At 36.1% G+C, this 72,089-nt stretch overlaps 4 protein-coding genes and 2 long non-coding RNA genes across 9 annotated transcripts in view; 3 read left to right on the top strand and 3 right to left on the bottom strand.

Moving 5' to 3' along the window:
• The window catches only part of LOC107890200 (uncharacterized), a 5,237-nt gene extending 3,388 nt beyond the window's left edge, over nucleotides 1-1,849 (top strand). The window contains exons 2-4 of one of the 2 annotated variants that reach the window (XR_001681874.2): nucleotides 1,239-1,417; nucleotides 1,497-1,555; nucleotides 1,674-1,849. This is a non-coding gene — a long non-coding RNA (uncharacterized lncRNA). The remainder of the gene's footprint in view (nucleotides 1-1,238; nucleotides 1,418-1,496; nucleotides 1,556-1,673) is intronic. The other variant, XR_005901513.1, reaches the window with a different exon arrangement.
• An 8,820-nt stretch (nucleotides 1,850-10,669) lies between these two features.
• On the top strand, nucleotides 10,670-11,104 carry LOC107889872 (cytochrome P450 71AU50-like). Its single transcript, XM_016814421.1, has one exon. It carries the CDS (start codon nucleotides 10,670-10,672, stop codon nucleotides 11,102-11,104), a length of 435 nt encoding a protein of 144 aa, XP_016669910.1.
• An 8,678-nt stretch (nucleotides 11,105-19,782) lies between these two features.
• Nucleotides 19,783-27,595, top strand: LOC107888604 (thyroid adenoma-associated protein homolog). 3 transcript variants are annotated; one of them, XM_016812770.2, is made up of 5 exons: nucleotides 19,793-20,745; nucleotides 21,108-23,276; nucleotides 23,453-23,724; nucleotides 24,060-24,653; nucleotides 24,846-27,595. In XM_016812770.2, exons 2-5 carry the CDS (start codon nucleotides 21,120-21,122, stop codon nucleotides 27,271-27,273), a joined length of 5,451 nt encoding a protein of 1,816 aa, XP_016668259.1. In that variant the 5' UTR covers nucleotides 19,793-20,745; nucleotides 21,108-21,119; the 3' UTR covers nucleotides 27,274-27,595. The 3 variants fall into 3 exon arrangements, with proteins under 3 accessions (XP_016668258.1, XP_016668259.1, XP_040933366.1); XM_041077432.1 differs by having other exon boundaries at nucleotides 20,616-20,745; nucleotides 20,945-23,276; XM_016812769.2 differs by having other exon boundaries at nucleotides 19,783-23,276.
• A 17,979-nt stretch (nucleotides 27,596-45,574) lies between these two features.
• Nucleotides 45,575-47,390, bottom strand: LOC121206476 (uncharacterized). The gene is made up of 3 exons (XR_005901511.1): nucleotides 47,223-47,390; nucleotides 46,410-46,864; nucleotides 45,575-46,283 (listed from the first exon to the last, which is right to left on the bottom strand). It is a non-coding gene; the product is annotated as an uncharacterized lncRNA (long non-coding RNA).
• Nucleotides 47,391-52,090: 4,700 nt separating this feature from the next.
• LOC121206475 (DExH-box ATP-dependent RNA helicase DExH18, mitochondrial) lies at nucleotides 52,091-54,799 on the bottom strand. Its single transcript, XM_041077431.1, has one exon. It carries the CDS (start codon nucleotides 54,472-54,474, stop codon nucleotides 52,165-52,167), a length of 2,310 nt encoding a protein of 769 aa, XP_040933365.1. The 5' UTR covers nucleotides 54,475-54,799; the 3' UTR covers nucleotides 52,091-52,164.
• A 1,409-nt stretch (nucleotides 54,800-56,208) lies between these two features.
• LOC107888602 (protease Do-like 8, chloroplastic) lies at nucleotides 56,209-61,866 on the bottom strand. Its single transcript, XM_016812767.2, has 13 exons — nucleotides 61,523-61,866; nucleotides 60,821-60,951; nucleotides 59,811-59,893; nucleotides 59,592-59,690; nucleotides 59,363-59,429; nucleotides 59,000-59,075; nucleotides 58,821-58,887; nucleotides 57,928-58,145; nucleotides 57,748-57,815; nucleotides 57,319-57,398; nucleotides 56,975-57,061; nucleotides 56,737-56,844; nucleotides 56,209-56,460 (listed from the first exon to the last, which is right to left on the bottom strand). The coding sequence occupies exons 1-13, from the start codon at nucleotides 61,678-61,680 to the stop codon at nucleotides 56,332-56,334; spliced, it is 1,371 nt and encodes a 456-aa protein (XP_016668256.1). The 5' UTR covers nucleotides 61,681-61,866; the 3' UTR covers nucleotides 56,209-56,331.
• Between the last annotated feature and the right edge of the window lie 10,223 nt (nucleotides 61,867-72,089).

Here is a 72,089-nt window from a genome sequence, read left to right as displayed (position 1 = left end):
GTGTATCACTGCTTACTTTATTGATAATGATTAGAAATTGAATAAAAAGATTTTAAACTTTTGTCCAATTTCTAGTCATAAGGGTGAGTCCATTGGGATGGTGATTGAGAAATGTTTGTTGAATTGGGTGATTGATAAGTTGTTTACTGTTTCTGTTGATAATGCAAGTTCAAATAATGTTGCTATTGGTTATTTGAGTAAGAAATTTAACCCTCGAGGGGGTTTAGTTCAAAATGGTAAATATTTTCATATGAGATGCATGATATCTTCATATGAGATGCATGGCACACATTGTGAATTTGATTGCTGTTAAAGGCTTAAATGAAATGAATAAATCTGTTGAACGTATTAGGGGGGCTGTTAGATATGTGAGACAATCTCCAGCTAGGTTACAAAAGTTTAAGGAGTGTGTTGTGGTGGAAAAGATAGAGTGCAAGAAGATATTGTGTCTTGATGTCTGTACTAGGTGGAACTCGACCTACTTGAGAGAGCTTTTGAGGGATTTGAAGAGCAAGATACAAACTTTAGGGCTGAACTTGAAAGGGGAGAGGGTTAGCCTAGTGTGGATGATTGGGCTAGTGTTAGAAACTTGAAGGATTTCTTGGAATACTTTTATGAAGTCACTTTGCATATATTTGGCACTTCATATGTCACGTCCAATGATTTTTTTGACGAGCTTTCTGAAATTGATATTCTTTTACAAGATGCTCAGTTCAATATTAATGTTGATTTCAATGTTATGGCCATCAAGATGAAAAAGAAGGATGATAAGTATTGCGGTGATATTAATAAGATGAATTTGCTTATGTTTGTTGGTTGTGTTTTAGATCCTAGACAAAAACTAAAGTATCTTGAATTTGCACTTAGTGAAATGTCTAGTTCTGAAAAACCTTGTGAAATAATGCAAAAATTGAAGGAATTTTTGTATGAATTGTTTGATGAGTATAAGCCTCCACTCCATAGTACTTGTAACCGATCGAGTGTGCCAACACATGTTTCTCTCAGTGAACCACAACAAAAAATGAAAAGACAAATGCAAATGCAAGCTTTGTATAAAAAGTGTGAGTTCAAAAATGGTGGTGAGGATAAAACATCTGAATTGGATAAATATCTAGCTGAGGCTAATAAGGCTTTTGTTGAAGATTTTGATATTTTATTGTGGTGGAAAGTGAATAGCCCTAGATTTCCCAATCTTTCAAAAATGTCAAGAGATGTGTTAGCTATCTCAGTTTCTACAGTTGCTTCAGAGTCTGCATTTAACACCGAGGGACGTGTGCTTGATCAATATAGGAGTTTTTAACTCCTAAAATTGTACAAGCTCTTGTGTATACTCAAGATTGGATTCGAAAATCATTATTACAAGAAGACATCAAAAAGATTGAAGAACAAATTCAATAACTTGACAAGATTGAAAATGGTATATTTATTGTTTTATTTTAATAGTTTCAATTTTTTTACCATATCACTCCTACTTATTTAATCGATTCAATGTTTAGACTTTTCTTGGAATGCATCAGAGCCTACCCTAAATTCGTGATGTTTCGTGAGTTGAAAGGTATGCTTACTATCTTATTCTTGTTAACTTACAATCTATTCATTTGTTTATATTTTTTTATTTTTTTAAATGCATATATTTCTATTATATGCTCATTTTCTTCACATATTTTTTGTAGGTATAATGCAAATGGAGATCTTTAGGAGAGAAGAAATGGATACAAATGGAGAATATTAAATACTTACATTTCAATTATGTGTTAATTTCAAGACTTATGTGGTGTTTTTAATTATGTAGTGATTCAATACTTTAATTCGGTTAATTTTTATACTTCTTTTAACAAAAAAAAACATATAATTTCTAAAAAATTTTGGTTCGATTAAATTTTTTTGAAAAAATTTTAATTCGATTAATGGCTAAGGGTTTTAAAGGGTCAATTAATTCAGTTAATAGTATTTCAGGTGAGTTAACCGACTGAACACCCTTAATTAGAATGATTAAAAATGATTATGAATTTAACAATTCTAATTGACAAGACAAATATTCTAACTTATCAAATACAATCATATATTTAATAAACTTGAATATTTGCAATTAAAGAAAAATATATGTACATACCAAAAAATAAAGAATAAAGAATAATCAATTAGATCTCATGAATTTGAAGAATCAAAACTTCGATTTTTTTTTTTACCTAGAATGAAAAGTTTAGCAGCACATGTTAAAAAAAAGCATAAAACAAAATTGAAGTTGAAAGTTTTGGTCTATACATTATGATATGTGTAACTTTAGAGTAAAATTCGAATAACAATGGAAAGGATAAAATTATGATTGCAGACAAAGAAACTTTTGGAACAATTATAAAAAAAACCATTTGTCGAGGCCAAATTATCATGAGTCAACTTCAAATTACCATGGAAAAAATTGTGACATCGCATCTTATGTAATAATTATTTTTTTCTAACTAATTTAAATTAATTTTTGAAAAATTAGTTTATGATAAATCAACAAGATATTAATTTGGACGTTAGTTTATGATGATTTGTTCTTCAAGAAGACATCTGGTTTATGAATCTGGTTTATGATGAATCAGGTTAATTTGTTTCTTGTTTCTTGTTCATCATAAAATCTAGTTTATGATGATTTGTTCTTCAAGCACTGCTACTGTTTTTGGTGTTTCATGTTTTTTATTCTTAGTTTAATTGTTTCCGCTTTATGAGATAAATAATAAAAAATTGTATTATCAATAAATAAATCAATATAATAATTGATTATTTTATTTCTAATTTATTAAATTAATATTAGATAAATAATAAATAAAAGATATTAATCTTTGTGGACAATTTTAAACGAAGAGTTTACATTCCACAAAATCTAACTTTTACTTGATTAAATGACATTATAAAATGGATTACCTCCAAGTCATTCTTGACCAATTGCCAATTTATGGAAAAACAATCGAATTAAAGTTTGCATAGGTGGATAAATTGGGTTTTACACTTTTTATTTTGAAGATAGAACTCGACAAGTTTAAATTTCTAGAAGTTCATAAATCGAAGTTTGGGGAGAACATTTCAAAGACTAGAAGTTTCCAAAATCTCAAGAAATCTTTGAAGAATTTGAATAACTCTAAGAAATTCTGAAGAACGTTGCGTCAGTTATGATGAAAGTTACTCCTCGATCTTGTTCAATTGATAAAAAGGAGGCTAAACCCTTTTTTCAAGATTAAGCCTAGAAGGCTCTTGAAGCAAAATCATCCTTTCATTTAAGATAAAGTCTAGACGATTCTTGGATCAAAACTTTCCCTAATCCAATTGCATCAACACAAAGAAGATAGTGCATATTTTCAAAATCAACTCCAAAGACACTAAAGTTGACTTAACCATCCAAATTCATTCTCAAGATCAAGCCTCAATGAATCTTGAAGTGAACATCATTGATTCAAGATCAAGTTTTAAAAGAGGTAATTCCATCCAATCAGCCTTTTGTGTGACAATTTTCATATCTATATTAATATAACATCTTAGACTAATAGTTCAGTAAAAATAAAAGGAGAAAGCTCTCCTTACCCCTTGTATGATGGACGGTAATGCCGGCAAAATCCTAAAAAGTTTTCCTTTCTTTCACTCTCCCGGTGGAGAAGAAGAATGTGATGAAGCTGTTTTTTTAACTCTCTCTCTCCCACTACATTCATATATATATATATATATATATAACAATTTTCTAATTAACCTTATTAAAATAGATTAATCAAATGCCATAATTTATTTTTTGAAACCATTAGTGGAAAATGACGGATATGATGAATCTTCTCCACATTTGATGTAAAAAGTAATTTTTAGAGTCAAAAATGTTTTTCAAAATTACTTACCCATAAGCACTTTTTATCAAAAGTTTTGTCAAAAGCACTTTCAACTCAACCCCAACAATTATTTTTAATTTTTCCCTTGTAAACTGGTGTCCACATTCCTTAATCCTTATTTTAAGATGCAAATATATCTCCATTTTTCATTTTCGTGGAACAGGCTATAGTAGAAGACTTTCCCATATTACATATTTTGTGCTTATTCTTTGAAAAAAAAATTATATTGTATCAAAATATTAATAGTAAATTATTTTTATATTGTATTATTATCATATTATGATATTATATCATAATATTACTCAAAACATAATATATTGTAATATTAACTAATTTAATATCATTTAAATGTATATTATTTACTTTACGATATTATATCTAAAATAAATCTTTTATATCTTCAAAAACATTTTTTAATAACAATACTATATGAACACTAAAATTTTAAATCAAAAATTTTCAAAGTCACCACACAACACTTTTCAAGAGCAATAAAAAATCTAAGGCTAAGTATATTTTGATGATGGTATAATAGCACTTATATCCTTGGTTTAATGATGTGGGCTTTGGTTATTAATCCATCAATTCTTGGTTCCCTTCAATTATGTCCCTATGCTTTACATAATAACTTATCTAGTAAATTACTAGTAATTCCCTTCTTAAATAATTTATCAACTCCACTCCTAATTCCCGTTCTTGTCCCTAAAATCACACGGTTCAACCTAATAAATTTGATTTTAAAACAGATTTTTCTTACTCCAACAAAAATCATTCCTTCCAATTACACTTTAACACTTGTTAATCGAGACGATTATTTTTATTATTATCACGAATTGATTTGGCACTCCCCACTTGGCTCCATGTTTTTATATGGCAGTAAATTTATGCCACGTTCCGTACTTTAGTTTGGTGTATAGTTTATACATACCCACCAACCCTAACACACCGTAAAAGAAAAAAAAAGCAAAAAGAGAGAAAGAAAATGTCTCCAACCTTAGCTTTAGTGTTTGCTCTCCTTGGAACTCTCTGTTCATTTACATCTCTCGATCAAACCATAACAAAATTGGGCAGAAACTTCCTTCTGGTCCCCGCGCCCTACCCATAATCGACAACCTCCATATGCTAGGAAAGCTGCCTCACTAAAATCTTCACCATCTAGTTAAAAGATATGGCCCCATGATGTCACTAAGGCTAGGCTGTGTACCAACAATCCTGGTATCATCACCTGAAGCAGCTAAAGTATTCCTCAAAACTCATGACCTTGTATTTGCTAGCAGGCTTGGAATGCAAGCCGGGGAGTACTTGTCTTATGGTTCCACGGGCATAGCTTTTACTCCGTATGGTTCCTATTGGCGAACTATTCGAAAATGGTGAACTTTGTATCTCCTTAGTGCTTCAAAAGTTGAATATTTTACCCTAGTAAGGAAAACGGAGCTTGGGTCGTTGGTTGAATCAGTAAAGGAGTCGGCGGTAGTGGGTGAGATGGTGAAGTACCTTAGCGAGAAGGCCGGCGAGCTTATTGAAAAAATGATGTGTAAGATTATATTTGGACGATCCAATGATCATAGATTCAACTTGAGGTCACTAATTGATCAAACCATGCATCTCTCTGGAGCTTTCAATATATCAGATTTTGTGCTTTATCTTGCTCCACTTGACCTCTTGTTGGGTTTTTCACACAGGAAGAAAAACAGAATTAATTTACCCGGATAAAATATGAAGCTCTTGTTGAAGCTAGAGCAACAAAGCAATAATTCCGGGCAAATATGTGTTAAGTTTCAACCAAATGATCAATGAAAACAAAGCAAACAAATTTTGTGTTTGAAAGCTCAAAAACAGAAGCAGAACTCAGAGGTTGAAGGAGAAAAAACTTAAGTTGACTTCTTCTCATTCATAAAATGTTTTTAAGCTAAAATGTACATATATTAAACTATTACATTGAAAGAGCAATAAATTTTCTGAAAAGTAACTTGCACAAAATAGGTTCAATAGTAACTTGCTGACAGTCTAAAGCTGCTTAGTCCTTGACTCACTTTAAACAGACAAAAAAAAGTTGTCAGAACAAATATAGGTCAACTGGTACAAAAAATATACTTTATCCGGATAACATATGTTGTTTTGCATGTTGCTGTACTTCACCCAGCTAACTTATATATGTTGTTTGTTACCACCTTTTAACACTCCTCCTTGGCTACAAAATAGCAAACTCCAATTTCCTTTCTTAAACACTCAAACCTTGTAGCAACCAATAGCTTGGTCAAAATAACAGCAAGCTGATCCCTCGAACAACAATGGACCAAGCTGATTTCCTTAGTTAATTCTGCTTCCCTCACAAAGTGATATCTGATCTTGAAATGCTTCGTTTTGCCATGGAACACAGGGTTCTTGGCTATTGCAACAGTTGACTGATTGTCTACCATAATCTCTGTTGCTTCTACTTGACTAGCATTCAAATCACCTAACAGCTTTCTAAGCCAAATTGCTTGATTAACAGCAGTAGCAGCTGTAATATACTCAGCTTCTGCAGTGGATTGAGCAGTAGCAGTGACCAAGCTGTTCATATCATCAACTGAGCCAGCCCAATCATTATCTGAATAACCAACCAGCTTCAATTCTTCAGCTCTTTCAAGTATCACACCATAGCCTAAGGTTCCTTTGACATACCTTAAGACTCTTTTAGCAGCCTTGAAGTGAGCTGTGTTGCAGCAATGCATGAACCTCGAGAGAAGGCTAACAGCATATATAATATCTGGCCTTGTTGCTATTAAGTAAAGTAGGCAACCAACCAAACTCCTGTACCCCTTTTCATCCACTCGATCATGCTCACTGGTGCTTGACAGTTTCTTTCTTAGTGCAACTAGAGTGCTAGCAGACTTGCACTTTGGCATGCTGAATTTGCTTAGAACTTTCAGTGTAAATGCTTGCTGGCTTATGAAAATGCCATGCTCATTCTGATTCACTTCCATACCAAAGAAGTAGGTCATCAAACCAAGATCAATAATTTCGAATACATCTTGCATCTGCTTCTTAAAATCCTCAATTAACTTACTTCTGCAGCCAGTAACTAACAAGTCATCCACATAAAGTGAGACTATCAACAAGGTTTCTTTCCCAGCCTTCTTCACATAAAGTGTAGGCTCACTGATGCTCTTCTCAAATCCCAGCCTTGACAGGTATGCATCAATCCTGTCATACCAGGCCCTTGGAGCCTACTTTAAGCCATACAAAGCCTTCTTAAGCTTGTAGACTCTATATTCTTCACTAGCAACCTTAAATCCATCAGGTTGTTCTATGAAAATTTCTTCCTTGAGAAATCCATTTAGAAATGCTGATTTGACATCTAATTGATGGACTTTCCATTGCTTCTGAGTAGCCAAGGCAAATAATAGCCTTATGGATGCAACAGGTGCAAAGGTTTCAAAGAAATCAACCTTTTGTTGCTGACTGTAGCCCTTCACAACTAGCCTGGCCTTGTGCTTGTTCAGTGACCCATCTGCATTGTTCTTGGTCCTGAACACCCATTTGACACCAATAACTTTTCTATTTGCTAGCCTATCAACCAGCTCCCAAGTATCATCCTTATGGATCATCTTCAGTTCAGCTTCCATAGCTTTTTGCCAGCAGCTCTCCCTTGCTGCTTCATCATAGCAAGAAGGCTCAACCATGGTTACAGCACACCTTTCATAGATGTCTGCTAGTGTCCTAGTCCCTCTGACAGGTACATCATCATAATCACCTTCAGCTTCAATTTTAGAATGCTGCAAGTCAAGATCATTTTGGTCCTCCTCAAGTAAACTTGCATTAGTTCCATCCCATTTTCAGTAGTTTACTTCATTAAACTTCACATCTCTACTCACTACAATCTTTTTAGTTAATGGATCAAAGATCCTATAACCCTTCTTCGCACTGCTGTAGCCTACAAACACCCCTGGCATGGATCTTTTTTCAAGCTTAGTCCTTTTTTCTGCTGAACCAGTGCATAACACAAACAACCAAATACCTTCAAGTGTGACACTATTGGTTTTTGTCCAAACCAGGCTTCAAATGGTGTTTTACCCCTCACTGCATTAGTTGGCAGTCTGTTGAGCAAGTAAACAGATGTGTTTACTGCCTCAGCCCAAAAATTGTTAGGTATTTTAGCCTCAAACAAAAGGCACCTGGCCATATAAAGAACTGTCATGTTCTTCCTCTCACAAACACCATTTTGTTGTGGTGTGTAGATGGTTGTTAGTTGGTGTTGAATTCCAGCATCATCACATATCTTTTGGAACCTTTGAGACACATACTCAGTTCCATTATCTGACCTTAAGGTTTTCAGCTTGCAACTGGCTTGGTTCTCAACCAGTGCTTTGAACTTGCAAAAGAAGTCAGCAACATCTGACTTTTGCTTCAGAAAGCCTACCCAACAGAATCTGGTGCAATCATTAATAAATAGTGCAAAATACCTGTTGCCATTCAGGGAGGTGGTTTTCATAGGTCCACAAATGTCTGTATGGACCAGCTGGAGCCTCTCTTGAGCTCTCCACGCTTTGTTGACTGGAAAGGACAGTTGGTCTGCTTGCCAAGTTGACACACTTCACATATATCCTTCTTTGGTTCAATACAGGATATGTCTTTTACCAGACTCATTTTGTGCAGTAGGCCAAGTGACTTGTAGTTCACATGGCCTAGCCTTCTATGCCACAAACTTGATTCATCAGCCTGAGCTACACATATCTTTAGTTCTAGCTGATTCACATCTAAAGTGAAGCTTCGATCATTCATGGCTACTGTTACTAACACCTGGTCAGCAGCATCTTTAATCACACAAACCTTGCCTTCAAAAATGAGAGAATACCCCTTCTCTAATAGCTACCAACACTCAGCAAATTTTGGTCAATTTCAAGTACATAAAGAACTTCAGAGATGGTTTTGTTACCTGACTTTGTGCCAATCACAGCCTTGCCCTTGCCTTTGGCCTCTATGAGTTCACTATTGCCGATTCTGACTTTGGACATGAAACTGGTATCTAGCTCCCTGAACATTCTTTTGTCTGAAGCCATATGATGAGTACATCCACTGTCAATCAACCAATTTTTGCTGACCTTACTGGAGCTTGCAAAACAAGAAGCTGTGAAGACATGCTCTTCTAATGCTTCAACATCCTCAGCAGCCTGAGCTTGGTTCTGGCTGTTTGCAAGCTGTTTGCAACCTCTACACTGAATGTCTGATCTGTACCAACAGTATTTTCAAGGTGAGTAGTCTTCTTGCAATGAGCACAAGGTGGAAACTTCTTTTTGGCAACATCCTTCTTCCCTTTCTCTTTCTTTTTCTAGCTAAGGCTTCTTGCCTTTGTAACTTGAGCTTGAGCTTGAGCTTTCTCTACACCTGGCCTGAAAAGCTCCTTCAGAGTGCTCTTCCATTCTGTTTGCTCTTCTTTGCTCTTGTGCATAGAGAGCATTTATCAACTCTGTCAAGGGAATGGTTGATAGGTTCCTCGAGTCTTCCAAAGAAGAGATTTTTGATTAATACTTCTCTGGTAAGGTTGTTATGACTTTCTCAACCACCCTTTGGTCACTAAACTCATCTCCAAGTAGTCTTATGTTGTTGACTGTGGCCATAATCCTGTCAGCATACTGCTTGATGGTCTTTGAGTCCTTCATTCTCAGATTCTCACAGTCCCTCCTCAAGTTGATCAGTTGTTGCTGCCTGGTCTTGTCTGACCCTTGAAACTCCTCCTTGAGTTTGTCTCAGGCCTGCTTTGGTGAGTCACAGCCCATTATCCTTGTGAAAATAATCTAAAACTCCACTCTGAAGACACGACATGGCCTTGTACTTCTTAGCAGTGTCCTCACTATGCTACCTGATTTGAGCTATGGTCGGATTAGCTCTTAAGGGAGGTGACTCTGTGTCATTTAGAACAACATTCCAGAGGTCATATACCTGTAGATATGTCTTCATTTTCACAGCCCAAATATTGTAGTTTTCACTAGCAAAAACAGGTGGTGGTGGTGGTGAAAAACTCATCTTTGCAGCAACCAAACAAGCCAATAAAAAATAGCTCATACTTCTTTTCTTTCAAACACTTGTCACTCACAAACAAAACACAACCAAGGCCCTCAAAGATTACAGGCTCTTGATACCATTTGTTTTTATACAGGAAGAAAAACAGAACTAATTTACCCGGATAAAATATGAAGCTCTTGTTGAAGCTAGAGCAGCAAAGCAATAATTCCGGGTAAAATATGTGTTAAATTTCAACCAAATGATCAATGAAAACAAAGCAAACAAATTTTGTGTTTGAAAGCTCAAAAACAGAAGCAGAACTCAGAGGTTGAAGGAGAAAAAACTTAAGTTGACTTTTTCTCATTCATAAAATGTTTTTAAGCTAAAATGTAAATATATTAAACTATTACATTGAAAGAGCAATAAATTTTCTAAAAAGTAACTTGCACAAAAAAGGTTCAATAGTAATCTGCTGACAGTCTAAAGTTGCTTAGTCCTTGACTCACTTTAAACAAACAAAAAAAAGTTGTCAGAACAAATATAGGTCAACTGGTACAAAAAATATACTTTATCCGGATAACATATGTTGTTTTGCATGTTGCTGTACTTCATCCGGCTAACTTACATATGTTGTTTGTTGCCACCTTTTAACACCTCCAGGTTTGTCTTTTTCCTTCTACCATTATCACTTTGGAATATAATTGTAGTGATTCATTAGTTTAAGAACTACTACTATATATTAATAACATCTCCAGGGATTAGGACGATGGCTTAAGAGAGCGAGTGAGTTAGTTAGTACAGTATTGGAGAAAATAATTGATGAACATATGCAAGGGACCGATGTCGAGGATCGAAAACCCCATAGGAATTTCGTTGATGTGATGATTTCCATGTTGAATCAACCAATGAACCCTTACGACAAAGATGAAACCTACATAATCAAGAGAAAAAACATCCAGGCAATACTATTGGATATGATTGCAGCTTTATTTGAAACATCAGCTGTAGCCACCATATGGGCATTTTCAGAAATTTTGAGGCATCCTCGAGTTATGGTTGCTCTTCAACATGAGTTGGAAACTGTGGTTGGAAGGAATAGACTCGTCGAAGAGTCGGACTTATCGAAACTAACGTATTTGGATATGGTTGTGAAAGAAAGTCTGAGATTGCATCCAGTTGCTCCATTCCTAGTTCCACATGAATCCATGGAAGATATTGTCATTAATGGATATTTCATACAGAAGAAATCACGGATATCTTAGTGAATATCTGGTCAATGGGTCGAGACCGGAATATATGGTCAGAAAATGCAGAAGAATCCTTTCTGGAAAGATTTATTAATAATAACATAGATATTCTTGGACATGATTTCTGAATCATCCCATTCGGATGAGGTCGTAGAGGTTGCCCTAAAATGCATTTAGTGCTAATCAACATGAGTCTAATTTTAGCTCAATTAGTCTATTACTTTAATTGGGAGTTACCTGATGGGATGTTACCCGATGAACTAGACATAACTGAAATCTTTGATATTTCATTGCCAAAGGCTACTCATTTGCTTGCAAAGCAAACTTATCGTTTACTTGGTTTAGCAACCTAAATAATAGCACATAAGATCAAAATTTGTGCTGGTGTGGTAATATTGGAACAGGTTGTCACTTTAAATTCAAGTTTGGTACTGTCATTTAATTTTCTTTTTAAAATTTAAATCAATTAAGTTTAAATGAGATTTTCTTGATACAATCTTTTACTTATAAATTCTTTTAAGCCATTAAGTCAAAAGAATATTTTTATTTATACGTGCCTAAGTTAATGTACTCTTAATTGTTACAAAAAAATGAGAAATGTCAATTAAGTTTTAATCCACTTTAAATAACATTTTGATTGTACTTTGTCATTGTTATATTTTATCATTATTATTTAAATAAGGAAAATTATCTCATATATTGTTTAAGGAGTTTTTAGGATTCTATAAGTGGATTTAAGGTGTAACAATTTACTCGGGGAGTTTAAAAATAAAATATATATAAATAAATGTGTCACTTGTTACACTCTCAACTCGATTGTAGAGTTTATAAAACTCCATACGCGAATGTATCAAATAATTACCTTTAAATATATATATACTATTTATATTTAGAATTTGGGTTAAATATTAAAATTAAACATGAATTTTGATACAATTTTGTACATAGCGAAAAATTATTTCACATAAATAATAGGTTAGTGAAATGTGAAAATTAACCTAAAATTAAAATTTAATTATATGAATACATCAAATTAAAATTAATGTATATTAGAAGTAATGACAAACAAACAAAATGAATGAACAGCTCAGCTCATCCAGCTTACCAGGTATAACAATTTCACTGTCCTTTGTCATTGTCATTTGTTCTTATCCTTTACAAATCTGTTATATATTTTGTATATAAAGCAACCTGTAGCACCTGGTTTTTTAAGCTTGAATGAAAGTTTTATTTCCTTTCTCATCATATTCTATTATGGTATCAAAGTGATTTTTTTTCTTTCTGTCATGGATTCTGGTTCTGCAGACTCTATGAGTGTGATTGCAACGTTCCTTAATCCTATTGCGTCTGTTTCTCAAAAGGTTGCCACCCTTGTCGATGACAGTAACTTCCTTGCTTGGAAGCAACATGTGCTTCTTGTAATCAAGACCCATCGCCTTCATTCTTACATTGATGGCTCGATTACTATCCCTCATTGGATGTTGACTAGCGATGATGGTGCTTCAGTGGAGAACCCAGCGTTTATTCAATATGAGCAGTAGGATTCCGCTCTCTCGGCTTGGCTACTTTCCACCATTAGTGACTCTTTGCACAATCAGTTAATAGGTAGTTCCTCGTCTGCTTTTGAACTTTGGCAAACATTGACTCGAATATTTGGTACGCAATCTGCTACCAAGGCTATGCATTATCGTTCTCTCCTTCACAATTTCAAAAAGAATGAGCTCTCCATGTCTGCTTATCTAGCTAGTATCAAACATTTTTGTGATTCTTTAGCCAGTTGTAATCACCATATCTCATTGGCGGAACAACAGTCGGCTATTATTAACGGTCTACCATCGGAGTTCGATCACATCGTCTTTATCATTACTACAAGTCAGATTCCCTTTGATTTACAAGCTATTATTACAGCCCTGTTAGATGCTGAAGCTCGCCAACAGGCTCATTTTTCACAGTTCAAATCTCTGTGAATTTAGCTATGACGAGCCGCTTTACCTCGTCTCTTCCTGTCTATAATAGTCACCCACCACCACAATCATTTTGCTCCACTCGAGTTCCTGTCTTTTCTCGTGGTCATGGTCATTCTCGCTTTAGGGGGATGTCATGTCCGCAATGTCAAATTTGTAGCAAGATGGGTCATGTTGCTCGTCAGTGTTTTTACATATATGATTCCACTTTTGACGATGAGACAACTAACGATTCGGGCTCTCCTTCCTCTAGATCCAGAGTTCATGCAGGCACAGGAAATTTTTCTGCTCACCTCTTTCATACGAATCAGTTTACTTCTGATTCTTACCCTCTTGAAACTCACTTTGTGCCATCGACTATTTATCAGCCCGTTCTCTATCCACCTGTTGCTTCAAGCGCAGGACCTCCAACTGCTTTACAGACTTCTGTTGCTTCTACCACAGCCACACCTAGTGTTGTATCTGATCCACTATGGTACCCCGATAGTGGTGCTACTACTCATATGACTAGTGATCCAGTCAAGATCACTAACTGCAACTCTTACACTAGTCAAGGTAAAGTTCTTGTGGGAAATGGCAGTTATGCTTCTATTTCTCATGTTGGTGACTCATCTATTTCTTCTAGTTCTCACAACTTATCCATTAACAACCTACTCTTTGTTCCTGCCATTCACAAGAGTCTTTTGTCTGTTTTTAAGTTTGCAAAAGATAATCAAGTATTCTTTGAATTTCATCATTCGTGTTGCTATGTGAAGGATCTGGCGACTCACAGGATTTTTCTCTACGGCATTGAGTCTAATGGGTTATACCAGCTGTTGCCTGAATCTTCTACCGAGTTTGCTTTTACTGCCTCTAATAAATTGGCTCCTTCTTTTAGTGTCTCCAGTCTGCTGGCTGCAAAATCAATGGTTTCAAACAGTACAATTAAGATTACCAGATGGCATCAACACCTTGGTCACCCTTCCACTGATGTGTTGAATCATGTCCTGCGTGCTTGTAATGTCAGCATTCCTCGTTCCATAGGCCATTCCTTATGTAATGCCTATGCACTTGGGAAAAGTCATAAATTACCTTTTAAGTCCGTTTCAACTGTTTACTCTGTACCACTTGAACTGATTTTTACTGATCTTTGGGGGCCTGCTCCTTTTTCTGCTGGTTATCAATACTATATTTCGTTTGTAGATGCTTTTTCACGATATACTTGGATATATTTCCTCAAATCAAAGTCTGACGCATTACAAGCCTTTTTAATTTTTAAGCAACATGTTGATCTCCAACTTGGAACTAAAATCAAACAACTTCAAAGTGATAGGGGAGGGGAATTTCGCAGTTTTGATATACCTCTAAAGAAATTTGGCATACAACATCGTTCTCATGCCCTCACACATCTGAACAAAATGGCATAGTAGAACATTGTCATCGTCAGATAGTGGAGACTGGTCTTGTTTTACTAGCACAAGCATCGTTGCCTCTCTCCTATTGGATCGATGCTTTTACGTCTGTTGTTTATCTCATGAATCTGTTGCCCACTAAGTCTCTTCATGGATTATCTCCTATGGAAAAATTATTCAATAAACAACCAGATTGCAAGTCTCTTAAAGTATTTGGCTATCTCTGTTACCCCCTCTTCGACCTTACAACAAGCACAAACTACAATTTCACTCAACTCCATGCACGTTCTTGGGTTATGCTGCAAACTAAGAGGATATAAATGTGTTGACAAGACTGGTCGTATTTATATTTCCAGGCATGTTTTGTTTGATGGAGGTGTTTTCCCTTATGCCAGAGTCTCTTTGGTCCCTCCAATCACCAACTCCAATACTTCAGAATTTGTGTCTACTCTACCAGTTATTATAATGCCTCCTCCTAGTGTTCTTCCACCCTCTCATGACAACATGGCTACTAGTTCTACAATGTCTCCCTCAGTTGCTATTCCTACTGAGAATTCCCAATCTCCCGCATCTACAAAATCAAATGATGTTGGAAATAATGATCAATCTCTAAATACATCTACATCTGATATTCAAAACATGTCCCCTGAACTTGTTCCTCATACTTCTCCTAGCAACACTCACCACATGGTCACTAGAAGCAAGGCTGGTATCTTCAAATTGAAAGTTTATACAGCTTCTTTCAGCTCTGTCGAACCAACCACCATTCAGGAAGCTATGGTTATTCCCTCATGGAAAGAAGCTGTTCATGATGAATTACAAGCATTAATTCGAATAACACTTGGGATTTGGTGTGTCTACCCCCTGACTGCTCTCTTTTTGGATGCAAATGGTTGTTGAAGACTAAAAAGAACCCTGATGGGAGTTTTGCTAAAAATAAAGTCAGACTCATTGCTCAAAGCTTCTCTCAGAATGCTGGTTTGGATTATCACGGAACCTTCAGCCCTATTGTTAAGGCTAACACAATAAGAACATTGTTTGCTTTAGCCGTGTCAAGTAAGTGGAAAATTAGGCAAGTGTATGTCAACAACGCCTTCTTAAATGGAGATTTAATAGACAAAGTCTTCATGAAACAACCACCAGGTTTCGAGGTAGTTGATGATCGGGGTAATTTATTAGTTTTCAAACTGAACAAGGCTCTTTATGGCTTAAAACAGGCTCCTCGAGCTTGGTTTCAAAAACTTCACAGTTTTCTCGTTCAACAATTGCATTTTAGATCCTCTAGAGCTGATTCCTCCTTATTTTTCAAGAAGATTCTTCTGGGGGAAATGTGTTTCTTCTTGTCTATGTAGATGATATCATCATCACTGGTGATCTTGATACTAAAATTCAAACAATTGTTAACTCTCTGCATAGTCAATTTTCTTTGAAGGACTTGGGACCTCTTAGCTATTTTCTTGGACTGGAAGTCACTAAGTATGGTGACAGCATGCATATTTCTCAGCAAAAGTATGCCCGAGAGTTATTGGATAAGGCAAATATGGGAAATGTAAAACCAATTTCCACTCCTATGGTAAGCTCACCAACTTTATCCCCTCGTGTTGGTTCTCCCCTACATGATGGAACTAAATATAGGAATATTGTTGGAGGTCTTCAATATCTCTACATGACAAGGCCAGACATTATGTTTGCTGTTAATAAGGTAAGTCAGTATATACATTTGCCTTCTGATGTTCATTGGACTGCTGTTAAAAGGATTTTGAGGTATATTCGAGGCACTCTAGATTATGGACTACTGTTTCAACCTTCAGCCATTAACTTAATAGGATTTTCTGATGCTGATTGGGCTAGTTCTCTTGAGGATCGTAAGTCCACATCTGGTTTTTGTGTTTACCTTGGTGACAACTTAATTGGATGGTCTTCTAAAAAGCAAGGAGTGGCCTCTCGTTCCACATCAGAAGCTGAATATAGGAGCTTAGCAAATGCCACTGCAGAAATCATATGGTTTCAGTCTTTACTTGATGAAATTGGCATGCCTTTCCAATGAGCTCCAGTGGTTTGGTGTGATAATTCTAGCACAGTGTCTCTAGTAGCCAATCCAGTGCTGCATGCTCGAGTCAAACATGTTGAGCTTGATATCCATTTTGTTCGAGACAAGGTCTTGAATGGTAGGCTGTAAGTGAATTATGTTCCTGGACATGATCAAGTAGCTGATATCTTGACAAAACCTTTGACTGCTGAAAGTTTTTCCAAGTTTTGAGATAGGTTAAATGTTGTTGCTCTAAAAGATTTTCAACTGGGAAATGCAAGGGGAATATTAGAAGTAATGACAAACAAACAAAATGAATGAACAGCTCAGCTCATCCAGCTCACCAGGTGTAACAATTTCACTGTCCTTTGTCATTGTCCTTTGTTCTTATCCTTTACAAATCTGTTATATATTTTGTATATAAAGCAACCTGTAGCACCTGGTTTTTTAAGCTTGAATGAAAGTTTTATTTCCTTTCTCATCATATTCTATTAATGTATAACATTACAAATTATATCAAACTCTATCTTACCTTTTACAAATTTTATTATACTTATAACTAAAGAAACAATTAAACTCTTTAATTTTGTATTAAAAAAAGGCTTTTATCTAATATATTTTTACATAAATTAATTTTTAACGGAAAATGTGGGACGTGAGCCATGTGATGGATGTTAACGTTTAAATATACAGAATATATAAAATATATATATTATCAACGAGAGTGTGGAATTTCAATGCGAAATTAGAAAATAACTAATAACAGACCATCACTCACACTTCGGTTTTTTTGGACTTTATGGTAGTTTTTTATAGGTTAAATTATTTTTTTGGTTGAATTTGGTAATATTTGTCGATTGAGGCCTATATTTTTTATTCAAGTTAGGCTTTGAATTTGACTTTTTTTTCACATGGGCTTAAATTCTTTTTATTAAAGTTTGGCATTAAACTTGATAATTGTTCCTAATTAGAATTTCAATTTTTTGTGAGAACAATTGCCAAGTTCATATCTTAATATTGGAACAATTACCAAGTTTAAGGACTAATTTTGAAAGAAAAGAAAAAAGAGTTCAAGTCCCAATGTGGGAACGGTTATCTAGTTCAAGCCCCCAAGTGAGAATTGTCAAGTTCATGGCCTAACTTGAATAAAAAAAGAGTTTAGGCTCAATAGGAAAAAAGTTGTCAAGTTACAATTAGGGGATCAAAGTTGGGGGATTCTTACACTCAACCTTTACCAGAAAAAAAATTCGACTAACAGAGGACATCACAGTTAGGGGATTCTTACATTCGACCTCCACCAAAAAAGACCACAAATCACAATAAGATAGTTAAAATTATGGCACAAATACATTCGATTATCACCATACACACTGATCATGTATGGTTGGGGTATTTATCCCAAGTTCGTTCCTATGATGTAAACAGTAACTAAAAATGGGATAGGTTAAGCAATACTTTTAATGGCCATTGTGTGTTTTGGTGAGCCGAACAACATAAGTCACCTATGTGAGAGTGAAGTGGGGCCGCTTCAAAGAGACTATTGGGGCATAGTTCTCTCAAACTTTTGCAGAACCAGGAGATGTTCACAGCTATATGAACATACCCATGAGAACTAAAACCTTGCCAGGGGGTAATTGTGTGAGGTATATCATCGTTTACACAAAAAGCAGAACAATTCAAGGACATCACATCTACTGGTCGCTAGTAAAGTAAATATACTTTCACAAGGGAAGGTTCAAGGGTGGATACCTACCCATCCTATGCAACTATTGATCGTAGATTCTATCACCACATCGAGTCAATGTTTTTTTTATAAAACTATCAATTTTCATTCATGTGGGGGACTGTTGGAAAAATTGCATTTTTATGGAACTTTAAGGCATATTCTCAATAGGTAAATGTGGAAAGTTGAATCATAAAATTATAATTTTTTATTCTACTCCATGAAACATTTACAATGGTATACCATATGCTCAAAATGGTTGAGTGACGAATGAGAAATTGATGCTCAAAGTAAGCTACTTGGAAATATTTGTTGAGGAAAAGAAAAGCTTAGATCCCACATTGGTTAAATACCAAGTGTGAGATGTGTTTATATATGGGAACTCTCTTAAAGGGTAATTGAATGACTAAGCTTGAAACCTTGCCTCGCGTGCAAGTGGTGCAGGTCCAAACTTGATGGGGTTGGGGCGCACCTGCACGACGTGGGCGATGCGAAATTTCCAGACTAGTCGGGCCTACGGATATGTGTATCATTGGTGGTGACAGCTAGCGACCCGACACCGAAGTTGGCTGGATTCTGGGTTTGGTTTTAGTTTAAAGAGATGGTACATGGGTTAGAGAAAAAATAAAAAGGGGAAGCATTTGGGTTGTTGAGAAAATAGGGAAAAAAGAAAATGAAAAAGAAAAAAGAAAAAGGGGAAAGATAAAAAAAAAGACTGTGTGTAATTTTCGTTACATTTTTAACGGTAAATAACAACACGGTGATTAAATTGTCATAAACCGATAACATAATTGATTATTATTGCAGTTTACTCTAAAAATAATGACATTGAAAATAATTATTTGATTTTATAATATTAGAATTTACCTTACTCACAATATAAGTAAACATAATGATATTTGAAATATTTCACAGATAAAAATAATTATTTAATTTTATAATATTAGATTTTACCATGCCCACAATGTAGAAAAAATATTTAACATTATATATAAGGAAAAATATAAAAAAATAATTAATATTTTTAAAAATGAAATATATTTAATTATATATTCATTATATAGTTCAATATTTATTATTTTGTGTATATATAAAGAAGTTATCAATTAAAAACATGAATTAAAAATAAAATAAAAAGTTAGTGAAAACGACCTATTTACCTAAATAATCTTAAAAGGAGATTAATTCGTTAAATTTTTTTTAAAAGTGACATAAATATAACTAATTTTATCTCAACTCCACCAACATATTAGATGGGTAAAGATACATTTTTTTTTAAATACTACAGTCGATTCGGTTTTCAAAACATTAAATTGTGGAAACTAAAAATTAGATTAGAAAAATTAGGGGCAAAGAATCTTGGAACTCCAAAAAAGTAGGCCCAATGAGAAATTTGGACCACTGTTTCTTCTTGGAGCCGTAATTAACCCTATCCAGCATCCTCCCGTCCCTTGGACACTTCCAAAAACCAGAAACAAAAATCTTGGGTTCTCACTATAGGCCCATTAAGAAACCTGGATCTATCTTTCTTCTTCAACCAACCTCTCCAGCTTTAACCCTACTTCGTACCCTGTAATAAAAACCAGTTTTAAACTTAAAAAACTCCCCTAAACCAAATCCGCCACTTCTACCTTTCTCTTTGCTTCTCCTTTGTCTCCCAAGAGACAAAAAAGACCCTGAATTTAACGCACCCCAAAACCCCCGATTCCTAAAAAGGAAAATGTCAGCCAAGTGGAGAGCTATACAGCATCGCCACCGTTACACATATAACGCCGTTGTTTTCCCGCCTTCCTTCATAGATTCCTTTAACCAATCATCTCTTTCAGCATCAGCTCCAACCTTCTACAAGGAGCTTCAGCATCTAATCTCTTTGAACTCTACTTATTCCCAAGTTAACCATGTCAGGAAGCTTGCTTCATCGTTCAATGAACTGTTAGTAAAAGAAGGTGAAAAGAATGAGGGCTTGGTTTCAACGGCAGCTTCCTTTTACTTGGAAGTTTTCTTTTTGGAAAATTCGATGCCTTTGCATAAGACCCTTTTGTCAGTTTTGGCTAAAACCAAGGATGTTTTCCAACCTGTTATTGCTGAGTGTTTCAGGTTACTTTGTAATGAGTATGGTACAATGAGTGATAAGAAGAAGCGTTTCTCTGTGTCACGTGTGGCTTTATCAGTAATGGGGATGCCAAAGTTGGGGTTCTTAGTTGATGTGATTCAAGATTGTGCTGTTTTGGTTTGTTGGGATGCTGTTTTGGGGTTAAAAAGTGTGGTTTTGGAGACTGAAGGGTGGCCTAGACCTTCTCCTATAGTTCTGGAGCAGTGTCAGGAGGCTTTATCTTGTATGTATTACTTGTTCCAGAAGTTCCCAGATAAATTTAAAAATTTGGGTGGTGATGATTCTAATGTAATGGAGATGGCTTTAGGGGTTTTGATAAGTCTTTTGAATTCAGTGGCATTTTCGAGGGACTGCTTTGTGGCGGCTGGTGTGAGTTTTTTTGCTGCTTTTCAAGTTTGCCTCCGTGATCAAGAGCTTGGTTTGTTCATCATTGAAGGTATATTTGGTCATATTGTTAGTAGTTCTTGCACTAATACTGAGGATTCGTTTAGCAATGTTATTAGCAAAGTTCCTTATAAAGGAGATGTTTGCCTTGACATACGTAATCTCTCTGGATTGAATAGACTTTGTTTGATTAGAGGCATTCTTACTGCTGTTCCAAGAATGGTTCTAAATACACATTTTGTTGTATATAGGGAAACTTGTAATGATATCGAGTCCCATGGAAATGTTGCTTGTTCTGTGAAGACTATATTGTATGATGGGATTTTGCCTGAGCTGTGTAATTACTGTGAGAACCCCACAGATAGCCATTTTAACTTCCATGCATTAACTGTAATGCAAATTTGTTTGCAACAGATTAAGACCTCTATGCTGGCAAACCTTACAGTTGCATCTGAAAATTACAACCCATTGCCGGAGGATATGGAAACCAGAATGCTGAAAATAATATGGAATAACTTGGAAGATCCTCTAAGTCAAACAGTCAAACAAGTTCATCTTATATTTGATCTTTTCTTAGACATTCAGTCCTCTGTTTGTGGGGCAGAGGGTAGTGAGAAAATAAAGACATTCCTGCAAAAGATTGCTTCAGATCTGCTTCGTTTAGGGTCACGTTGTAAGGGGAGATATGTTCCTTTAGCTCTGTTGACCAAGAGGTTTGGAGCAAAGACTATGCTGGATATGAGTCCTGACCTGCTGTTTGAAATAGTACAGGCATACAGTGATGATGATGTATGCTGTGCAGCCACATCATTCTTGAAGTGTTTCCTTGAATATTTACGTGATGAGTGTTGGAGTAATTATGGTATTGAAAGAGGGTATGCACTTTATAGAGGTCATTGTTTGCCCCCATTTTTGCATGGTCTTGCTTCTGGGATTTCAAAGCTTCGTTCAAATTTGAACACATATGCTCTTCCAGTTTTACTGGAAGTGGATGTTGATGGTATATTTCCTCTACTTGCCTGTATCTCCATTGGGCCAACTGAGGCAGAAAATGACCTCTTATATCCTGATCTTGATTGCAAAAATATGGAACTAAGAGTAGAACAGAAAGTGGCTGTTTTAGTTTCTTTACTTAAAGTTTCTCGTTCACTTGCTCTGATTGAAGGGGATATCTGTGATGACTCTATGACATCTAATATGGATGACACGGTAGAAGCAAAAAGCTTTAATCCCTTTGCACTTGTCTGCATAAAAGGGATAAAAGTTAGGATCCTTGTTGGGTGGCTTGTATTAGCATTGACACACATTGATGAGTCACTTCGTGTAGATGCTGCTGAGTTTCTTTTCTTGAGTCCCAAGATGTCTAGTCTTCCTTCCCGTTTGGAACTATCTCTAATGAGAGAAGCTGTGCCGCTGAACATGAGATCTTCTTCAACAGGTTTTCAGATGAAATGGAGCAGCTTGTTTAGGAAGTTCTTTTCTCGGGTGCGTACAGCCTTGGAGAGGCAATTTAAGCAGGGAAGCTGGCAGCCTCGTATGAACAATGAAATTAGCGAGTTGTGTCTATGTCAGGGAAATGAGGATAATACAGTTAGCAGAGCAGAGGAGCTATTTAATTTTATGAGGTGGTTGAGTTGTTTTCTGTTCTTCTCTTGTTATCCTTCTGCTCCTTATAAGAGAAAAATAATGGCAATGGAGCTTATACAGATAATGATCAATGTTTGGCCTGTCCTACCTTCTTCTCAAGAAAGCTCAGCTTCTATGTCTCCTGAGAGCTGTCTTTATCCCTACAGTGTAGGAATTACTTCACCTGAATCAACTTTCCTTTTGGTTGGATCCATAATTGATAGTTGGGACAGACTGCGAGAGAGTTCTTTCCGCATATTGCTACATTTTCCCACTCCACTTCCTGGCATTTCGAGTGATGAAATGGTCCAGAAAGTAATTACATGGGCAAAGAAATTAGTTTGTAGTCCTCGTGTAAGAGAGAGCGATGCTGGTGCTCTAACCTTGCGGCTCTTATTTAGAAAGTATGTGCTGGACCTGGGGTGGAGAGTCAGAGTGTCAGTTAGTGTTGTTTGTTCTCACTCGCAGAATTCACCACTAAATGGGGATTATCACAAATGTCCAGCCATTCATCCTGTTATGGAATATGTTAAGTCGCTTATTCACTGGTTGGATGTTGCTGTGGAGGAAGGAGAGAAGGATCTCGCTGAAGCATGCAAGAATAGTTTTGTTCATGGTGTATTACTTGCTTTACGGTATACTTTCGAGGAATTGGATTGGAATTCTGATGCAGTCTTGTGTAGTATTTCAGATATGAGACATGCACTGGAGAAACTCTTGGAGCTGGTTGTGCGAATAACTTCAATGGCCTTATGGGTTGTTTCTGCTGATGCTTGGTATCTGCCTGAGGATATCGATGATATGGTTGATGCTGATGCTTTCTTACTGGACGGTCCTGATGAAATGGATGCTGCTTTGCCTTCAATCAAACAAGAAGACAAATGCACAAAATCTATTCAGGATGCAAGACCATCAGATCAGGTTGTTATGGTTGGCTGCTGGCTGGCTATGAAAGAGGTACTAAGCTTGTTTTTTTGTGCTATTTAAAATAATACTTGTTATTTCTGCTTTTTGCTGAAATGAAGGAAAAGCAACAGAGTTTGTACTATTTATATGAACTGTGTATTTCTATATTTCTTGGCTTATATGAATAAGAATCATAGCACTAACAGGAGAACTCTTCTTATTTCCAGCTAAGTCTTCTTTTGGGGACTATTATTCGGAAAATACCTCTGCCAAGTTACAGTTGTTCAGGTTCAATGGAATCTGGACACCCCAGCTATGATTCAATTGATGCTTCAGTGACAGCAATATCTGAAGGAATGCTTGATCTAAAACAATTGGAGAAGATCGGGAACCATTTCTTGGAAGTTCTTTTGAAGATGAAACATAATGGTGCAATTGATAAGACAAGAGCAGGTTTTACAGCCCTTTGCAATCGTCTGCTTTGTTCAAATGACCCAATGTAAGTTTGCTTCTTTGCCATCGCCTTTAGCTGCTAAACTAGTATCAAATCTTGCCATGTGGGACTTTGGGCGAAGGGAAGACTTATGTATCTGCATATTCTACTTGTTATATCTTTATGTTTTTGGAAAAAAAAAAAAAGGAATAGAAAAGAGAGGGATAAAGAGAAAAATTCATTATGCTTATTCAAGTATTCCAATGTTTTTCGCTTAACCACTTCAGCATTGTCTAACAGAGAACCTGCATTAGATATTTACTAGTCGTATACTGGAACGTTATTCATGAGTTCAAAGAATATATGTTGCATATCCATTTAATGGGGCCTTCCTTTTGCAGGCTTTGTAAGCTGACAGAATCTTGGATGGAGCAGCTTATGGATAGAACAGTAGCAAAAGGACAAACAGTTGATGATTTGCTACGTAGAAGTGCTGGTATACCTGCAGCATTCACTGCTCTTTTCCTTGCAGAACCAGAAGGTGCTCCAAAGAAGCTCCTCCTGCGAGCACTTAGGTGGCTTATAGATGTAGCTAAAGGGTCTTTGTTGAGTCCGTCTGAAACCAATTGCACAAACATCTCGTGCCAGATTTCATCAACCAAGTCTGACCAAGAGACTGATTCAACACTGGTAACTGAGACAATCGCGACTGAAAAAACCTCAAAGATCAGAGATGAAGGTGTAGTTCCAACAGTGCATGCCTTTAATGTCCTTAGAGCTGCTTTCAATGACACTAATCTTGCTTCTGATACTTCTGGTTTTGCTGCCGAGGCTTTGATTGTTTCAATTCGCTCATTCTCTTCACCATACTGGGAGATCCGGAACAGTGCTTGTCTGGCATACACTTCCCTGGTACGCCGGATGATTGGCTTCCTTAATGTTCATAAACGAGAATCTGCTCGACGTGCATTAACTGGGCTTGAATTTTTCCACAGGTAAATGTTCTCAGCTACTGTTTCTTTCATTTTGCGTATTTCCTACATGGATAACTGTGTAAGCCTGGTATAAAGTTTAAAATGATGTATATCAGAAGCTGGAACTGCATTTTATGAGCAAAATACATGCTATTTGTGCATGAAAACTACAACATTTTCTTGACTAACTATTTTTTAAATCTTATCTTGAAGGTATCCTTCGCTGCACCCATTTGTATTCAATGAACTGAAAATTGCAACTGAGTTGCTTGGTGATGCATTGTCGGGACAAACTGAATCCAACCTGGCAAAAGCTGTGCATCCAAGTTTGTGCCCTATGCTGATTCTTTTATCCAGGCTCAAGCCTTCACCGATTGCAAGTGAGACTGGGGATGACTTGGATCCTTTCCTTTTTATGCCTTTCATTATGAAGTGCTCAACCCAAAGTAATCTGCGAGTTCGTATTCTTGCATCGCGAGCTCTGACAGGGCTGGTATCTAACGAGAAATTGCCAACTGTTCTCCTTAATATTGCTTCTGAATTGCCTCAAGCAGAGAATCAAATTGCATCTCCTGTTGCATCAATCCCGTTATATCTAGCCAATGGAGCTCACCATGTTTCCTATAATTTAATTCACGGACTTCTATTGCAATTAGGTTCTCTTGTCCATGTAAATTGTAGAAATCTTGCTGATTTCTCGAGGAAAGATCAGATTCTTGGTGATTTGATGAAAGTTCTTGCAATGTGTTCGTGGTTTGCTAGCCCCAAAAGATGCCCTTGCCCCCTCCTTAATTGCACTTTCCTGCAAGTGCTGGATCACATGCTTAGTGTTGCGAAATCATGTCATTTGAGCAAAAATTTGTTTGCCATCCGAAATCTACTTTTGGAATTATCCACAGAGTGCTTAGATGTAGAAGCTTCTTATGGATTTCAATATTATGATCCAACAATAGCTGAACTTCGTCAACAAGCTGCTTCATCTTATTTTAGTTGTTTATTTCAACCATCTGATGAAGTTGGTGAAGAGGTTTTCCAGATTCCAAAAAGATCTCCATTGAATTCAATGTTGTTTCAAACCCATGAAGTGGAGAATTCTGGATTCCTGGAAAGGTTGATTCGCTCCTTCTCAGATTCATCATATGAAGTTCGACTAGTAACTTTGAAGTGGCTGCATAAGTTCCTCAAGTCTAGACCTGGCAATGAGATAAATTATCTGTCCAGCAGTGACACCAGAATTATACAGAACTGGACAAAAGCTAACCTTCAGCCTACACTGATGAAGCTCTTGGAACTGGAGAAGAATCATCGGTGTATGTATCGCATTCTGAGGATTATTTTCACTTGGAACTTGCTGAAGTTTCAGGAATTAAGTGAAGAAAAGAGTGATGGAACCCTTTATGTTGGTGCCTTGGATTGTGATTCTGTATTACAGCTTTGGGATAGGCTGATATCCTTGCTCAAGCTCACTCGACATGCTAAAACACAAGAAATACTCATTTGTTGTCTGGCAATATGCGTAAGGCAATTTATAAGGCTGTTTAGTTGTTTTACTCTTATTGATAAGGGGCAGAAGACTGCTGGATATAATGAATCAGGTCAGATGGAAAGATCAGCTTGCTTCTATGAATGCATTACCTTTTATGTCAATCTAATTAAGGAGCGTAGTTCTTCATCTGAGCCAGTGAATATGCGCAAGGCAGCAGCGGAATCTATGTTTGCTTCTGGCTTATTGGAGCAAGCTGAGGTAATTGCTTCTGTGATCAACCAGCAAATTTCTTCAAAAAATTCGTTCTCTTGTTTCAAACACCAAGATGCTGCAAGTACATTTGCACATCAAATACTGGAGATGTGGTTCACGTGTATCAAACTGCTTGAGGATGAGGATGATGGAATTAGACAAAGGGCTGCCACTGACATCCAGAAGTTTCTTTCCCCCAAAAGCTCTGGAACGACATCCGACACTCGTGGGGCTCGAACACAGGTGGAAAAAGTTATTGAACTGAGTTTCGACCGACTTTCTTCCATATTTGGCCACTGGATTGTATACTTTGATTGTCTACTGCGGTGGGTGCTAGATGCAGGAAACTATGTAATATCCAAAGGTGATCTCGTGAGACGGGTTTTTGACAAGGAAATCGATAATCATCATGAAGAGAAGCTGTTGATTAGTCAAATATGTTGTTCCCACTTGGAGAAGCTTCCGATTACAAAATCATGGGCAGGTAGATCGTTCGATAATGAAGAGGTCAGAAATTATCTACTTGATTGGAGATCAAGATTTTTCCAGCAGTTGGTATCATTTGCCAAGGACCATATCGGAAAACTCGGAGTTGATTGGATAGGTGGTGTAGGTAACCATAAGGATGCATTTTTACCATTATATGCAAATTTGCTTGGATTTTATGCAGTCTCAAACTTCATTTTCAATTTGGAGACCATAGATGGTATGCATCTACTATCCGATATGTCCGAGTTAGGGAAAGCTATCAATCCATTTCTTTGGAATCCATTGATCTCTAGCCTGTATTCGTTAATAGATAGATTACATGAGAACAAGTTCGGAGCAACTACCAACTGCATAAACGCCAGGTTTGGAGACGGTATCTGGGACAATTTTGATCGTTTCTTTCTTCTTAGGTAGGATTCTACTGGTAAAATAGTGATTGAACTAGTCTTAAGTACTTTTCTGGGAAGTTAAAACAAAAAAATTCCCCCATTATTGATTATAGCATACTAGGTAGAATTTCCCCCATCTGATTATAGCATACTAGGTAGAACTGCTACATGAAAGGCTTAATGTCTTAAAATCCACTACGAGAATATCTTAAAGTTCTATTTTACCCTTTCTGATTGTGATAGCTCTTCTTTGTTGTGGTTGACAATTTAAGCCACTGCATGTATATATTTGGACACCGGTCAGATAGCTAGATTTTGTCTACTCGAACAGCCTGCAGGTTGATTTACTGGTTTGTCGTTTTTGTTTTGTGAACTCGTATTTTATTTTTGCATAAAATGTTGACATGACATAATGATGATATGACAAAACTCATTGCGAATGGGAAATTAAATATACTAAAAGATCATATACACTGAAAATAACCGACTGTTATATTCTTTAATGGGAACTCATGAAATTAGACCATGAAAGGCTTAGAATTCAATATAACAGCATTCTGTCTTTTCAAAGGTAGAGATTTGATTTTAGAGGGCCTTGACTAGCAGGTCGGTAATGTTAAAGAACCTTTCCATTTTGAATGGAAATACCTTTTTCAAGGATGTAATTCCTGCGAATAGAATGTCTGAAGCCATGTCTTCAAGTTTTTTTCTTAAATGCATACAAGTTTTTTATCCCATGACAGTATAGATGTACTTTGATCTAGAGGACTTGCTTTTAGCACTTCTTAAGAGAAGTTGATATGGAAATTTAGTAAACCTGACGATTATACAGCTAAAATGGGATACAAAGTTGCAAGAGCAGTTTTAATACCTCCCTTGTGCATTTTCGATAGGAAAGTTTTTTTTTTTTTTTTTTGGTTTTTCTTATGGTCAAGAAAGGTTCCTTATAAGATTATTCTTTTCATTTGGAGCTTCGTCACAATGGGCTGCCTTGCAAAACTGAAATCGCTAAAAGAGTTAGAAGATACCACATGTTAGTACCATTTTTGAATGAAAACGGGGTCGACTTGGGTTTTGAAGAAAATGAAACAGGAGTCGCCACCAATCTTTTTTATAAGGTGTAATTGGATCACCTCGAAAAGCGGTTGTTTTTAATAAACGGTTCGATTTTATTAAAACAACAAGTTTGGTCCGCGAAATTCAGAAAACAGGTTCGGGAGTCGGTTACGCACGAGGAAGGATTAGCACCCTCGATACGCCCAAAATTGGTACCTTAATTGATTACTTAATGTCTTAATGTCGAAAAGTTGAAAACTTTAAAGAAATTTAAAATACGTTCCTTATATTAAAAGGTTGAAAATTTTGGGAAAAGGGGACACATTCCGCGTTAATCGAGAAAAAAAAGCATCATATCCAGTAAGTTAGGACACAATGTCTCGAATTTCCGATACGCGAATGAATGCCAAAATTTTATTTATTTAAAAAGATATTTTATTATCTCGGGTTTAGGAAAGGGATCATGCCCAGTAAGTTAGGACACAATCTTTTCTTAACTCCCGATATCATTTAAAACTTGAGTTTAAAAGAATCGTGTAATAAAGTTTTAAAGAATATTCAATTGTTTAAAATCAAGTGAAGAAATCGCAACCCAATACGTTAGGGCACAATTTCTTAAAATATTAAACATTGAATATTGCATTTATTTCGAAAAATCCTCGTCTCGAGAAAACAACGTGTCACATCCAATGCGTTAGGACACAACGTATTGAATTCTTGATAACGAGCTTTATATTATTTTTAAAAGAGTAATCTCGATTATTTAAATTCAACGAAGAAAATCGGAACCCAATATGTTAGGGCTCGATTCTCTCGAAGATCTAAAATACCGAGTGTTACTTTTATTTTAGATTTTTTTGTTTTTTTGATAAATCCGAGTAAAAATGAATGCAAAATAATAATAATGATGACAATATAAATAAAATGATACAAGCAAAATAATAAACAATAAAAACAATTATACGGGCGAAATAACAAACGATAAAAACTGAAGTAAGAAAATAAACAATAATAAACATGTAAATAAATAAATGAACAAAATCAACAAAATCATATAATTATAAAGATACATAAACACGTATACATATAAGCATGAAAATATGAAAAAAAACATACGCATGTACACCTTATTTAAAACTATTGGACGTGAAAATATATAAGCATATATGCACGTACATGTATACGTATAAAACCATCATCAAATATATATAAATACATATGTAATTATATATAAATCACAAAGTGCAAAAAATATAAACAATATATTTTAAAAATGTAATGAATATGTAAGAGCATATATATATATATAAATATACACATATAAAAAAAAAGTATTTATGTATATAAAAACATACATATACATATACCTATATACATATATAAGCAATTATATAATAATAATATAATATGAAGCATATATATATAAAATTTACATAATAAGTATAAACAAAATATGAGGATAATAATAATAACAGTAAATAACATAATAGGTTTAATAAAATAAAAGTAAAAAATTTAGAAAAGGACTAGAATAATAAAAGAGCAACATTTGGTGGTGAAATCAAAAATAAATAAATAAAGAAAGGGACCCAATTGTGATGGACGCGAAAAGTAGAAGGGCCAAATGGGAAATATTCCATGTTAACCAAACGGTGCCGTTCTGCCAAGGCCCAGGCACATGGTTCTTGGACCAAATTGAAAACCATCGCAAAAGAGGGAGGACCGCATGCGCAAATTACCCATGCGCTAGAAAACACGCGGATCCTAGGCGGTTGGGTCGGGTCAACGCGCGGATCCTCCCCACCAAAACGACGTCGTTTCGTGTTTAGTATAAATAATAAGAAAATCCAAAAAAAAACAAATCAGTTTCATTATTTAAAAACAGAGAGAGAGAGAGCTCTTTCCTTCTCTCTCAGGCCCAAGTCCGGCCATGGGTTCCGGCGATCTTCCGCCATTGACGGCGTCGCGCCGGCCACCGTACACGGTGGCCGGAAAATTTAAAGGTAAAATTTTCCTCTCCCTTTTCTCTCTTTTATTTTATATTATTGATATCTAAAATAAATGAAAAATAAGAGATAAAAAAAATGCGAATCTAATAAAGACCAAAATCACCTTCAAAATCTTTGCTTCTTTTATTTCTGGGAAATAGATTTGTTAAGGCCAATAGAACCCCCCAAAAAAGAAAAGTCCTTTTACAGTGAATGAACTTGGCTTTTATAGCCCATATTACATGCTTTTCTTTTCATTTTGTGGTTGCTGTTGTTTCTTTACTCATTTGCAGGTGGGCAGTTGGGCAATGGCAGAAAGCAGGTGAACGGCGGAGCAGAGGGTTGGTGAACGGCGGAGTTGGTGGCGGTGGCAGAGGGTAGGTGATGGGGGCATGGTAATTGGGTTTGTGGGTATTGGGTTTGTGGGTATTGGGTTTGTGGGTATTGGGTTTTTGTTAGTGGGCCGGGCAGAAATTTGGGCTTGTACAGCTGCCCCTCTTTGCTCGTTGTCGTGTAACGAGAACAGAGCAAAGATTAAGAAAGACCAATTTTTGCCCGGTCTCGCCGAGTCTGGACTCCTCTTGACGCTTTTCTTCAGGTAGCTTTATTCTAGTCCACTGTCTTGTCGCTTCAATCCATTGTACTTCGGGGGAATAAGACTTGATGCGATCTGCTCTACTGCAACTTCAGAGAGATAAGATCTGTGATTTTAATCCGCTCTACTGCAACTTCAGAGAGATAGGATTGGTTTCTTCTATCTGCTCCACTGCAACTTCAGGGAGATAGGACTTGATGCGATCTACTCTGCTGTAACCTCAGAGAGATAAGATCCTTTATTTTAATCCGCTCCACTGTAACTTCAGGGAGATAGGATAGTGTCTTCGATCTGCTCCGCTGTAATCTCAGGGAGATAAGATCTCTGGCTTCAATCTGCTCCACTGTAACCTCAGGGAGATAAGACCTGATGCGGTCTACTCTGCTGTAACTTCAGAGAGATAAGATCTTTTAATCCGCTCCATTGTAATCTCAAGGAGATAGGATTACTATCTTTGATCTGCTCCGCTGTAATCTCAGGGAGATAAGATCTGAAATTCTTTGGTCTGTTCCACTGTAATCTCAGGGAGATAAGACCTGTATAATAAACCTAACTATGCCTAATGATTAGGATGACATGATCAAAATGAAACAAATGCTCCTAACTAGACATATGTGAATGGTGTTTGCATGAATGCAGAATTTTATTTTTCCGAGAATGATCTCGCTTAGGTTATCACTACTCGAAGTTTATCAAGGTTTTGTGACTGATGTGCTACAACGCCTTCTCGCTTGACTGATTTTCTGAAGGAACATTTAGCCAGACTGTCCCTATTGTAAACCTCAAAGTTATATCCACTGGGACGCCAAAATTTGTACCATCATTCTCTCACAGCAATCTAAGGGTGGAAATGTGTGGCTTTTCCTCTGTCCTCCTTTATCACAATTCGGGGATATAGGATCTGAACCATTCTGGTTTCCTACACCATTCTCAAGGTGTCATACCAAAGTCTTATGCGCAAGTGAAGGCTCTTTTCTCCGAGGTAACCTCTTCCTATTGCCTGATGATCATTGCTTGCTTGTTCATTTAAGCTTTGTAATTAACACGACAGCTTGTCATTTTGTTCAATCAATGTTTAGACGACAAAATCTGAAAGGATAGTCTTTAATTTAGACTCTTCCTTCCTAGATTTCCAACCTTTAAAAATGGCGTGTTCTAAACATTAGTCATGTTTCAGGTCCCTATATTATTTAGAAATTTTCCAGAGTAATGTGCAAAACTTCTTTCCTGAAAGTTTTATTAGTTCGTTAATCATTATTCCTATGCAACATGTTTGCAAAAAGATCATAACAATGGATAAGAATAAAGCTAGTTCTGATTATAACTCAAATAAAACATCAAAGATGGCGAGGGAAAGATAACAAAGAAGTGGATTGAGAATGTGCGTTTTCACAAAAGGAAAGGAAGAAAGAAAGAAAATAAAAGAAATGTATTTCAAGAATACACATAAGAACTAGGTGCCCCAGTTATCGCCGCTTGAGTTTCTCTGTACAAACTTTCCGAAGACCCTTCTAAGTTTGACATGTGTTCAGGAGATCTGCAATACTCTGTCAATGTTCCAAGACGTTGCATATCCTTTCTTATTGGTAAAGCACGATCATCATATGTCCCTGATCAAAATTTGATCCGTTCAAGTCCTGATGTTCCAATCCTGCCCAATACTTGAGTCGCCCTTTTCGGGTTTTCGACTCAAGCCCTCTTTGGTCTCAAAGTGCCCTTTACGGGTTTTCACCTTAGCCTCTCCAAAGTTTTTTTTTTTCTTTTTTTTCTTTTCTTTTTTTTTTTTTTTTTTTTTTTAGAAAGCAAAGCGCCCTTTACGGGTTTTCACTTTGGTTCCCCTTTCTTTCATGTGAAGTATTTCTTGACGGAGTCTGCGTTTACCGGATTTGGTAAACTTTTGCCATCCATTTCACATAGGATTAAAGCTCCACCAGAAAAGGCTTTCTTTACCACATAAGGGCCTTCCCAATTCGGCATCCATTTTCCTCTAAAATCTTTTTGTATAGGAAGAATCTTTTTAGTACCAAGTCCCCTTCACGAAATTCTCGGGGGCGAACCTTTTTATTATAGGCTCGCATCATTCGTTTCTGGTACATTTGCCCATGGTGAATAGCTCTTAGCCTCTTTTCTTCTATTAGGTTCAACTGATCGTACCGAGATTGGATCCAATCGGCTTCATCCAACTGTAGCTCAGATAACACCCGTAGAGAAGGGATTTCAACTTCAATGGGTAATACTGCCTCCATCCCATAAACCAGAGAAAAAGGCGTTGCCCCAGTAGAAGTTCTAACAGATGTTCGATAGGCAAGGAGAGCAAATGATAACTTCTCATGCCAATCCTTGTAGGTTTCAGTCATTTTCCCCACAATCCTTTTAATGTTTTTATTGGCCGCCTCCACTGCACCATTCATTTTGGGACGATACGGCGATGAGTTATGATGCTTGATTTTAAATTTGCTACAAACTTCAGCTATTGTGCTATTATTCAAGTTCATCGCATTGTCGGATATGATTCTCTCAGGTATCCCATATCGACAAATGATCTCCTTCTTCAAGAATTTGCTGACTACTGCTTTTGTGACATTTGCATATGAAGCAGCCTCCACCCACTTGGTAAAGTAATCAATTACTACGAAGATGAAGCGATGCCCATTAGAAGCCTTTGGTGATATTGGCCCAATAACATCCATACCCCACATGGAAAACGGCCAATGAGAGGTCATGACGTGAAGAGGTGAAGGAGGCGCGTGTATTTTGTCTCCGTAAATTTGGCATTTGTGGCACTTCCTCGCATGATCAATGCAATCTCCTTCCATGGTGGGCCAATAGTACCCAAATCTCATGATCTGTCTGGCCATCGTGAAACCACTGGCGTGCGTCCCACAAATACCCTCATGGACTTCTTCCAAAATTTTCTTGGCTTCTATCGCATCTACACATCTTAACAGTACTTGATCCTTCCTTCTTTTATATAACACTTCTCCATCTAAGACATATTCAATGGCTATCTTTCTCAGAGTTCTTTTGTCATTCTCTGTCGCTTGATCAGGGTATTCCCGATTCTTCACATATTGTAAGATACTCCGATACCAAGGACAATCATCTTTTTCCTCCTCCTCAATATTGCAACAATTAGCCGGGGTCTCAGAGATACTCATCTGAACAGGCCTCATTGCCTCAAGTCTATTCACCTGAATCATCGAAGCTAGAGTAGCTAATGCATCAGCCATTTGGTTTTCCTCCCGTGGGAGGTAATAGAAGGTGATATCGTCAAACTCCTCAGCCAATTCAAGAACTAGTTTTCTATAGCCGATTAGCTTAGGATCTCTAGTCTCCCACTCCCCTTTGAGTTGGTATATCACCAACGCTGAATCCCCGTATACTCTCAATACTTTGATGTTCCGTTCAATGGCTGCACGAATGCCCATAATACATGCTTCATATTCTGCCATGTTATTTGTACAATCGAAGTCCAACTTGCTAGCAACAGGATAATGATCTCCACTTGGGGATACCAAAACTGCCCCGACTCCATTACCCGTAGCATTTGAAGCTCCATCAAAATTTAGCTTCCATACATGATCCATTTGAGGATTTTCTTCAGTATTTGCCACATACATCAAGTCCTCGTTTGGAAAATCGAAGTTCAAAGATTCATAGTCCTCCAAGGCTCTACTAGCTAGGAAATCGGCTATTGCACTTCCCTTTATGGCCTTCTGACTGACATATACTATATCAAATTCTGAGAGCAAGATCTGCCATCTAGCCATTCTCCCGTTCAAAGCAGTCGATTCCATCATATACTTTAAAGGATCTAACTTTGAAATCAGCCAAGTCGTGTGATACAACATATACTGCCTCAGTCTTCGGGTTGCCCAGATCAGAGCACAACACAACTTCTCAATTGATGAGTACCTCATTTCGCAATCGGTAAATTTCTTACTGAGATAGTATATTGCCTTTTCTTTCTTTCCCGTCTCATCATGTTGGCCTAATACGCATCCCATGGAATTCTCCAACACCGTTAGATACAATATCAATGGCCTATCTGGACTTGGAGGTGATAAGACTGGAGTATTAGCCAAATACTGCTTTATCTTATCGAAAGCCCTCTGACACTCTTCATCCCATTCGCCCGGATTATGTTTCTTTAAGAGCCGGAATACTGGATCACATTTCTCTGTCAGTTGTGAGATGAACCGAGCAATGTAATTCAGCCTCCCTAGGAAACCTCGAACCTCCTTCTGAGTGCGCGGGGGAGGTAAATCTCGTATTGCCTTTACTTTGTCTGGGTCAACCTCGATCCCCTTTTTGCTAACTATGAAGCCTAATAACTTCCCTGATCTGGCTCCAAATGTGCATTTGGCCGGGTTAAGCTTAAGCTGAAATTTCTTTAATCTCAAAAATAACCTTTTCAAGACCTGAACATGCTCTTCTTCCGTTCTAGACTTCGCGATCATATCGTCAACATAGACTTCGATCTCATTGTGCATCATGTCGTGAAACAAAGTCACCATAGCTCTTTGATACGTTGCTCCCGCATTCTTCAATCCGAAGGGCATTACCTTGTAACAGAATGTTCCCCATAAGGTAATGAATGTGGTTTTTCTCATGTCTCCAGGGTGCATCTTTATTTGATTGTATCCAGAGAAACCATCCATGAAAGAAAACAATGAATAGCCCGCCGTGTTATCTACCAAAGTATCAATGTGAGGCAGTGGAAAGTTGTCCTTTGGACTAGCCTTGTTCAAATCCCTATAATCCACACACATTCGTACCTTTCCATCCTTTTTGGGAACAGGGACGATATTGGCTACCCAATCCGAATACTTGACCTCTTGTAAGAATCCAGCGTCGAATTGTCTTTTGACTTCTTCTCTTATTTTCAACACAATGTCAGGTCTCATTCTCCTGAGCTTCTGTTGAACGGGTTTACAATCCTCTTTTATGGGCAGACGATGCACCACAATGTTAGTACTTAGCCCAGGCATATCTTGGTACGACCACGCGAAAACATCCTTGAACTCTCGAAGCAAATTAATGAGGTCTTGTCTTGTCTTTGCGGTGATTTCAGTTCCAATTTTCACCTCCTTTCCATCCTCTAGGCTCACTATTTCTAACGATTCCCTATGAGGTAGGATATGCTTATCCTCTTGTTCAATCATTCTTAACAAGTCCGGAGATGCATCATAATCTTCGTCATTTTCAGAGTCGTGGGATTCTTCTGAACACACCTCTTGCTCAAAAATAGGCTCCGTGTTTGAGGCAGCGTCACTCATGTCATTGATATCTGAAGACCTATGAAGGCATATCAAAGAATATACCAAGAATATAAATTTATGAATATGTTTGTGCAAAAGAATTACAAATGAAAGAATTATTTGTAAGACAATCAACCAAATGAAAAATATAAAAAGAAAAAAAAAACTGATCAATATGAACGTTGACATGTATTTCATTAAAATAATGATATTTAGGCCCAATGCCTATTTCACAAAAAATTTCGTATCGTTTCTAGGCCAACAAACAACAGGAATGTTTTGAGCATTACTCTGAATAAGCCCTAAAGACTACAGGGATTTCTTCAGCAGTCCAATTGTTTAGCTCGCTTCCAGGCTCATAAGGGCAGATCTCCAACAAAACCCTCCTTTCCGTTGCTTCTATGGCGTTAATATAAACGTTTTCCAACATTCCTCCCATGCCGCTACCGGACACCCCACATTCAGAATGAATAAATCCTCCCGACACAAAAGATGAAGATATGTGGGGAAAGGTTAAAGGCTCACACTTAGCTTCATGTCCATTCAAACGCGCCCTCCTTCTCTCTTGTCTCTTCTCTATTTCTTTCTTCTTCTGCTTCATGTCTGGCTTGTACCCTAAACCAAATCTATCAAACTTTTCCTTCGGCATTGGTGCCTCAATCCTTCCCTGAAGATATTTTCCCAATCCTTTCCCGGGTAAGGCTCCTCTTCCTACCATCAATCGCAATCCCATCTCAGTGGTCCTGGATATTTTCGGTACTGGGATTCTATTTCCCTCCGCAATAAACATCGCGTTCACAAATTCTAACGATCGAAAAGAACATTCTAGTGCCTCATCGTTGATGTCCACATAAGGTGCATCGCTAGTCATCATTGCGATAATATCCTCCTCTGCATCTATTGTTACCAACCGATCCTCCGATACCAACTTCACCTTCTGATGTAATGATGAAGGTACTGCCCCTGCTGAGTGTATCCACGGTCTCCCCAATAGACAATTGTAGGAGGGTTTAATATCCATCACCAAGAAATCCACCTCATAATTGACTGGGCCAATCCTTAATGGTACCTCAATTCTCCCCATAACCTCCTTTTTTGTTCCATCAAATGCTCTTACTATGCTCTGGCATGCTTTCATGTGCGAACTGTCTATTGGCAATCGATTAAGAGTGGACAAAGGCAATACATTTAGTGCCGATCCATTATCAACCAAGGCCCCCGGGAGTGTGTACCCTTTGCATCGGACAGTAACATGCAGGGCTTTAGTAGAACCTCTTCCTCCGGATGGTATTTCATCATCACTGAAGAAGATAAAATTGTCAGCACCAATATTGTTGATCAGCCGATCCAGCTTGTTTACCGAAATATCGTCAGCCACATATGTTTCGTTTAACACTCTTAATAGTGCATTCCGATGTACTTCTGAGTTTAAGAGTAAAGCTAATACAGAAATGCGGGCTGGCTGTTTGTGCAGTTGCTCCACAACACTGTATTCACTGTGTTTCAAAAACTTCAGAAACTCCTTTGCCTCCTCTTCTTTTATTGGTTCATTTACCAATGGTTCAACTTCTACTGCTTTCCCTTTCCTCTGTTCTTCCTTCCAATTCTCTTCCCTGGACGACTCTGCTTGAGCGTCATATCTTTTTCCCTTGCGCGTGTAAAAAACTGTTTCCTGATTTCTTTCTGCTTCTTTTCCCAAAACGGTCACATTACACCCGTAATTCCACGGCACCATTTTGTTATCCCTATAAGAGAAATTTGATGGTTTCTGGATTACAATTTTCGGTGTTACCTGGGCCCTAACCTCATTACCCTTAGGGCGTGAGATAATGACCACAGGATGATTTGGAGCCTTTGTTCCCAACTCTGTCGCGTATATGCTCCTCATTTCTTTCGCATCTTCGTAAAACCTCATCTCTTTGTTATCCATCATACTTTGAACCAAAGCCTTAAATCCTTCACATTCTTGGATTTCGTGCCCTGTTTTATGGTGAAATTCACAATAATTTCCCATCTCATGCCCTTCCTCAGAATCTGAAATAACCAAACCTCTTTTCGCCATTTCTTTCCAGACCCGTTTCAATGGAGTTTTTACTTCAGCAATGTCAGTCTTGACTTCTTCTCCCGTACCTTCGCTAACCATATTCACCCCCTTATCTGCGTGATTAGGTAACGGATTCTTTGCGTTAGGTGAGTCGTCAAGTTTGACAACACCTAAATTGATGAGTCCTTCTACTACCTTCTTGAAGGCAGTACAATTTTCTATCGAGTGCCCAGAAATTCCCGCATGATAATCACATTGCGCGTTCGTATCATACCATTTTGGATACGGGGGTTGTAGAGGACTCAAGTAACGAGGAGCAACAACATGTGCATCGAATAAAGTTTGATACAACTCCTTGTATGACATCGGGATTGGCGTGAATTGGGGCTTTTCAGTAGTTTGCCTAGCTCCTGACTCTTGTCTTGATGATCCCTGTTGATTAGCAACCACTTTCTTTGGTTGATTCACAGTAATTGACCTACCATAAGCATTCACATTATTCACTTCATTTTCTCTTTTCCTCGGGGGTGCCCTCCTATTATTTTCTCCTCCATCTATTTTTCCACTTTTAATGGCATGCTCAATCATTTCACCATTCATGATTATATCTGAGAAATTTCTTGAAGCGCTTCCTAACATGTGAGTGATGAACGGGGCTTTCAAAGTATTAATAAAAAGCGTCGTCATCTCCTTTTCCAAAAGCGGTGGTTGCACCTGAACCGCCACCTCTCGCCACCTCTGCGCATATTGTCTGAAGCTTTCGTTCGATTTTTTCTCTAAATTTTGCAGAGTTATCCTATCAGGCATCATTTCTGAGACATGATTGTATTGTCTCAAGAAAGCCTGTGCTAAATCCCTCCAAGTAGCAATTTTAGCTCGGCTCAGCTGATTGTACCACTTTGACGCCGCTCCCGTAAGACTTTCCTGAAAGCAATGTATTAATAATTGATCATTATTAATGTGCCCCGTCATTCTTCTACAAAACATAGTAATATGGGATCCTGGGCAACTAGTCCCGTTGTATTTCTCGAATTCCGGCATCTTAAATTTGTAAGGGAGCACCAAGTCCGGAACCAAGCTCAGATCCTTTGCATCTGTTCCATAGCTTTCGATGCTTTCTATTGCCCTAAACTTCTCTTCTATCCATTTCCATTTCTCCTCAAATTGTTTTGGAAATTCCTCCTTCGCCTTGTCCTTTTCAACCATCTCGTCAAGATCTGGGACAGCAATATTATTCGGGCTATCACCGGGATTAAAGCCCGCTCCGGGTTGAACATTCATTGGGATTGAAGCATCGCCTTGGAACTGCTGGGGCCTAACCGACACAGGGGGTCTCCGCGGATGCAGCTCAGTCTGTACTTGCGCATGAGGAGGCGTGAAACCTGGAGGATAAAGTGGTTCACCATTGTTTTCTTCTTCACTAACAATCACAGGACCTTTACCCTTATCTACTCCCTTCAATAATTGCGTCATCTTAGCCACCAGATCATTTTGGGACTCCTCCATTTTTTGCACCATGTCACGCTGAATCTTTTCTATTTGCTCTTTCATTTGCGCCTGCAACTGGTCCTGCATTTCTCTTTGAAGTCGCTCTAGCTTCTCCAACCTTTGGTCCATAATTTTTGTCTTAGCTCGGGTACCGTAATTTTGTTGGTTTTCCAGGTTAACTGAAATAATTTTATTCGATTAGGTTTTTTAATGGTCATTAATGCATATGATGTGATGCAATGCATGAAAAGAATGCAAAGAAAAAGAGGCACTAATTCTCATTCAACTTCATTAGAAAACTTTACTAGATAAAGAGTTTCTTTACATAAAATAGACTACATATATGGCCTTGCCCTTACACTCAAAGCCTTAACCTTTCTAAGAAGCCAAGCTAACTCTCGGCCCCTGTCGGACTCTAACTCATACTTCAAACTTAATAGATCAGCCTGAACCGCTAGAGTTTGCAGATGATCAGCTACCTCGCGCACTTGAGTCACCGCCTCTCCCATAATATAATCTCTTTCTCCAATCTGCTCTTGAGACCGACGGAATTGTCTTTGCCACTGCTCATTACTTTCTTCCAGAAGCTCTATCCGGATTTCACTATTGTGCAATGCATTCTCTAGCCCTCCTATTTGTCTTTTCAATTCTTCAATTTTGTCTAAGCTCGCCCTTAATTCAACCGTAGCATTATGATTACAGTACTGGTGAAGCGATCTTTCTAGTTCAGTTATCCGGACCTTCAACTGCGTCTTCTCGTCTTGGCAATCTAGTAGACTCTTTCCCAAGGCGACCTCTCGAGCCCGAGTATCCTGGAATTTCTTTTCCCATTGATTAGCTTTCGTCTTTTCCTCCTGAATTTCTTGTCGCCATTGTTCTGGCGTTTTACCCAAGCCAGCAGTTCTTACCGACCTACGCAACTTCTTGTAATCTGTCTTCAGGCTGTCCAAATCTTCTTCTGCTTTGTTCTTTCCTTTTCTCAACTTGTTGGCCTCTAATCTTTGAATGTCCACATCCAGCCCTAACTGCATTTTTTCTTCCTCTAGTTGTTCTATCTTCTTCCCCAATTCTAAACTCCTTTTTTCGAATTCTTGTTTGATGATTTCTATCTCAGAAGGCAAAACTTGTAAGTGTTCCTCTAAAGATCGAGCAGTTTCTGAATTTGACGCCGGGATGTTGTCGTTGATCCTTTGATCACGCCACTGACCATACTCGGGGGTAATTGTCGGACCCACGGCTAAGATCTTCATTCGACGAGTCTGGTTCCAGGCACTAGATATTTCTCGAACCTTCTTCTTGTAATTGTCCTCCCTATATGAAAAATCACTATAAGCCAACCCCTGCGTTGCCGGTATGAATTGTCGTGATCTATACTGTCTTGATACGAGTAGAGGAGCATATCCGATAGCTCCCCATATCCCGAGCAGCGGAACCCAGTCAAAATCTCCACATCGGTACAATATCTCATCAGGAATTAACCAAGGAGCCCTCCATTCAATATCTTCATCCTGGAGATTCTGGAGTATCTCTATCCATTTTCCTTCTGAAATATCATCCCGTCTTGGCGTGGCCACCAATTCTCCTAGAGGGGAGTAGCTATCGGAGAAAACCCGATAAGAGACCTTTTCGACCTTCCAGAAGTGGCTATGGAACCATGCCAATAAGAGCTGCGCGCATCCAATAAACCTTCCCTCCCCTACTTTTCGACACGCATTCAGGGATCTAAAAGTTTCAGCGAGTATTGCCGGAACCGGTGTCACCCCTTTACTAAGCCGATCAAACAAATCAGATACGGCCTCGTCTATGTGTCCTAAAGCTTTGGGGAAAACCACTAGTCCATAGATACCTAAAGCGAAGACATCGACCCTTTTCTTTAAGTCCGGATGTACAAGCACCAAATCTCGCAAACTTTTCCAAGGAACACATTTACTGTCGCCCTTCTGTTGGATCCGGGCAGCGACCCACTGCTCGCTCATCCCAGTGATGTTCATTAATTTCTTTAACAACGGAGGGACACTAGCAGCTCTGGAATAAACCTTGTCGACTTGAATCCTTGGGCACCGAAGCAAGGTCGTATACTCCTCCACAGTAGGCGTCAAATCTACTTTCCCAAAAGTGAAACAACTGTAGGCAGGATTCCAGAACTGAGCAAGGGCTCGGAATAAATACTTGTCCACTTTGACACTAAGCAGATAAGGTAGGTCACCGTAGTTACAATAGAACAGCTGCTTGGCCTCGACATCCCATTGATCCCAGACTTCTTTCATTTCTCGAAGGTCATTCTGGATTACACTGATACGGGTAAAATCCCACAATTCTGACACGTACCCTTTGGTAAGACTGTCGCCTTTCTCCCGTTGTGTCGTTTCAGCCCATATTCGCACAGCCGCATTATCCTCTACTTTATCAACAAACCCCTTTTCCATGATAAGCTTTCTACCAAGAAACTGAACGCGAATCGACACCTCTTTTAGAATGAAGATGCCATGCAATCACAAACAAGGTAAATTAGCATTAAACACAGAATAAGATTTAAAATAAGCGACAATAAATACAACATTCATTTAGGTAAGCACTAAAAATTTGGAATAGCTCTACTTAGGTCGGTTCCTATGGCTCATTACATGAGGTTTGGCTCTAAAGTAGGGTACCTGAACCAGCAGATTCCTCGATCCTCACCCATTATAGGCTCATACGGACCAAGTTCGATTCAGGGGGATACATTTCCCTATGGCCATGCGGAGATGAAAATCTCACGAAGACATAGGTACGGATGTATCCCGGAAGCGATTCACTATCCCATGCGGAGGTGAAAACCTCACGAAGGCGTAGTTTCTCACTCCCACTTAAAAGGGTGTGACCAACGGTCATACAATGCAATGCAGAAAAATATAAAAATTTAAAATACAAAACCTGATGAAAACTATAACTCAAAACAAATGAAATGCAATGAGAGGATCGTAAATTTAAACCAAAATTTTAACTTTCGACAAAAAGACAAAAATAATCAACTCGTGGCTTGACTCTCTTATTCTAAGGCGTCCCCAGTGGAGTCGCCAAGCTGTTAGTACCATTTTTGAATGAAAACGGGGTCGACTTGGGTTTTGAAGAAAATGAAACAGGAGTCGCCACCAATCTTTTTTATAAGGTGTAATTGGATCACCTCGAAAAGCGGTTGTTTTTAATAAACGGTTCGATTTTATTAAAACAACAAGTTTGGTCCGCGAAATTCAGAAAACAGGTTCGGGAGTCGGTTACGCACGAGGAAGGATTAGCACCCTCGATACGCCCAAAATTGGTACCTTAATTGATTACTTAATGTCTTAATGTCGAAAAGTTGAAAACTTTAAAGAAATTTAAAATACGTTCCTTATATTAAAAGGTTGAAAATTTTGGGAAAAGGGGACACATTCCGCGTTAATCGAGAAAAAAAAGCATCATATCCAGTAAGTTAGGACACAATGTCTCGAATTTCCGATACGCGAATGAATGCCAAAATTTTATTTATTTAAAAAGATATTTTATTATCTCGGGTTTAGGAAAGGGATCATGCCCAGTAAGTTAGGACACAATCTTTTCTTAACTCCCGATATCATTTAAAACTTGAGTTTAAAAGAATCGTGTAATAAAGTTTTAAAGAATATTCAATTGTTTAAAATCAAGTGAAGAAATCGCAACCCAATACGTTAGGGCACAATTTCTTAAAATATTAAACATTGAATATTGCATTTATTTCGAAAAATCCTCGTCTCGAGAAAACAACGTGTCACATCCAATGCGTTAGGACACAACGTATTGAATTCTTGATAACGAGCTTTATATTATTTTTAAAAGAGTAGTCTCGATTATTTAAATTCAACGAAGAAAATCGGAACCCAATATGTTAGGGCTCGATTCTCTCGAAGATCTAAAATACCGAGTGTTACTTTTATTTTAGATTTTTTTGTTTTTTTGATAAATCCGAGTAAAAATGAATGCAAAATAATAATAATGATGACAATATAAATAAAATGATACAAGCAAAATAATAAACAATAAAAACAATTATACGGGCGAAATAACAAACGATAAAAAACTGAAGTAAGAAAATAAACAATAATAAACATGTAAATAAATAAATGAACAAAATCAACAAAAATCATATAATTATAAAGATACATAAACACGTATACATATAAGCATGAAAATATGAAAAAAAACATACGCATGTACACCTTATTTAAAACTATTGGACGTGAAAATATATAAGCATATATGCACGTACATGTATACGTATAAAACCATCATCAAATATATATAAATACATATGTAATTATATATAAATCACAAAGTGCAAAAAATATAAACAATATATTTTAAAAATGTAATGAATATGTAAGAGCATATATATATATATAAATATACACATATAAAAAAAAGTATTTATGTATATAAAAACATACATATACATATACCTATATACATATATAAGCAATTATATAATAATAATATAATATGAAGCATATATATATAAAATTTACATAATAAGTATAAACAAAATATGAGGATAATAATAATAACAGTAAATAACATAATAGGTTTAATAAAATAAAAGTAAAAAATTTAGAAAAGGACTAGAATAATAAAAGAGCAACATTTGGTGGTGAAATCAAAAATAAATAAATAAAGAAAGGGACCCAATTGTGATGGACGCGAAAAGTAGAAGGGCCAAATGGGAAATATTCCCATGTTAACCAAACGGTGCCGTTCTGCCAAGGCCCAGGCACATGGTTCTTGGACCAAATTGAAAACCATCGCAAAAGAGGGAGGACCGCATGCGCAAATTACCCATGCGCTAGAAAACACGCGGATCCTAGGCGGTTGGGTCGGGTCAACGCGCGGATCCTCCCCACCAAAACGACGTCGTTTCGTGTTTAGTATAAATAATAAGAAAATCCAAAAAAAACAAATCAGTTTCATTATTTAAAAACAGAGAGAGAGAGAGCTCTTTCCTTCTCTCTCAGGCCCAAGTCCGGCCATGGGTTCCGGCGATCTTCCGCCATTGACGGCGTCGCGCCGGCCACCGTACACGGTGGCCGGAAAATTTAAAGGTAAAATTTTCCTCTCCCTTTTCTCTCTTTTATTTTATATTATTGATATCTAAAATAAATGAAAAAATAAGAGATAAAAAAAATGCGAATCTAATAAAGACCAAAATCACCTTCAAAATCTTTGCTTCTTTTATTTCTGGGAAATAGATTTGTTAAGGCCAATAGAACCCCCCCAAAAAAAGAAAAGTCCTTTTTACAGTGAATGAACTTGGCTTTTATAGCCCATATTACATGCTTTTTCTTTTCATTTTGTGGTTGCTGTTGTTTCTTTACTCATTTGCAGGTGGGCAGTTGGGCAATGGCAGAAAGCAGGTGAACGGCGGAGCAGAGGGGTTGGTGAACGGCGGAGTTGGTGGCGGTGGCAGAGGGTAGGTGATGGGGGGCATGGTAATTGGGTTTGTGGGTATTGGGTTTGTGGGTATTGGGTTTGTGGGTATTGGGTTTTTTGTTAGTGGGCCGGGCAGAAATTTGGGCTTGTACACCACATATCCTTTTTGCAATAATATGGATGAAATTTTGGAACATCCGTTCATTTCTTGCTCTTTTTCAAGGGCAATGTGGTTTGGCAGCAGTTTTGGATTTATGCCTGATCACATCAGTCTAATAAATTTGGACAGACTTCTTCGTCTGGTCATAGCATTTTTTCTTGAAATTTTGGCAACCCTCTGGTCATCATGGATACATCGTAATAAAACTCTGTTTTCGGGAAAAACTTTCATCCCGACGGATATTATTTCAGTTGCTCAGGGGTTTCAAGTTTACTGATACTTGCTTTGCTCAAAAAAAGAAGTCACTACATCAAGATTACATGACATGGCATAAATCATTCTTTTATTAGGGAAAGTTGGTTTCGGTGCAGTTTATTCGCTGCTGGATCTTAACAAGAGGATTTTAACACAGAAGTATGTACCTGCCTTTTCTCAACAAAACAAGCTGCAAACTTCATATTTTGAGAGAAGCCTGATCAGATTCCAAAAGATTTCAGCTCCCAGCTTTATTCTGTGTGAAGAATGATAAACAAATAAAACAGTTTATGGAAGAAGGCAACAAATCCTGGCAATGGCAGTATTGGATTCGAGAACTTGAATGATTGTGAACTTTAGTGTAATCATGCTATACAGGGAACAAACAAGAGGGCAATGGCATCTACAAATGTGGGGTTAAACTACAGCATTAGTCATGTATCCTTATCTGTTTATTTTTTAGCTTAGTATGAGCTTATTTCTGGTCGCATGGTCTTTCAGAATCTCTTTACTCTTTTTAGCTTAGGATGAGACTTTTAGCATTTGTTCTAACATTCTCTTAAAACTCCTTGTCTTGTTACCAATATATATATATACAACATGCTGAAATGAAGCATTATGTTATTTTGATTGATAATAAAAATATGATGGTTCGTACAGTTTCTATCTCTATGGAAGCTCACTACAAAACTTTTAACAGCTAAAATCAAACTAAAACAACAACTCTGGTGGAACTTGACCTTATTCAGCGAAATAAGTCCAAATCTCACCTGCAAAATCAGATGAAAAATCCATGTGATTTTTTTCAGAAGAGATGAACTGCCTTTAATTATTTAAGGCAGCAATGCAACCGGCTATCAGAGCTCCAAGTAAGCAGAAGCAAATAATAAGCATACCTTCAAAGTTCGAAGTACTCCATATTGCAATGAAAAAGAAGAGTCTGGCACCTTTTAATCCATAAAGTGATCAATTTTACCGCAGATTTAAGATTCACTGCAAAAAGAGAAGGAAAAAGGGCAATACGCCTACATATTATTATGAATAGGAGTTTGTGTGGTAATAAGTGATAAATACGGAGTTTAACACGAATGGTGAATAAACATAAACTCCCGAACAAACGAAATTGATTTCGTTGCAACCAAGATACAAACTACAATGTGAGTACACATTACACCATCCGATCTCCTTGTTTGTCATCAAATTTCATACTCAAACATCTTGCAAAACAATGGAGATATTCCCCGAGTCCAGGGAAATTTGAGTGGTTTTACACCATATTAAGTACCTAGAATATGATTATGCTGCTACTTTTGATGAAATGTCTACTGGCATGGATTTATTTGCCCTTTTCCTGCAGTGAGAACACCGAATTGTTAGCTTGAGGGTTAACCATATGGTAAAACATATAGATAGTATGAGATCCCCCCATCCGAGAACAAAAAGAAGGGGGGGGGAGGGGGACAGCATTTCCGAACAGGGAAAATTAAACAACAATGAATCAACCAGGGATAAATCCTAATAAGAAAACAATTAAATGTTCTAATATAATTCAACTATCATGATATCCATCCTTCACAACACACTTTACATTTAGCTGAATGCAACAGCATAAAGTAAATAAGAAACAGAGTACAGTTAAAACTGGATCACATGCCGAATTCTAATGGTGGAATAATCTTATATGGTTATTATAATTGCAAGAAACTTACTTATCATGTAACTTGATAAGTGACCTTGGTCTCTGGTATCCTTCTTCCTCCTTTTCAGGATTAGATTTCTTTCGCTGTCTCGATTCTGGTTTCCAACATGCATTGACAAGAGACTTGCCCAACAAGTCAGCAACATCAATAGCCATTTCTTCTGCTTTTTTCACATAAGGAAAAGTGATACGAGTCACAAAAGCCCAAATTCTTGAAGGCGAGGCCCAATAAGTAAATTCTCAGCCCAATCAAGAAATTTATCCATACTTAGTTGAAAATCAGGCCAAATTGTCAAAGTGGCCCAAGTTGTAAAGTTTTATTTTTATTTTTATTTATTTATTTATTTACTTAGTTTAAATTTTTATGTCAATATTCAGTCCAAGAGTCCCAGATAAAATGACCTTTGACCAAATTTCCATATTAAAATAATTAGGAGTTTTTTTTTATTTTAGTTTTCTAATTAGATTAGGACTAGTTATAAGGCCTATTTAAAGGCATGGCTGTCCACCTTGTTAAACACTGATCATTATTATTAAAATTTCAGATTTGTTGAGAGCAGAATTTTCTTTGAGTTTTCTCCAAGATTTCTCTCTTGAGTTTTCTTTAGAAGTTGTTTTAACAATCTTTTGATTGTGGGAGCCATCTTCAACCTTCTTCTTGCCATTGATATTCTTTGGAGGGGAGATTAGAGCCGTTTGAAGGGAGTTGTGAGATCTTTCGGGATTTCAAGGCTTCTTAAGACTTATCTTTTAATTTCTTACTGTCAATTCTTTCTTTATTTCTGCTTGTGCCGAATCTTTATCTAATTTATTTTCTGTTCTTATTGTGTTTTCAGCCTTTTTCTATCTTAAGGAATTAGCCCAAAAATCCCCAATTTCTAGGGTTCTTATCGATTCATCCATACTCTTTTTTGGGAGAAATTAGATTGCCGAAATTTGGGAAAAACTATCTGGGTGTTCAATTGGGCAGAATCGCAATCTCTTCTAGGGTTTCAAGATTTCTTATTAACACTTATTTCTATTCTCTATTTGATTCTTTACTGTTTTGGGGATTTTATTTCAGATATGAAAATTCAAAAATCTAATCTTTTAATTTTCTGTTTCGTTTCAGATCTAATTGTTTAGGGTTTTCGTAGGAGTTTCTCGTGACTTGGCAACTCGATCTTGGTCCGCGCGCAACCCCGTATCATTTGGTATCAGATTTTGGGCGTTTTGGGTGTTCTTGGTTGATTTCTAAACTGATCTCTATTTTTTAAAGCACAAACAACAGTTTTACCCAGAAAAATTGTTCAAAAAAAATTCATTTGAGTGGGTAAACGTTGTCCGATTGATCTGAAATTTTACATACATGTTTTTGGCACCGTGATTGAATATAAAAAAATTATTCCCGCAAAAAAATCAGTCAAAAAAGTCAAAATAATAAAAAAAGACGAAATTCAATAAAAATTTAAAAAAAGATTCAGCGGGTTGAATTTGGTGCCCAAAATTTCCAGATCAAAAATTCAATATATAAGGACACTCCAGATTTAATTTCGTGATTTTTAGAGATTGGGAACACCTCGAACGAAGTTGTCAAGTTACTCCGCAGTTTTTCGGGTTTTCTGTTTTCAGCAATTTTTTATTGATTCTTAGCTGTAGGTTTTCATTTGTTTACCTTTATTCTTCCTTTATGTTATCTAACACCTTCTTGTTTCTTGTGTTAGTAGGATTTAAACGTGTGCACAACTTCTTCCTCGGTGCAACACGAATCAATTGGTGTCTCGTCAGTTTTTGGCATCCTAGTGCAAATTAGGATTCTTTGGTAGTTTGGTTCACACTCTCTAATTGGTTGATATAAACTCTGATAAAGAACTCACAAGATTGAATTCGACCTCATTGAGAATTTGATTTTTTCTTTTTGAGTGATTAACGGTGAGGTTTGATAACTTTTATTTTTTAGTGTTGAGTGTTTTGCAGGTTTTAAAAAAAATGTCTACATGTGATAATAATAGTGACATATTTAAAAAATTCCAACAACAGTTGGATGAACAGGCTGCTGCTCTTCGAGCTTTGACTGCTACCATCAATGAGGTGCAAGTGAATCAAAAACATCAATATCGAGATCCAATTAAGGAAGATAGGGATAACCAGCCCCATATTTACAGCCCTCAACGTGTCCTTAGAATGGATGATGATTTTCATGATCGTGGACAATCATCTTTGGCAAAACCAAAGAGCGAGCAGCAACGAGAACATCTCTTTCATACTCGCTGCCATGTACAAGGTAAGCTTTGTAGAGTTATTATTGATGGTGAAAGTTGCTCGAACATAGCCAGCACGACGATGGTGGAAAAGCTTTGCTTAACCACTACCAAGCATCCACAACCTTATCAACTACAAGGGCTTAGCAACGAAGGCCAATTTAAGGTCACTCAACAAGTGCGCATTGCTTTTTCTATCGGTAAGTATCAAGACGAAATTGTGTGCGACGTAATGCCTATTCAAGCCTGCCATTTGTTGCTAGGAGAACCATGGCAACTGGATCGAAAAGTCACTCACGATGGTCGTACCAATAGGTATTCTTTCAAGCAACAAGGAAAGAAACTCACCTTAGTGCCGCTCACTCCGGAACAAGTCCATGAGGACCAAATCAAACTGAGAAATTCTGTTAAAACAAGTGAGGAAAAAGAAAAAGAGAATGAAAAAGAGCAAAAAGAGATTGAGAGTGAAAAAGAAATTGAAGAAAGAAGAGAAAATGAATTAGAAAAAGAAACAAAAGAAAAAGACGTGGAAAGGGTAGTGAGGAATGTTTCCACTAACCAAGATATGAATTTTTCTTGTGTTGCTACTTTTCAGGTTCCCGAAAGATCGAAAGATAACTTTCAACTTCAATACCTCTCAAATGAAAGCCGCTTTCATACGATCAACTTAAGCAAAGATGAAATCACACTACATGATCCCGAAGGTAAGCAAGGTAAGGAAATTTTAGAAACCGAGTCCAGTGCAGATTTGGAAATTATTGATAAAACTTTTGGTGACTTAGTTCTTAAAAGATCCCCTCATTTTGATCCGATTAATTGTTACTCTTCGATTGTGGGTGATAAAGTCATTACGAAAAGAAGCGTGATTTGTTATTCTCTTGATTTACCTTGTGTAAAATCCTTGAATTTGTCCAAATCTGTTTTGGAGAATAAGGTAACGAAATTTTCCAAATTTGTTTTCAATTTATATTCGTGCCTTAAACAATTTATGTGGTTGTACATGAAGTTTGAGTTCCATTTGACAAACGTTAACTCAACAACGAAGATTCGACTACACTATGCCCCCGATGAGCGAAGGTTTGTTTTAAATGAAAAAGGTAAAATCGACCCTTATTCTTCTGCTTATCGAGGTAAGATGCTTGAAACCTTTGAAACACTTTTGTACTCATCGGATAGTGATAAAGATCGTGTTGATGAACACTTAGATCGAAACGTGCTTGACTGTCCTATTTTATTTATTGATGATCTATCTGTTTTGATGGTTGATAAAAAGATTCTTGTTTTTGATGGTTTATTTATTAATGCATGGTATGATTATGCAACTCTGTGAACCATGTGAATCTTTTCAAATACCTACTTGTGACGATTATGTTTACCATTTGGTTTATTACTCGCAATTTATTCATGGTTTGTGGGAACAATGTGAGACGACTGAATGCCTTAAAACATGTCCATCTTTGTTTCAAATATTTGACGAGGCAGTGGTGAGTAAATTAGATTGTTTGCATGGTAATCTGAATCTGTCCATTCACATGCGTTATACCTGTTCTATTATGCTTATGATTGGACTACAAGCTTATTTCCGTTGCTATTTACTATCTCATGGCTATTCTTCTCAGTGGACTCAATTGCCATTAGTCCCGTTCGATAGAGGAAAATCGAGTTCATTTGATTTTTCAGATTCGAGGACGAATCTTTTTGAGGAAGGGGGGAATGATACGAGTCACAAAAGCCCAAATTCTTGAAGGCGAGGCCCAATAAGCAAATTCCCAGCCCAATCAAGAAATCCATCCATACTTAGTTGAAAATCAGGCCAAATTGTCAAAGTGGCCCAAGTTGTAAAGTTTTATTTTTATTTATTTATTTATTTATTTACTTAGTTTAAATTTTTATGTCCATATTCAGTCCAAGAGTCCCAGATAAAATGACCTTTGACCAAATTTCCATATTAAAATAATTAGGAGTTTTTTTTATTTTAGTTTTCTAATTAGATTAGGACTAGTTATAAGGCCTATTTAAAGGCATGGCTGTCCACCTTGTTAAACACTGATCATTATTATTAAAATTTCAGATTTGTTGAGAGCAGAATTTTCTTTGAATTTTCTCCAAGATTTCTCTCTTGAGTTTTCTTTAGAAGTTGTTTTAACAATCTTTTAATTGTGGGAGCCATCTTCAACCTTCTTCTTGCCATTGATATTCTTTGGAGGGGAGATTAGAGCCGTTTGAAGGGAGTTGTGAGATCTTTCGGGATTTCAAGGCTTCTTAGGATTTATCTTTTAATTTCTTACTGTCAATTCTTTCTTTATTTCTGCTTGTGCCGAATCTTTATCTAATTTATTTTCTATTCTTATTGTGTTTTCAGCCTTTTTCTATCTTAAGGAATTAGCCCAAAAATCCCCAATTTCTAGGGTTCTTACCGATTCATCCATACTCTTTTTTGGGAGAAATTAGATTGCCGAAATTTGGGAAAAACTATCTGGGTGTTCAATTGGGCAGAATCGCAATCTCTTCTAGGGTTTCAAGATTCCTTATTAACACTTATTTCTATTCTCTATTTGATTCTTTACTGTTTTGGGGATTTTATTTCAGATCTGAAAATTCAAAAATCTAATCTTTTAATTTTCTGTTTCGTTTCAGATCTAATTGTTTAGGGTTTTCGTAGGAGTTTCTCGTGACTTGGCAACTCGATCTTGGTCCGTGCGCAACCCCGTATCAAAAAGTTTCCTCCCTGAAGTGGTAAGATAGCCAAAGATACATAGATAAAACTTGGTGTTTTGTCTCAAGATCCAGAAGTTCTGCATCATTTTTAGCGGAACCTTTTGGCATACCCATCGCTATGCTAACCGGGACATTTTGACTGTAAGCTGAAGCAAACCTAAGGAGATGGTACATTGCTTTCGGGTCTCTAATATTGACCGGAGCAAAACAAAAGTTGAACCGGTCTTCCAAAGATAATCCCTGAACCTTTTCCAACATATTTGCTACCTTCTTAATATGATCATGTCGACACAAAAAGTACAATCCATCCAAACGGCAATTTTCACCAAAATTTTCAAGCAACTTGCAGAAAGTAACATTAGGGAATTGCCCAGCAGACAATTCAACCTGCTCGAAGAATGGAAAGAGACCCACTTTCTTAACTTCTTCAAAGGGTTGCTTTAAACACTCAATTAGATAATCAAAATCATTTAAATGCAAGGTTGTCGTAAGTCCATCTGGGTAACGGCTTCCTCTACAACCAGCTCTTCCAACAATTTGCTTAACCTGAGATGCCGGGACAGGAACAATCTTGTCACCATTGTACTTTGAAATACTATAAAAGACAACTCTCCTAATGTTAAGATTCAATCCCGTCCCCACAGCATCACTGGCAACAAGCACATCAAATTCATTATCTTGATCATTAAACAAGTTAGCTTGCTGCCTGCGAGTCTCTGGCGGTAACGCACCATAAATAACACAGCAGCGGTGACTTGTGTGTTTCTCAATAGCCATTTTCACCTCGAATATCTCTCTCCTTGAGAAAGCAACAACACAGTCACCCGAGCGAACATTTTGAAGGTCTCCCAACAGTGTCTTGGCCTCAACCACTAAGGGTTTGAACCTGTCATAATGATGTTCATTCAACTCATCTCCAGTATCTGAACAGATTTTCCTAACAATATTGAGAACTGTTGGATCCCCACACAAATGTATCTCATCAGCTTTCAATCCGAGCAATGCACGCGTCCATGCATGACCTCTATACGGGTCTGACATCATCTGGATTTCATCAATAACAGCAACATCATATAATTCCTCAGTTGACACCATTTCCACAGTACAGGCGACATGATTCGAAAACGGGACATATTTCTTCTCTTGCCCTGTGTGGAGACTACAGTAAATTCCTTGTGCATTCACTTTGTCAAAAACTTCCATAGCCAAAAGCCTAAGCGGGCTGCAATAAATACCCTTCTTTGCTTCCATAAACCGCTGCAAAGCATTGTAAGTCTTGCCACTATTTGTTGGACCACAGTGATAAATGATCTTACGCTTCATTGCCCGTGCAAAGGGAAACCATGTATGCGGTGCTGTAAGATCTGCTGATTGAATCATACTTCGAAACTGCTTGATCTCATCAGGAAACTCTTCAATACAGAACTCCACAAATATAGGGAAAAGAAACTTAACAGCAGCATTAGATGGACCAAGTGATACCAAATGTTCAGTAACATCAGCAGAACAATTCTTAAAGAAAAAGCTACGGAACTTATGAGCAGCAGTAGGGAAAAATGACCTGCCAATATAAATAGCAAGTGACTGATTGGCTGCCCACCCTGACCTACAGAAATAGCTGAAAACTTGCTGTAAGATCTCCCAATCTTCTCTGCACAGCTTCACAGGGTTTTCATTACCACGAAGTTCCTGATACAATTCCACAGGATTTCGAAAGCCGACTTGCTTACGGTTCACAGTTCCATCAATTCCATCCTCCTTAGAACTGTCAATGCCATCCTCATCTGAATTCTCATGGACACTATCAAAATCATTAGCTCTCATAAAATCCACAATACCCTTATTCTCTTTATCATCTCCATGTTCCAACTCAACATCTTTTGAACCATATATACCATTCTCATTCAAACCATCAACATCATCCTCAACCTTATTCTCATTTTCACCATCAAAGTCGACAAGTTTCACAAAATCCAAAATATGCTTACCGTGCTCATTTTTTTCCATTTCTGAATCATGCATTCCATTATCCTCCCCACCATCATCACCCCCATTTTTAACAACAGAGGAAAAAGGTCTCACATTAGCATCTCCATAGTTTCTAAATTTACCAACTAAACCAACCAAGCTAGTCGAAAACTCTCTTCGAGGCACATGGAAAGACGGAGGGTCTTTATCCAAAACCCAGTTTTCAAATTGTCTAAAAGAATGAATATATCGATTTGATGACATAAACTTAACTCTAGAAACATTTTTCTTAGAAGTATAGATTCTAAACAGAAACGTTGCTAATCCTCTTCCCATTTAATACCCGCATAAAAGAGTAGAAACCCAACAATTTTATTTCCCCCTTTTTTTCCTGCTTAAAGCAATGAACTTTTGAAATTGCAATAAGCTAAAGGTGTTAAATTTGGTGAAAAAAAGGAGATTAAGGCCAAAAAAGGGGATTTTCAATGGAACTTACCTCAAGAGGATTGAGAGACAGATAATAAGAAAGACAGAGAGGAAATGGAGGGAAAGTAGTGGAGAGAGTTAAGCCACCAAAACCCTAAACCCAGAGTCGGTTTAGATTGGAGTAATTACAGAGAAAGTATGGAACTCGGATACTAGGACTCGGTCGGATTTGAGTCTGGAGACTCGAAGTTTACCGAGCGTTCTTGCCTCTTCATTAGCCCAATTTTTTGGGTAGTCAAATGAAAGCCCACATGTTTTCTTTTTTCTTTTTCTTTTTCTTTTATATTTATTTTTAAAAATAATAAATATTATTAAATTTTTTTATAGCTAGAAAATCCAAAAAATAATAGTAACTGCTTAAAATAAAAAAATATGTCCAAGATCATAATACAAGATTAGTGAAATTATATATATACAAGAAGTAATTCCTTAATAAATATATTTTTATATATAATTTTTTCTTTCACTATGTTTGACATAATCAGTAAAAGCACCACAACTTTTATACCATTTTAATTTATCTATTGAAAAATGAGTAAATTAGTCCCTGAATATTAAATGAGTGAGTAAACAGCTCGTATGTTAAAATTTGGTGTTTATATATATATATATATATATATGGTATAATAATAAATTTAGCCCTCAACTTTTACACATTTATTCAATTCGACCCCTACTCTTTTATTGGAAGTAAATTGAAATTTTTTGAAACTAATAAGGCTAAAGGGACTTAATAACAAAGTTTTAAAAAATCAATTAAGTCCTTTTAAAAATGAATTATTATTAAAAATCATAAAGTTTATAAAAGAAGTTATAAAAATTTTAAAATTATAAGTTATAAAAATTTTAAAATTATAAATATTTTTATTAAAAGACAACAATATTGACCCATTAAAATCTAATAGTTATAACGTTTTTTTTTAAATTGACCTCCACTCTTTTATTGAGTCAATGTTGTTTATATTTTTTGACTTTTTAATAATTATTAAATTTTAAAATGATTTAATTGAATTTTTTTAATTTGTTACTAGAGCCTTTTTGGCCTTTTAACGTTATTAATTTCAAAAATTTCTAATTTATTTTCCATGAAAGAGTAGAAGTCAAATTGAATAAATATGTAAAAGTTGAAGACTAAATTTGTTGTTATACCTTGTATATAAAACATCAAATTTTAATGAATGAATTATTTTGCTCACTCACTCATCTAATGTACAGAGATAATTTGCAGATTCTAGGAGGATTTTGTGATACTTCTACCGATGGATGCTTGACTAATTGCCTTTTTTTAGTGGTATAAGTAGTATAAGATTGGAGAGACTAAATGGCTGGGTTTTGCAAATTTCCAAACCAACTTATCATGTTCCTGGTGAGATGAGACTACTCCACACATCTTTGTTGAGATGATTTTGAAGTTCCAAGCTAGACCACAATGAGCTTGATTTCATGAAGTTAAATAAGTCTGAGGTTATCTCTAGCATAGCTAATGGGCAGTTTACTTTAATTTCAAAATAATATTGCTAACCATAAACATGGAAAACACAATGAAAGACGTGAACTGGTAATATGTGAGTACCTCTTGCTATATATTTTCACAAGTATATTATCTTTCATAAAATATGGAAAATGGGCAAACTGTAATAGTTTCAAGATTCATCATGGGATTTTTGCACATCTTAATAACCCTAATAGATGAATTTGAGGACCCTATTATGAACTTACTTCTTCCAAAATCACTTGCAGCTCCATATTCTCACTGCCCCTTTGGATCTTTAACATTACCTTATCCCCCACATTGTATTCATCCAATGCTTTGTTTAACTCTGCTTTGTTTTTAACCTGATGATGAGACAAGTGTTTTAAAATATGAATGTCATGTTAATAAGAGCATTGAATCGTTCAATGCAGAAAGCATTTTATTCAAAGCCATCAAGAACGATGAACTTGATATCAAATATCTACATGGAAGAACAAAAACAAGAAGCCAAATGATTTGAGCTAGAACACTATCTCACTTTTAACAAAACAAAATTTTAGCTCAATTCATGATTTAATTTACAAGAACCATGTTTAATCGAGATAACTAGAAGGGTGAAACCTTGAGAGAAAACTCACCAGTTTGTTGTCAACTGCAAGAATGATATCCCCAAGTATAAGATTACCAGCAAAACCCCTGGTGGTCGGGAGTAGCCCTGCCTTGGCTGCTAAACCGTTACTGGGAACCTAAGAAACGTGTTCTAAATGTAAGAAACTTGTAAATATTCTACAAGCAACATCCTATAAACAGTATAAAATCTCAAAGTGGCTGAACATATGGGTGCACCTTTAAAAGTTGGAACTAAATTGGGAATACCTGAAGGATAAGGGCCCCTTTTCGAACATTAAGTTGATTAGCAATCAGGTCGGGAGCAATTTCGATGTTCAAACCTGGTCGAACGGCCTGAAAGTGGACCAACAATGAGATTTGAAGAACTAAAGCTAGTTCATTCAGGGTAACAATATGCTAAAATTGTTCATCTGCCAAACTCTTATAACAACCATCATTTAGCCCCAAATATTGCAGAATTACAAGTTGAGTGATTGTTAAAATGCAGAGAAGATGAAAAGTAAAAGGCCTTTATTGAGGCAAGGTGAAATGGGATTAGCACAGATCAGAAAAAAGAGGAGACCAAGAATTTTACCAGTAATGAAACTTACTTTGCCAAATTTGATCAGCTGAGGTACAATCTTGAGCACAGTGGACGACGGGATAGCAAATCCTACACCAGCTGATGTACCTGAAATGCAAATAACGAAATCAGAATGCATCTATTTTACTTGGACTCAGGTGTGACAGTATGGATATATGTCTGACACAGGTATGTTAAATTTGTTAAAAGTTTTTCCATATATTTGGACGATCATCATCCCCAGAGCACTGTCTGGATACATGTTAAACACAAGTGCCGGACACTGGTACTTCATGAAAAATGAAATGTCAGAGCAAACATAAGAAGGCATTACATAGGAAGCTGTTAGCTCTCATAACTATTATTATTCTTTGGCCAAAAATCTAACTCTGAAATATCTTCTCATCAATATAGAAAAATCTTTTGTTTAAGATTACGGCAAAAAGAGTAAAATAACCTGTCTGTGTGAATATAGCCGTATTAATTCCAATCAGATTCCCTTTCGAATCTAACAGAGGACCTCCACTACAACAAACAAAGAAAGCCAAGAAGTAGCAGCAGTAAAAAACTTGTTCAAAGACATTAACTTTAAAGTTTCGAGACAGATACAGAAGATTAGACAAATCATTTGGAGAACCTGTTTCCCGGATTGATGGCTGCATCTGTTTGAATTCCACCCCCGATCGTCACTCCAGTTTGACTAAAAATGTCTCTATTCAATCCACTAATGACTCCAACAGTGAGGGTATGATCAAAACCAAATGGATTTCCAATTGCCAAACATTGTTGTCCTACTCTTAGGTAAGAAGACTGCCCAACCTTAATTGGCCTCAACAAATCTTCAGAGGCTTCTACCTAGCAATGTTGAGATCAGCATCAGTTGCTCATAATCTTTCAGCAAACTAGCATATTATAAAGTATATGCACAGTCTATGTTACTTGCACTTGGGTTTGAGTGTCAGATATGGGCCTGTATCAGACACAAGTACGTTCAATTTTCCTTATTTTTCTTTTTAAGATTTTCTTGTAGTTGGAGAGTCTTTGAAAGATCAAAGATCATATCCCCATATCTATGTCTGGGTATGCATTGGATATGAATACTTTAAGAAAAATGAAGAGTCGAATTAACATAATGCACTACAACAACAGCATTGACTGGAAGGATAATTTAATCAAGCTATATGCCATTAAACACTCATCAGTAAACAACTGAAGCTTGGATATAGAATAGATCAACATACCTTCCCTTGCAAGAGTATACTAGTTCTTAAATTGAAGAGCAACTATGTGAGCTCAGCTTATATATGTGTAAAAAAATGGTTCATAAGTCATTTTTTTAATTAGTTTGGTGTAATATAAATTCTATTAAACCAAAATCAATGGTCTACCTGTCTAGACTGTTGATGATGAGTTTTAAGTTTGAAGGCGATGTCTATCAAAAAGGTAGATATATTGGTGTAGCTTGCAAATCGGACCAATCATCAAGGCAGTATAGACAGTACTTTAAAGGAAGGTAAAAAGAAAATATACCTTTAAAACAGCAAGGTCTTTACTGCGATCTGCACCAATCAACTTCCCCTCAAAATTCTTTTGCACCCTTCCAAACAGCAGTTAAACAGTTAGAGAGATTCAGCTGGAGCAGTCAAAAAGTTAATACGAGATATTACAGCTCAGTTTACCAGCAAAGGCTAAGGGCACTAAAATCTCACCCATCTGATGCTAGGATATTAACTCGTGCAACAACTTGCCCTGGACTTGGATTCCTCGAGAGGGAATTACCTATCACTGAACATGCAGACAGAATGGTTAACCTGGAAAAGAAAACAAAAGAATAAAAATGTAAAGGAAGAATCTTAATCAGATATAACTGACACTGATGACAGATTAACATTACATAGGTCGATGCTTCAGTTAGGCATCAACTAGGATTCTCAAACAAAGGAGATTCCTTATATAATTGTGTATCAGCACTCATCAAAGCAGATAATTGCTACGGAAAACAGATAGTCTACTGGAACAGTTGATGTCCTTGATCAATATACAGTTCTTTGTGTTCATGTATTAGCTCTTACCATGATAATTTGTCACAATATGTCCCTGTTCATCCCAGACAACGCCCGAACCGTTTCCTTCGGGAATCTGCCAGTAAACATAATGTAGCACCCATGGATGAGTTCATAAACGAGAGGGCATTTTATGTTAATTTGGCAAAATACTTATGCATGAGAGAGAACAAGGGGGAGATTATGAGCCATCTTTGTCATAAGCATGCTTCAGTGAATAAGAGAATCAGAAATATACCTCAACAGCACCAGTTACATTAAGTTGAGGGCGCAATGTTACATCAAAAATGTTGACAACAGAATATGTATTCTTTTCAAAGAGTTGGACGGTTCTTTCCTGCCAAAATGACATGTATATATTTAACACATGGTAACTACCACTCCAGAAGAGCCCAGAACTACAAACTATCACTGAATTCCAAAGCGAGCACAACAAAATCATTCATTGAAAATGAACCTCAGAAGGGAAGAGCACTCCAGAAGGGAGAACTGGAGGAGTTACATCTTCAACTGTCACTGAGGGATCCCCCAATGCTTGAGCTGCACATCCACAATGTATCCCGTTATCAAAAGCAAATTGCTAAAAGAACAGAGATAGCAAGAAGGAAGGAATAACATTAAACTTGAAGGCCACTCACACCACATCCTTCCAACAGCATGACTTCCATTTATTACTTTTTTTGGCTCCTTTTCAAACAATAAGGCTTTTCTTGGTAGAATGAAAAGAAAATTGGAGTAGAAAAATATAAAGATGGAAAAAGTATATTTTTTTCCATTGGTATGCTTGGTAGGAAAGATAGAAAAATTAAAAGAAAAAAACTAATTTTCTTTCCATTCATAACTTGGTAGTGTTGAAAAATGAGAGGGAGAAAATGGAACTTTTGGCATGTTGACTCTCAAAAACTCTCTTTAAAACTTTCTCAACTTATTCCTTCGCTCAATTTTATTCTCAGCCACACTTCCCTTTTCTGCACTTTACAAACCACCAACTGTCGCCACGCTCGATGAATTATAGGTTCTACCCTAGTCTTCCTCTCCACCTTCTCTTGGTACACTTTGATTGCTTGTTGCAACCGTTCCTCTCTCTACCAAAGAACCCTCTACGAAGTTCATCTCTCGTATTTTCTTTCTTTTCATTTTTCTTCCCTATCTAGCACACCCATTTTTCTTTTTCCAATTTTCCACTTTCTCTTTCCATCCTCCACTTTTCCACTCAACCAAGCACACCCTAAAAGTGGTTGCAAGTTCACTACAGCTACAAATTTTAATGAAAGTAAATTAAAATAGGTGGCACCAGATTTCAAGTCATTTACATAAGTAAGCTTAGTTTTGAATGATATGTACTCGCTAAACAAAATTATCAATAAAGCAGGGAAGATTTCAATATTTCAGCGGCCAACAGAAGCGGTTCATATGAATTAAGTTCTTAAAGCAGCTAACGGCAAATTGGAGCTGAAATGTGCACACCTGATAAGTACCTTGAAGGATGAAAAGTCCAACAGGCAAAAAGACCAGCAAGAAGTACCCTCCTTGTCGCAAAGGGTATACTTTTTCCTATTATTACCTCACCAAAATCGGCCATTCGTTCACTAATCATCCTAAAAGCATCAATAAAGCAATATTTAAAACAATGAACAACTAAAAAAACAGCACAAAATAAAAATGTATGTTGGAATCAATTTCTGTAACAGCAATGACAAGTATACAAATTACCAATCTTAGCCTTTAGCATTGGATTTTCAGTAAAAGAAAAAAACAGATCAATATTCATAGCTAAGTATATACATGAACATGTATTACATACAGGAGTAATTGAGTATCCACATACAGTGACAGCTGAAAATGCTCACACACATAAATGACCACATACTCATGTACATTCACATATATACGGATGCTTACATTGATACATAAACCACATTGTAATGGTGCTTCTGTACATAAATCCATACATGAATATACATGCATACACATTAAAACACAAGCACAAATACTCCTACAAATACTAGAAAAACAAATCACACTCGAATTAAATTGAAACAAAGAAAAAGTAATTAGAAGGGGTAAAAAACTGAAATTTATTAATTTCACCAAGCAAAGAGAACTTGAAAGCTAAATGGGTATAAAAAAAAAATAGCAGAAAATAGTGAAGGAAATGCGAAAACCAACCTTAAAATGGAAATGGGTTTGTGAGAAACGATTTCTTTATGGGAACCAGTGGAACATAAAGTAGACAAGAGTTCGCGACGACCAATGAGCAAGTGACTCTTAACGTTGTTGCTATTAAGGTTTAATGAGCAAGAATTGCTGCAGACCAAAACTTGCATTTTTTTTGGGTTAACTGTGAACTAAGATGAGTTGCAGAAATTTTTGAGTAAAAAATAAAATAAAAATTTTGTTTTGGGGTCGTCTTTGAAGCTAAGCTGCAGTATAAATGGAGTTTGAGTAGATGATGATAATCTACTATTTTTCGTGTCTGTTTTTTTCAGATATGGAATTACTTAATTAAAAGAACCACATTTATGTTCCAATTTCAAAAAATATCCTCTACTTTCGACAATATGCATTAGGTCAAATTCTATAAAGGGTTCTTTTATTTTTCATTTTTTACGAATTTAATCCCTCTGTGATGAATTCCAGTTTCTACATTTGGAACTGCATTTTTGTCCGAGCAATATTTTTGTTTCACCTGTTAATTTATTTGAAACAGTTCTTTATTTGTGTTTAATACACACCGGAAATCCTATAACACTTTGTATGTGTTTGTAAATCATAAATTAGAAATATAAATGTATTTTTAAAAATAGTATCCAATAAATAATTAAACATATGATTTAAAATTAATGTATAATAACACATAAAATTCGTATATTATTAAAATTAAGAAATTAGATTAAAAAGGAAATCAAAAGAACAGACAATAAATAATGAAACATATTGTTTGAAACTAATTAATAAGAATGGAAGAAGGTAATAAAATGTGCATAATAAAATTAAAATGTATAAAAATATTAAAATAAATATTTAGTTGAGTTTTAAATTAAAGGTTTTACTAATGCAATTGACATGTGTTCTAATCTCATCGTATGCATATTTTTATTGATTTATTTACAGTGAAAAGATTAATTTTTATTATGGAAGGGTATTCTCATAATTTATTTGGTTTTTTTTTGTAAAGTGAAAAGACTAAAATACCATCCACTAATATTACTTTAAAATATCCTCAAACAATATTAATTATTTTTATTACAGAAAGGCTTATTAGTTTTTTTTATGTAAAAAGACTAAAATATCCTCGAATAACACTACTTATTTTTATTACGGAAGGGCATTCCCATAATTTCCTTTGATTTTTTAAGTGAAAAAACAAAAATAACCTCAAATAATATTAATTTAAAATATCTTTGAATAATATTACTTATTTTTATTACGAAAGTACATTCCCATAATTTTCTAACCGAGTTGGTGTCCTGTTGGCTCGTGACACTAACTTAGTCAAAGGTTTTATTGATCATATGATGAATTACAACACTAATGTGACATTTTCTTTTATTATAAGGTTAAAGTGTGCTATAAGTCTTTCTACTTTTTTCAAATTTGAAATGTAGTCATTGTACTCTTATTTTCAGAAATCTTAGTCTCTACTTTTTCAAATTTAAAAATTTAGGTTCAATTGTTAATATTGTTACAATTTTTCATTATATTTTTTGGTGTGCAATTTTAAAATAAAAAAAATTCACTCAATAATCATATAACCAATAAAAATAACATTGTAATAATGCTGAATTTAGTTGAATAATCACATTCTGATAATCAGAGTCAAAAGATGAAATGCAACCAATCCTATTCCTTTGCAAGACAACACACAATAAGAATAGTCATTGCTTCTGCTACTTGGATTGACCTCGTGGGGACAAGATTAGACATCTCATCAACCAAGGAACTGGAATGGTCTTTGGATGTTAAAATTAAGTGACCCGAATCCTTATTTAAATAAAATACAGCGGTAAAATAAAATAAAAGAAGAATCCATATAGAATTACACTTCTTTTATTTTATTTTAGAATAAAGTTTTTTAAACCTTATTAAATTCCATATATTTGATATTTATTAGAATAAGGTGTTTCAGTCTTACTAGAATATTACTTTACAAGCCTATAAATAGAGTCTATTCCTCTTGTAATTAAATTCGAATTCGACATAGTGAGTTTTCTTCTCCTCTGCCCGTGATTTTTTCCCGAAAGGGTTTTCACGTAAAAATCTGTGTGTTTTTTATTTTTTATTTTTTTTCACAAATTGGTATCCGAGCTTCCAAGTTATTCATCTCGATCACGGTAATGGCTTCTTTGAAGTATGAAATTCCGCTATTGGATCGCAATACCAGATTTGCGTTGTGGCAAATTAAAATGCAAGCAGGTCTTGCGCAGATGGATCTGGAGGATGCCCTGCTAGGAATAGATAAGATGCCTTCGACATTAACAGATGAAGAGAAGAAGCGTAAGGATCGAAAGGCGTTAACACAATTACATCTGCATTTGTCCAACGAAATTCTGCAGGATGTGATGAAAGAGAAGACTGCCGCTGCATTATGGAAGAGGCTAGAACAAATATGTATGTCGAAAACTCTAACAAGCAAGTTGCATATGAAGCAGCGTCTTTATGCTCATCATTTGGAGGAAGGTGCGTCTGTACATGAACACTTAACAGTGTTTAAAGAAATTCTCTCAAACTTGGAGGCCATGGAGGTTCAGTATGATAAGGAAGATCTAGGGTTAATTCTACTTTGTTCGTTGCCCCTATCTTATTCAACCTTTAGAGACATGATTTTATATAGCCACAAGTCTCTCACAGTTGATAAGGTTTATGATTCTTTAACCTCGTATGATAATATGAAGCATCTTGTGGTTTGTAATACCCCTACCCGTATTCATTACCAGAATAGGGTACGAGGCATTACCGGAGTTTACGAATTATTTTTTTTTATATTCAATATAGCCCCTTTATAAATATCTAACCTTCCCTGCAATATTAAATCGAGACCAATCCACATCAACCAAATCAATTCAACATATTTTCAAGATAAATTCATGCATATTTATAAGATAACGTCATCACATTTCCAAAACCAGGTTTGTTAACCATACTAATGGCTAACTTTACATTCATTTCACATTAACATTTACTTTGTTAGGTTATACATGCCATTGATTTCTAAAATAAAGTTTCTTTATATACCGAAATCCTGAGGTTGACAGTGTGATGTGTCTCCGACCAAATCCGACCTCCAAGCTCTTAACACTACAAAACGGGGAAAAAGGAAACGGGGTAAGCACTTTGTGCTTAGTAAGCTCATGTAACAAGAATTATACTTACCTAATATTTTCAATACAATACAATAAACATCCATATATCCATTCAATGCATTATTACCCTAATATGCACAAACTCAACATTCAAGTTAGTACAATAATTTCCATGTACCAATAATATATACCATGATTGATGAGCTCATCAATATCATAATTTCCATTTCCTTGTTATTTTTTTATACTTATCCCGTTGAATTTATCGGAATTTCGATGGATTTTCAGAGGTACACTTTTAGTATACAATTCTGGGTCCGTCAATTCATATTCATGTGCGCACATATCCATTTCGGAGAGCACACTCCCGCGAACCTTAACCTTGCAGCGGGATTACCAGTCAAGGCTAAATCCCCTGCAATATAAACTCATAGAGTATTGTCGGGATTACCAGTCCAGGCTAAATCCCCTACAACGATAATTATTCCAATGAGCTTAGATCTGAATTACCAGCCCAGGCTAAATTCAGACCCTAATTCGGATTACCCGTCCGGGCTAAATCCATTTTACACATATTCTTCGGGAGGGCTATATCAGGATAGGATCACCCGTCCGGGCTAGATCCTTTTTACCGTCAATTCCTTTTCAGAGATCCATCGAATTTTCCTTTCATTCAACCGGGATTTCTTCCCATTTTATCAAATATATCAATGTTTCATAAATTTTCATACAATGAACATTCAAATCATTTTCACATAAATAACATACAATCTCAAGCATTTAAGAATATAATTCAAGTTACACGAACTTACCTTAATACTTGTTTGTAAACAGTAAAAATCCACTAATCCCGAACTTTTTCCTTTCCTCGATCTAGCTTCGTATTTGAATCTTCCGGATCTAAATAAATAAATTTAATTATCAATTTAATACATTTCATGTTCATATGCAACATTCTCTATAATTCAACTATTATTTATAGTTCATTCTAAGCTGTCTACTTGAGTCATAGTCACTAAATTATTTATAACTTGAGCTACAGAATTCCAAATTAAGATCCGTTAATTTTCCATGAAACTAGACTCATATATATTTTTACCATAAAATTTTCAGAATTTTTGGTTTATTCAATAAGTACAGTTTATTCTTTAAAGTCACCCCTGTTCTGTTGTCTAACAGTTCTGACCCTTCTTCACTAAAATAAATTATCTCTTTATACAGAATTTAAATGATGTTCTCGTTTGTTTCTATTAAAAATAGACTCATTCAGAATTATATACATATAAATTTAAATCCCTAATTATTTTTATTCAATTTTTTATAATTTTTCAAAGTCAGAACAGGGGAACCCGAATTCATTCTGACCTTATCTCACAAAATTCATTATATCTCAAAATTTACAAACCTATTGCTTACAATATTTCTACTATAAGAAACTAGACTCAATAAGCTTTAATTCTATATTTTGTTCATCTTCTAATTAGATTCCTACAATTTTTGGTGATTTTTCAAAGTTAGTCTACTGCTGCTGTCCAAACTGTTTTAGTGTAAGCTGTTTATTACCATTTTTCCCCTAAGCTTTTAATAAATGATAATTTCGTCCCTACTCAATTAGCCTCTCAATTGAGCTGATTTTTCTCAATTAACATTTTATTCTATCACCTTAAACTAGTTTACAACCTTTAGGAATCAGAATTTCAGCAATAGACTTTAATTCCAAACATTTTCACAATTAGGTCCTAAAAATCAATTTCCATTGAAATTGCCTAATAAAATCATCTCATAAACAAATTAAAGCTTTAATTTCATTCTATTTCATCATAAACTTACAGCACTCAACCATGGTGACTTTCAATTTCATCCATGAAATCAAATACTAATGAATTTAACAGTAGGACCTAGTTGTAAAAGTCTTAGAAACACAAAAATTACAAGAAAAATGCAAGGATTAACTCACTTGGTGCAAAAATTATGAAATACCAGCTTATAGAACCCTTCTATGGCATTTTTAGCTGCTGGAATTGAAGAGAAATGAAGAGAAATCTAGATATTTCCTATTTAGTCCTAGTTTTATTTAGTTAATTTTGCAATGTTCCAATTTTACCCTTAATTTATCAATTTTTCTGCTGATTTCATACCCTTGCAGTCCAGCCCAAATAAATTTTGGGTCTAATTTCCTTTTAAATCCTTTCCCGTTAGAATTTTAAGCTATTTAATCATTCTAGTAACTTTTACACCTATTACAATTTAGTCCTTTTCATTTAATTGACTACCCAAACATTAAAATTTCCTAACGAAATTTTAATACCACATTAATAACATTTCATAAATATTTATAAAATTATTTTTGACTTGATTTTACGAGATAGAGGTCTCGATACCTTGTTTTTACCCAATTTCTTCAATAATTTCTTTTTCTATCTAATCACTAAATTGGTAAAATTTTTCTATCAATATTTTCATATGATTTTCCTATCATATCAATTTTCAAGCAAAAATATTGAAATAAATTTCTCTTTAAATCGGATCTATGGTTATGAAACCATTGTTCCGATAACCTTGAATTTAGGCCATTACATGGTTAAACCCGACTCTTAGGAAGAGGGTCTCATTTTTCGTGAGAGATAAGATCGGTATGCTGATGATGATCGTGGTAAGACACAGAAATGGAATCCTCGTAGTAAATCTAAGGGTAGATCAAAGTCTTCAAATAGAGGTAAAACTTGTAACTTCTGCAAGAAGAAAGGGCACATTAAATCTGAGTGCTATAAGCTACAGAACAAGATTAAAAGGGAGGCTACAAATCAAAAGGGAAAACAACCAGAAAATTCCGGTGAAGCTGATGTTGTAGAAGAGTACAACGATGGTGAAATTCTAGTTTCTTCTGTCAATGATTTTAAAGTAAGCGAGGAGTGGATACTTGATTCAGGCTGTACCTTCCACATGAGTCCTAATCGGGATTGGTTTACAACTTACAAAACAGTGTCTGAAGGTGTTGTTTTAATGAGAAATAATGCTTCATGTAAAATCGCAGGTGTTGGAACAATTAAAGTTAAGATGTTTGATGGAGTTGTTAGAACACTTAGTGATGTACGACATGTTCCAGAATTGAAAAGAAATTTAATTTCATTGAGTACTCTTGATTCAAAAGGGTACAGATACATAGCAGAAAGTGGGGTTTTAAAGATCTCCAAAGGTTCCCTTGTTGTGATGAAAGGGCAAAGAAAGACTGCCAAGTTATATGTTTTGCAGGGTTCTACTGTTACTGGTGATGCAGCTGTCGCTTCTTCTTCCTTGTCAGATGATGATATTACTAAACTTTGGCATATGCGCCTAGGGCATATGAGTGAGATGGCATGGCAGAATTGAGCAAAAGAGGACTTCTTGATGGGCAAGGAATTTGCAAACTGAATTTCTCTGAGCATTATGTTTTGGGGAAGCAAAAAAGAGTTCAATTCACCAGAGGAATCCATAAAACAAAGGGAACATTGAAGTATATTCATTCTGATCTGTGGGGGCCATCCAGAGTGCCTTTGAGAGGTGGAGCTAATTATATGCTAACCTTTATTGATGATTTTTCCAGAAAAGTTTGGGCGTTCTTCTTGAAGCAGAAAAGTAATGTGTTTTCCACATTTAAGTCTTGGAAAATTATGATTGAAAAACAGACTGAAAAACAAATAAAATACCTCCGTACAGACAATGGCTTAGAGTTCTATTCTGATGAGTTTAATAGATTGTGCAAGTCAGAAGGGATCGTGAGACACTTGACAGTTCGCCATACTCCACAGCAAAATGGCATTGCAGAACGAATGAACAGAACGATCATAGAGAAGGTTCGATGTATGTTTTCAAATGCCAACTTTCAAAGTTGTTTTGGGCCGAAGCAGCCTCTACTGCATGTTTTTTGATCAATAGATCCCCATCCGTTGCCATTGAAAAAAAGACTCCACAAGAGGTATGGTCTGGTAATCCTGCTAATTATTCTGATTTAAAAATCTTTGGGTGTCCTGCGTATGCTCATGTTAATAATGGAAAATTGGAACCGAGATCCATTAAATTTGTTTTTCTTGGTTATAAAGCTAGTGTAAAAGGGTATAAGTTATGGTGTCCTGAAAATAAAAAAGTTATGAGTAGCAGAGATGTTGTTTTTTATGAAACTGCTATGCTACCTAACTTATCTCTTAAAGACTCTTCCAATAAAGAAAATCAAAAGCAGGTGGAGCATCAAATTAATACAGAGTCGACTCCTCAAGCCAGTACAAAAATTGAGAATAGAGTTGCTTCTTCACTGCAATACTTTATCGCCAAAAACAGAACTAGAAGAGAAATTAAACCTCCAAAGAAGTATGCTGAGGCCGATCTAGTTGCTTATGCTTTAAATGTGGCTGAAGATATAGATGCGAATCAAGAACCATCTAATTATTCTTATGCGATTAGTTGTGAAGACTCAGAAAAGTGGATGTTTGCTATGCAATAGGAGATAGAATCACTTCACAAAAACAGAACATGGGATCTTGTAAAACTTCCTAAAGGTAAAAAGGCTGTTCGTTGTAAATGGGTCTTTAAAAAGAAAGAAGGGACTCTAGGAGTTGAAGAACCCAGATATAAAGCAAGGCTTCCTACAAAGGGTTACAGTCAAATTCTAGGAGTGGACTTCACAGATGTGTTCTCCCCAGTTGTTAAGCATAGTTCGATTTGAGTTTTGCTTGTATTGTGGCCATGCATGACTTGGAGCTTGAGCAGTTAGATGTAAAAACTGAATTTTTGCATGGAGAACTTGAGGAGGATACTTACATGCAACAACCAGAGGGTTTTATAGTCTCAGAAAAAGAGGACTATATTTGCTTGCTGAAAAAGTCCCTTTACGGTTTGAAACAGTCACCAAGACAGTGGTACAAGAGGTTTGATTCCTTTATGACTTCTCATAATTTCAAAAGAAGTAGTTTTGACAGTTGTGTTTACTTTAACAAAAATAGTGATGGTTCTTTTTTGTATATACTTTTTTATGTTGATGACATGTTGATAGTAACAAAAGATAAAGGAGAGATAAGAAAGGTCAAACCCCAACTAAGTGAAGAATTTGAGATGAAAGATTTAGGACCAGCAAAGAAGATACTTGGTATGATGATTCTCAGAAATAGAAAAGCAAGTAAATTGTACCTAAGTCAGAAGGGGTACATTGAGAAAGTTCTTTGCAGGTTCAATATGCAGAATGCTAAGCCTGTTAATACTCCTTTAGCAACCCATTTCAGACTTTCATCAACTTTGTCTCCACAATCAGATGATGAGATTGAGTACATGTCACATGTTACATACTCTAGTGTAGTGGGATCTCTCATGTATGCTATGGTTTGTTCACGTCCAGAGTTATCATATGCAGTTAGTGCAGTTAGCAGATATATGGCGAATCCCAGTAAAGAACATTAGAAAGAAGTTCAATGGATTTTAAGATATTTACAAGGAACTACTGATGTTTGCTTACAGTTTAGAAGAACTAGAGACGTAGTAATTAGGTATGTTGATGCTGATTTTGCTAGAGACCTTGATAGAAGAAGATCTCTCACAGGTTATGTCTTTACAATCGGAGGTTGTGTAATTATTTGGAAAGCCACTTTGCAAACTACAGTCGCTTTATCTACCACTGAAGCTGAGTACATGGCGATTACTGAGGTTTGTAAAGAAGCTATTTGGTTGAAAAGACTCTTTAGTGAACTCAATGAAGACTTTCAAATCAGCACAGTATTTTGTAACAGTCAGAGTGTCATCTTTCTTACAAAAGGTCAAATGTTTCATGAGAGAAAACACATTGATGTTCGGTATCATTTTGTTTGTGATATTATTGCTCGTGGTGATATTGTTGTGAGCAAAATTAGTACTCATGAAAATCCTGTAGATATGATGACTAACTAACTTACTATAACCAAGTTTGAGCATTGCTTATACTTGGTAGGTATTCATTGTTGAAGTTAAACCCTTAAAGGGTTTTATGGAAGAGGTGGAGAATTTGTTCGTTGAGAGTTCGCGATGAAGAACTCGTTCATTGAGAATTCGTGTCAAGGTGGAGATTGTTAGAATTAAGTGACCCGAATCCTTATTTAAATAAAATACAGTGGTAAAATAAAATAAAAGAAGAATCCATATAGAATAACACTTCTTTTATTTTATTTTAGAATAAGGTTTTTTAAACCTTATTAAATTCCATATATTTTATATTTATTAGAATAAGGTGTTTCAGTCTTACTAGAATATGGCTTTACAAGCCTATAAATAGATATAGTCTATTCCTCTTGTAATTAAATTCGAATTCGACATAGTGAATTTTCTTCTCCTCTACCCGTGGTTTTTTCCCGAAAGGGTTTCTACGTAAAAATCTGTGTGTTTTTTATTTTTTTATTTTTTTATTTTTTTCACACTGGAAATAACACCAATGCCATAAAACTCATAAACGGGATTGAAGGAAGCATCATATTTTAATTTGACAAACAATACTAATGGTTGCCATCAAATAGAAGGTTGATATGCACATATTTGTTAGATATAGATGGATATATATTAGGCCATATTCAAATTCGTTTGGAGTTTGATTTTCAAAGAAATTGTTATGTTTTAGTGTCATTTTTCATGTTTTAGAGTTTAGGATAGGTTTTTAATTTGCCTGTTTTTAGTACAAGATTGTTAATTTGCATGTTTTTAGTACATTTTGTTCATTCTTAGTGTTATTTGTGTGTAGTTCTATTTTGGACTTAAAAGGTTCAAAATTAGAGGAGAGAGGCAGTAAAAAAATGTCTCGACGGTCTATTGAAGGATGTTTCAATGGTGAAAGGTGACTATTGATGGTTGGACTTATTGCTAAAAGGCTAAAATGTACAAATAAAAAAAGAATGTCACGATGGTGGAATATTGTCAGTCACGATACTGTTGTTCCTAAGATTGATGAATGACTCATGACACCGAAGGAAATATTTATACTAAACAAAATATCATAAATCAAATTTAACATTTTCAAATATTTAAAAACATTTTAAATACATATGGAATCATTTCATAGGAATGCACTTTCGATTGCTCAAACGGCTTGAAAATTCAAATTTTTTTGGTACGAGAGGCCTTGTCTCGATACAAGATTTATATGTTTCAAGTTATTAGTTACATATTTTGAGAAGGTTAATGTCTCGAGACATGACATTATTACTGTAGAAATTTGGCTATTGACTTGTAGGTCTCGAGACATAAGACTCATGTCTCGAGACTTTAGACCCTTAAAGCTAAAATCGAGCTACTGACTTGTTTGTTTAGTGACTTAAGTGTCATCTTAAAGAAGGGGATCAAATTTTAAACTCCAAGACATCTCTAAATCACACCAAAACCCATTTGAATCATTCCAACACATGACTCATAAATATAGACCTTTTAGAACCTCAAAAAAGCATTCA

The sequence above is a fragment of the Gossypium hirsutum genome, chromosome A09 (assembly GCF_007990345.1).
Source record: "Gossypium hirsutum isolate 1008001.06 chromosome A09, Gossypium_hirsutum_v2.1, whole genome shotgun sequence".
Lineage (NCBI taxonomy): Eukaryota > Viridiplantae > Streptophyta > Magnoliopsida > Malvales > Malvaceae > Gossypium > Gossypium hirsutum.
The sequence above is the reverse complement of the archived record's forward strand: the minus strand, read 5'-3'. Positions and strand labels throughout refer to the sequence as shown.

Coding starts and splice junctions, on each gene's coding strand:
- LOC107889872 (XM_016814421.1), top strand. CDS start 10,670: ATGCAAGGGACCGATGTCGAGGATCGAAAACCCCATAGGAATTTCGTT.
- LOC107888602 (XM_016812767.2), bottom strand. CDS start 61,680: ATGCAAGTTTTGGTCTGCAGCAATTCTTGCTCATTAAACCTTAATAGC. Junction 60,952..61,522: donor AAACCCATTTCCATTTTAAG/GTTGGTTTTCGC, acceptor TGATGCTTTTAG/GATGATTAGTGAACGAATGG. Junction 56,845..56,974: donor AAGGGGCCCTTATCCTTCAG/GTATTCCCAATT, acceptor CACGTTTCTTAG/GTTCCCAGTAACGGTTTAGC.
- LOC107888604 (XM_016812769.2), top strand. CDS start 19,917: ATGTCAGCCAAGTGGAGAGCTATACAGCATCGCCACCGTTACACATAT. Junction 23,277..23,452: donor GCTGGCTGGCTATGAAAGAG/GTACTAAGCTTG, acceptor TCTTATTTCCAG/CTAAGTCTTCTTTTGGGGAC. Junction 24,654..24,845: donor GGGCTTGAATTTTTCCACAG/GTAAATGTTCTC, acceptor CTTATCTTGAAG/GTATCCTTCGCTGCACCCAT.
- LOC121206475 (XM_041077431.1), bottom strand. CDS start 54,474: ATGGGAAGAGGATTAGCAACGTTTCTGTTTAGAATCTATACTTCTAAG.